Consider the following 72,089-nt stretch of genomic DNA (forward strand, 5'->3'; position numbering starts at 1 on the left):
GCGAGCTATTCTTTTAGAATCGCCGAGCCGAGCGGCAAGCTGGACGGAGGCCAATGGGATTTCTTGGTTTCCCTCATCAAACTCATCAAATACACAATCCAACAACTCCAAAACGCTCTGGTGGACAAGTTGTGACCTGCACATTCACCACACTGAGATAATAACGTAACGTTACGAGACTGAGTTGTTTTAGAGGTAAATTCATGCAAAACCGCTGATGCGTGTTGCCGTCAGGGGCAGTTTTTCAGCAAGCAGTCTCTGCATTTACCTCTAAAACAACTCCGCCTTGTGACGTTCCGTTATTATCTCATAGCGTGGTGAATGTGCAGGTCACAACTTGTCCCCGTTTTTAGCGTTTTTGAGTTGTTGGATTGTGTATTTGATGAGTTTGATGAGGGAAACCAAGAAATCCCATTAGCCTCCATAGTGTAGCTCTGAGCAGCTCACGGCTCTGCTCTGCCGCTCTAAAAATAGCTCGCACCGACAAATAAAGGTAATGAACCTACTCCTATAGCAATTATGGCAATGGGCCAATTTGCCAAAATGTTGAACTATCCCTTTAAAGCTCCATACAGTCTGAAGGTAGATGTTTGTATTAAAGCTCCATACAGTACAGGGAGATGCCCATGTATAGTGTGATTATAAAGCAGCTCTGAAAGTATCAAAGCCTCAGTCCACAGAAAATGCACACAGCCTGTATTCAGAAACTGAGCCTTAAAACCAGCTGTCAGGACTTCCTGTGACTTTGTGATGTCACAACAAAGCAGTCACCAAGCCACACCCACCTGGTGTTCATCTAAAATCTGCTATATTTTTATAAGATCACTCAGAAATTAGTCAGACTTTTTGTTCATAATATGTGATCATACGGGATCAACAATACATGATATTCGATAACTGCTTCAATGGAACTTGATTAGCTTATATTGAAACCAGAGTAAACTAAACAGGTAGCTTTGCTAAATTCATGCTTTTATTTTACGACAGATTAGGTCAATGATTTATGCTGTTTATTGAGTAATATGACAATATTTGCTTTTTCAAAAGTTTAAATATAGTATTGTACCCTGAAAAAAACTTCTGAAACTGTAAATACTCAAGTTTAATTATTTAGACAGACCAACCTGTCAGCACGATCACAGTATACAGGATTAAAGTACTCTTTATCTCAGCATCACGTCATCTTGAGAAGGAATTGTATCGTATGTGGTAGAAGTCATCCTAATCCCTCAGACCAGTTTGGCTTGAAGATTACATATTTAATCTTTGAAGAAAAGTTTGCCTTAATCTATGATCTTCCAGCGTGCACTGCTTCTCATGTCCTTTCACCTCAGAAACACTTTCTCACTGTCTCCACATGAATAAGGCTCCACTGGCAGTTACAGATTAGAGACTTTGAATGTTTAATCCTTCAATTTTCTTGCTTTGGGACAGAAAAGCATTATAATGTTTCTCATAACCCTCAAATCATGAGAACACACATATAATTATGTTACCAGCGGATGTCAGAGAGATTTAAAACAGGGTGAACTATGGGGAATAAGCCTTACAGCTGGCCCAGGAGAAATCCTCCATGTGGAGCAGGAGTCCTGAGTCTCTCAGATTTGGATTAATATGATAACAACAGGGTTTATCCTTTGTTTTTTAGTTATAGCAACAGCTCTGTGGCTGCATGTCAGAGAGTCAGAGGAGCTATTGATCAGGGTCCAAAGGGAGATGCTCACAAAAATAAGCAGTGTCCGTATTGATTGTCTGTTACTATCAGTCAGTGCACTGGATGGTAACATCAGTGTTTATTGTTAGGGGCTGGCCCAATATGTCATCTTTTATTATGGCTCTAGTCTATCTCTGATCAGGTGCTCAAATAACTACTTCTGTTTTATCTGACACTGCGGTGGTCTGATGAGATAAAGTCCTAGTTCATCTGCACAGGTGGTTGCTATGACTATTACTAGGTGACATCTAGTAGTCATTATGACAAGAGCAAAACAAAATGTCCAGTGCTGTATGAAGAACAACACAAATCCACTTCAGTTAGAAGTAGAGGAAGGATCGGTCAGTATTTCAAGATATATATTTGGTTGGAGCAAACACCCTGTTGACAGCATGCTGGGGTTTTATTGGACATCAGTGAAAGAAAATATGAGGTTATGTGTTTCCACTCGTGATTATCAGGTAAATATCAGGAGTTGGTTAAAGGAGTGGAAAATGTAATGAAATATGACCATTATGTTTCATGTGTTCATATTTTATGTGAACACATTCATTTTGTCTGTACTAAATTTAAACTCAACTCTACAGAGGACCTAAATTCATAAATTTACCCAAAATATGACATTTACTTTGTGTGAGTTATTATGGCCTCCATGGTTTGGACTGGCTGACTTCACAGAGCTGGTATCCTGCGCCTCAGTCTGATCCGTCCTGACACAGTTTGTAATGAACCAAAAACACTAAACTATCTCAAATAGACAGAATTAATTTAATTGTAGAGCCCATTTATTTGCTCAACCTCTTTTGTCCCACCTCTCTCTCAGGAGGTGAGATCTGATCACAAGTCGTCGTTGCGGGTTGAGATGTGAACTGATGCACTCAGAGACGACCACCTGAGGATGCATCTGCTAAGGTCGTGCTGCTAACTGTATGTTCATATGCCAGCAGCACTGGACTTCATCTTCACACACTGGATGGTTTTCAAATCTTAACTGATTTTCAAGATGTGAGAGACCAGAGAAATGACAGTTTAACATTATAAACCTCAAAACACACACACACACTGCACATTTTGGACGACTGAGAGACCACACACCTGAAACTTGTGTGATCAAATGTGACTTCCGAGGAAAATCCACATTGCAGTGTGAAGTATGCTACATCCATTTGAAAATGCTTCCTGGTCTGCTCACTCTCACTGGCTACTGCAGGTTTTTCTGTTGGAGGCAGACGATCTGGAATCTTACATATCGAACATGATATTTACAATTTGAGATCATGAGGTTCTGACTCGATCCTGAGCAGTAATTGTACTGATGCAACACAATTAAGTATTATTTGGACAAATAGAGAAGCCTTGAACCAGGTCACAGTCACTGGGCTCGACTAATCAGGCCTAAAATCATCTAGCGTGCAGGCAGGCTTGCATGTATCCACCCCTCTTTATAAACCTGGCAATTGATTGACTGGCCATTGACAAATTGGCAATTCATAGACTGGCCTAAACCAAACCCCACCCCCACCCTATTACATTGTAAAGAAATGTTGTTAAGCAGCTGCTGGTGCGTGTTATATTAGACAAGTGGGAGTGTTGCTCAGTAGAATTTGATCATTAGACTGTGACTGTACTCACTGATTATTTTGGTTTTAGTTATTTATTTCCAAATTAATTATAATTATTTGATACTTTACTGATGCTGGCCTGTTTCAGGATGGGGCCCGTGGTGGATGACTTAGAAACACAACTATAGAAATTAGGCCTCTAAATTCTTTCTGTCTGTGTGGCCCCTCCAGGCCCCCATATATCTTGAAGAATTGCAGTATACAAAATAAAGACTTCAGTCCACTTCATCTCATGTTCTTTATTGCTGAATTTATTGCAAAGTAATAAAGTGATGGACAAACTCCACAGTGAGGACTTCTGTAGACAGACGCTGCAGGAAGGAATTAAATATGACACCTTCTACTACTAACAGGAAATCTGTGTTTATGTAATGTTACTATCAGCTATAGGAGTCTAAATACAACAACACACAGGAAATAAACTTCCTACATGTTCAGCCACCCACCCCCACCTTCACATACACTTTCGCTGCTCCCTCAGGGGGGTGGTAGTGGGAGGGGAGGGGGAGTTTAATGAAACAGAAGGGGCACAGGGCGAGCAGAGATTTCTAAAGCCTGCCATCACTGGATGCCTTGACCCCGGCTCAGCTCCTCACCTTCTCGCCCCCCTGGGAATCTATACCCTGACCAAGCAAGACTCAAGAACATGCCAGAGCCTTTCAGACCTGATTGGATTTTTCTGAGGAAAGAACATCCGCCGGAGAAAGAATCGCTCCTATGATTCATGATCAAAAAAGGAAATTCAGCTTCAGCATGGCTGTTTAAAAAAAAAAAAGTTTTATCAGTAATAACTAACAGTAATAATATTTAATGTTTGTATAATGCTATAATAAATGCAATAATGCAATAATAAATTTGCAAATTTGCTTTACATGCAGGAGAACAAGAGATCGGTTAGACAAAGCAAATGAATCCAAGGGCTGAAGCAAAAGACTGGGTCACACACACACACACACACACACACACACACACACACACGCGCACACACACACACACACACACACACACACTAGATAGGGAACACCAGAGGGCTTTCAGAGAACGAAGATGAACGGGCACAGGAGACAGGGAGCATACACACTAATTACACCACAGGGAAGACAATGAGACACATTAAGGGCGACAATCACAGGGGTCAGAGACACGACAGCAGGAGTAGAGGGCAGGGAGTGGAAATCATCAACAAGACATTAGACGCTAAATAAAAGAGGAAGTGACAACAAATATGACCGGAGAAAACAGAAGTAAACATCAGGATGGGACATGATGACACTAAGGATCGTAAGTGACCTCTGTAGCAAGGTGGTGGTTGTATGAGACATGTGAAGCCCCTGCCCCAAAATACTAGACGCCTTATAACAATAATGTTTTATTACTGTAAGTGTTGACTAGCCTATACTTTTGTGAAACCTTAAAGGAATAGTTCACAAAAAATTTAATTCAGTCATTATTGACTCATCCTCATGCTGATGAATACTCCGGAGTAGTTTTTTTTCCTCAAAGTGCGTAGTCCAATGTCAACGTCCAACGAAAACTTTATATGAGAGTAATAGTCTTCCATAAAACTACACAAAAAACATTTAATATTCCTCCACACTGCTCGTCCACTGCAATCCAAATGTCCTGAAGGAATATTTTCCAGTCCGAAACGACATAATTTAGGACATTTTTACAGCCTAAACAGTCCTGTAATGAATTGCCGCGGACGAGCAGTATGGAGGAATATTTTTAAGGTTTTTGTGTAGTTTTATGGACGTTTTTGTGTCGGGCCCTATTACTCTCATATAAAGTTTTTGTTGGACTACGAGACCCCCTCCCGGGTCTCCAGATGCACTTTGAGGAATAAAAAACTACTCCAGAGTATTCATCACCATGAGGGTGAGTCACTAATAACTGAATTTCATTTTTTGGTGAACTATTCCTTTAACACATGCTTAACTTTAGTATGTTCAGACAAAGTCACCAGAGCAGTTTTTAAAGTTCTGACCACTGACCAGTGAGGATATGAATGAGTCAAATGCCATGGGAATCTATTTGACAAAGACCACCGCTGACATCCTCATGTGTCACGTGTGATTGGTTGGACCCACACCACAGAAAGAGCGATTGATGAGAAACATATTCTCATCAGACATTTACCATACCATTTCTTACTTTGTTACGTGTGCTACATTTATTTGCCAGTTTTAGTTGGAAAGGCACATTTTGGGTCCCTTGATATCACTATAATTCCCACTAAGTCTGAGTTGCTTGAGTGTCCTGTCAGGAGCTGACACTGTAAACAGCTTGATGGAGGTCCGGTTCAGGGGTACAGAGGGGCACATGCTGGGGGCTTATGGACAAAAAGGGGAGGCATGCATAGACACTTACATGGACAGAAGTAGGAATCCTAATTGCCCGTTGAGCAGACTTTTGTTCTGTTGCACAGCGCTGACAGAATGTTTCTTTATGTACTCACTAAAAGGTTCAGTGTGTGTGTGTGTGTGTGCGTGTGCACATCTCTTACATGGTCGCTAACAGGTCTTGGATCACTGGTTATGAAAAGAGCGGCTGCTAACAGTTGTTTTTATGCTAGTGGAACTCTGGCCTTTGATTGGCTGGCTGGGTCTGTGCTGCCCTGCAAGCAGGATCAGTTATTCTGGATTTGGGGATGGGGGCCATGTGGGCTGCTGGGTAACCGCTGTTAACAGGGGACCCAACTTGGGGCATAAGAACGGGGCCTCAGCTGTGTGCATGTGTTCTCATTCACTAAGCTGGTGTCAGCAGGTGGAAATCTACATTTGAACATGTTTTACTCAGTTTATGGTGATTTCTATATAAGCTGCTACAGGAAAAAAAAGATTGTGAATTACAGTAGGCTACACCTTTTGTTCACTATTCGCACAATATGACACATTCAAATAATCTCTCAGTCTCATTGTTTCTTAGTTTTAAATGCAACATGTGATTCTAATAATTCATTTGGTTTGGTATGGCATAGCTGCCTAATTGTTTAAAACAGAACAAATGCAAAAGAACTAGTTAAAGCAGAAGTAAGCGATCCGGTCGTTTTGGCTAACTTCTTGTCAGCCGATGGAGTTAGCAGCCCCCGCCCTCGTCATGGATCTATTGGTCCCATAGACTGTAAAGATTGGCCCTCGTCCCTACGTCACCACATTCACGCGCATCCCTTGGCTGCACACACAGAGAGGACTGCCCCTTTATGCCGTTCTCTCTCCTCATTGGATAAAGGTTGTAGGATACAAGGAAAGTTTTCTCCTCGGCTTACAGCAGAGCAGAGTGACTGACAGACCCGTGTTTCAGACCAAACACTCTATATAAGTGATTGCTGTCGGAAGATATAACTATTTAAGACTTATATTAACACAAACATTCCGCTTACTTCTGCTTTAATTTTAATCTATGAACTGAACTTTAAACCAGTTGTATCTCTGGCTGGCTCAACACTGTCAACAGTGAGGGACAGAGGAGACAGCTGAGAGCAGAGGACACTGGGAAGTCGGGCTATCATCACTGAGCTACTGGCTACAGGCTCACCACTGACTAGATGATGTGCCAGGCCTTAAACACAGTAGTGTGGGATCATGGGAGTTGTTGTCTTCAGCACCATCTCTGTAGCGACTTATGAGTCTTATAGCATGCTGCATGACGTCTCATAACGGCCCGGCATCAATACATAATATGTTGCAGCAGTACAGACACATACACTTGCTGAAGCTAGTTCATTTCAGCATTTGAAGCTGTTTTATGATTTATATTCTCATATTTGAAATGTCTGGCTGTTCCTTGGTACAGTAAATTGGTTCCAAAGAACAGAAGCCTATTTATTAAAAATAAAAAAATAAAAAATAAAAACAGAGCAATTGAATGTGAACTATTTAAATTTTGCAACACTGAACTTTGTTTAAAAATGTGAAAAATGTGAACTAATTCCTCTTCATCTCTATGAAATGAACTTTGAACTTGTTCTGTGAACTGACACAACACTGAACAATTGTCTTCAGAGTGACCTCTGGGTCTGTAACATTTACTGAGACTCAATCAGCCTTGTGAAAGCACCGTGGTCTGTCTGTCACCACTGTCCCTGAGTCCAGACTGTGCTGCTCTATGGTGCCCTGATGATGGAAAACAAGTTAAGTACTGAATCCTCTCCTCTTTATCTTCAGAGAGCACCTCACTTCATAAAGCCCACAGCATGTCTATGATATAAAACAATATAAAAGTCAATGATAAGCCAGACAACCAATGAAATAAAATCACAGCTTTGAAACCGATTAAAAAATGTAAGATGATGTAAGAACACAACACAAAGACAAATAGAACAGATTGTCTTTAAACTTTTACATTTGGAAAAGAACAGTCACACAACAGTGAGCAGGCAGACAGACAGACAGACAGACAGACAGACAGACAGACAGACAGACAGACAGACAGACAGACAGACAGACAGACAGACAGACAGACAGACAGACATCCTTGTGAAGGACAGATGTCTCCACAGGAGTCCCCTCCTCTGTACTTTTATGTGCTATTAAAGGCTGGTAGCCAGAGAGCGCCAGGAACATGGATCAGGAGCTGGGATGGAGGAGGTTCAGCCATGCATGATGAATTTTGATTAAACATAACCTGCTTCTGTGACCTGACATAAATATGGGCTAATAGTCAGTTGTCTAAAAACACAGTCAGATGGAAAACTAACGGGTCAGTGAGGGCAAATAAATTCATAATGAGATATCAGACAGTTAAATCCCTTCATGTCCAAAACAAAGCATTGTCTTATTGTCATTGAATAAAAGCCAGACAGACAGACAGACAGGCAGACAGACAGACAGACAGACAGACAGACAGACAGACAGACAGACAGACAGACAGACAGACAGACAGTTATCATTTCCCAGGACCATACTAAAACATAAGTGCATTCTATACTTAGCTGTACTTATATGAAAAACAGATTGATTACAAGAACTGTCACAACAAGTGACTCTCAGCACTGAACCAACACACACTGGAAACCTCTGCTCCATTACAACTGAATTACAACCTAATAAAAACTACCAGCCAACTGGGACCTGCAGCATGTGATGGGATTTCAAGCTGCGTTCACAGCAATGTTAAAAATAATGCAATACAATATACTATCATCTATGATTTAACAGACATTTGGCCATCATCATGGTCCTGAACATAACTTTATCCAAAAATAGAGTAGCCTACTAAAAAAAAATCTAATTTCTTTCTCTTCCATGTCTCAGACTGGAAAACTGTTGTCCAGGTTTAGCAGAGCTAGCAGGGACTCTGTGTCTGGGTCAGTGTTGATTTCACTGTAAACCCTGTGGGGAGAGAACTGCAGCTCCACTGAACAGGTGAGAGGAGCTTTTCTGAACCTTGAAATTAATTCAAAGGGCGTCACAAACACTTTGAATAGGAGAGGTTGTTCTCTCCATAACAACAGGTTTTTAAAAAGGTGAAACAGGAAGCTGGATGGGATTACTCCCATATTGCTCTACTCTCTCTCTGTCTTTAATCCCCTTGCAGAGATATCCCTGCACAAACCCACGGATAACAGATTTATCTGGGATAACGTCTATGTCGTTACAACCCCCCCACCCCCACCCCCCCACTCCCAGAGACCAAGGGGAGCAATAATCCATCTCCTTTTACAATGGGGATGTTAAACAATGCTAGCAGATGTGTCTGGAAGCCTGTGGAAATGAGGGCAGGCTATCCAGCAGGTAGTCTTAATCTCTCTTTCCTGATCTGTCCCCCTCGCCCTCCTGTGCACTCACACTCTATCTCTCTCTCCCTCTGAGCACCGGGCTTTTACTTCTGCAGGGGTCCGTCTGAAACAAATGTCAGCACCATGAGGTGTATGCAAAGAAGCTCAGGTAGCTATATAGACATCCACACAGCAATTAGGTCAGTTCTCATGGACCCATCTCTGTTATGAGTTATGGTCTGCTCCTGCCCTCACCTCCACAGCTAAGTGCACATGTGTAGAGTAGGTAGATGATGTTCTGCTGGGATGGATGCAAAACTCTGCAGCTGTCTGTGAATGCATCTGCAGGCCTGTACAAGTGAAGCTGAATCAATAAGGAACATGTAAGGTGTCCATATACTCCCGCTGCCTGCAGAGCAGACAGGTCAATACCAACCCTCTGCTTCTGCCCTTCATTATTACACCATTCAGATCCAGGAAGACGCGCTGTAAACATTGTCTGTCCTTCCATGCAAAAAAAGCCGTCTTCCCCTCAACTGTGTTAATCCTGTGACTTAAAGAGCTCAGCTGATTAGCCAATTCGCCTGCTCCGTGGAGAGGCAGCCGCACCGATAGTGGCTCTGACACCAGCAGGAGGGCATTAGGGCAGATTAGGGTCAGCCTAGCACGCCCTTTAAACCCCCTAACTCGGCCTGAGCTCTGGGTGACACGACAAACCACAGCTTCTGAGCAAGGCGCTGGAAAAATCAAGGTGAGATGGTCAGGTTAAGAGTGCTTCACATGAACTGGGTCATAGCTACAGCCTCACCAAGAGAATAAAGTCTTTATACCTGAGATCAAGGTGAGTGGCTGGTTTATGGAGTCCCGCCTCTTCTCACAACATTTTGGAATGGGAATTAGTGGGATGAGGAATTCATGGTTTCGTCCTTCAAAGGCGGCATTTGTGGACTGGTTGCATCATCGCACCGTATTTAGGCTGCAACATTTCAAAGGCTCTGACAGGTGGATCCCTCATGATCCAAACTATCCCAACATTCTTTGTGCAGAAAATCCAAATCCAAATCAAATGGCAGCAAACAACACTGAGGGTGCATTGTTCAGTGGAAGTGTTGGGTTTCAGCCCAGATCCACTGTGTCACATGCCCACACTTCCTGCTGTGGCTGATCAGCTATGAAGGATAAGGAATAAGCCACAGATTCAACTTCTCTCACACATGTCCAACTTTTTTTTGATATTTTCTGCGACAACTGCCCAGTTTTTAGTGATGATTCAACTTGGAACCACACACAGCTATCTGTCAGGTAACTGCTGTAAACATGGAGTTGAGAAATGACAACAACCAGCCGAAGGGTGGAGGGGACGCAACCTTAGTGCAGCTATGACCTGGAGAGGTCACAGAGGTCACAGAGGACACCTTCATCACTGACACCAACAGCATGTACATGAGAGTCTGAGTGCTCTCTCTCTCTGTCTCTTACACACACACACACACACACACACACACACACACACACACACACACACACACACACACACACACACACACACACACACACACACACACACACACACACACACACACACACATTTCCCCAAAGCAGCATAAGTAGGGCTTATCCCTTCTTGGGGTGCTCTGATCTGATCTGGCACCACCAACCTCTCATCCCTGTTCACAATATGGGTCAAACACACACACACACACACACACACACACACTGGTGTCTTGGCCTGTGCGTGGATCACTGACAGGTGGAGGAGGTGCTGGGGGAGCAGGAGGTGTGGGCCTGTGATCTGGGTGTGGCTCTGGCAGGACTCACTGACCCCTCAGGCCTCCAAACCCGGGAGAGGAGCTGGAGATCAAGCAGACTGTTGAGTAGTGTCATCTATTGTGACTAAAAAAAAGGGAAATTCCTGCTGTATAGATGATAGTCTCAAAACAAACCAGGGTGTCAAAACTATTCACTCCCAAATGTCAAGTTAAGGGATAGTTCAACACTTTGGCAAATTTGCCTATTGCCATAACCCCTATAGTTATAGGAGTAGGTTAATTATCTAATTATCGGTGCATGTTGTTTTGAGAGCTGCTCAGTGAACAACAATGGAGGTGAACGGTACAGGTCCCCTGTTCCTCATCCAACTCATCAAATACACAATCCAACAACTCCAAATCGCTCTGGTGGACAAGTTGTGACCTCCACATTCAAATAATATACACATTTTATATATATTTATACAAATAATCATGTATAATTATGTAACATTACAACACATGAAGCAAATACGCGGAACTACTTGCAGCCGTGCCTGGAATGTAGTTCTGGCTGCATTTGCCTCTAAAACAACTCTGTATCGTAATGTTACATTATTATCTCATAGCGTGGTGAATGTGCAGGTCACAACTTGTCCACCAGAGCGTTTTGGAGTTCTTGGACTGTGTAACATGCGTCAATAATAAAAGGTAATGAACCTACTCCTATGAATATAGGGATTATGGCAACAGGCGAATTTGCCAAAATGTTGAACTATCCTTTTAAGTTACTCATTTAAGTTACTACTTAAATGAACGAGGAAACATGTGTGGAGCAACATAAGAACTGCAGGTGCAGTGGATGGTCCAAATAAGCAGTGAGAATTCCTTTGACAGGGATGTTGTCATCTCTGTGGCAGATGAGAGGGAAACGTTTTAATCTAAAACACCAAAATACAAAATGTGTACATATAGTGGGGGATGCTCTCTGCATGATGTTTGTGATCCCCTTCAGCATTGTGTTTCAGGCTGCTAGCCAGCTGTCAGCTGTCACCAGATGACACTCTGAACATCTGTCAGATTGAAGACTGACAAACATTTAGTCCCACTGTTGCATCACAGCAAGAAGGTCCTGGGGTGAACCCCTGTGAGGAGTTTGCATGTTCCTTCTACAGTCCACACACACACTCATTAGGGCGCCCATATGTTTCAGCAGAAAGGGTTCTGGCTTGTCTGTCCCTCTCCTTGCTTCCCTGCAGCTCCACCCTGGTCTTGTCTGCCTCTCAGTCTGGGTTTTGTTTATTTTACTTAAGTGTTGTGTGTCTTTCTTTTTTTTGTGAATAACTTTTTATTGGTTTTCATTAGTAAAAAGACATGTACATACCATACCACAACTCAAAACAAAGTCAAAACAGAACATCTACAAAAAACAACAACAATCAAACAGAGGGAGTCCAACAGAGACAGTAGACACACCTACACACATACAAATCTACATACAAATGCAGACTGATGAAAGGAATTAACAGAAATGGTACAACCCACTGTTGTATCAAGATGCTGGACCCCATATTTTCATATATAATTCTTCCATATCCAGCAGCCTGTAACAAAGCCTTTTGTAGGAAACAATCTTGGCCATTTTGTCAAACCACTCCTTCACCTATATATCTCTTTTCTTTTTCCAGTGTCATGCACTATCCTGCATCCAGTAATAAGTGCTGTTCTGCACTATACACTGGTGGACATTTAGCCCACTTCCCTTCCCTCCGCATACTGTAGGGGCCCCGCCCCCGCCTGTAAAGCCAGGTTTCCACCGAATAAACTATCTTTTTTTTTATTTTTTTTATTGCAACATAGTTTAATTTTTAATATAGTTTTCTTTGTTTGATATGTCAGGTATGGAGCTGTCCATCATACTGGCGCAGGATTGGCTCCCAGTAAAATCCAGAATTTAAAATCCTCCTTCTCATCATCTTATCTTAGAAAGCTCGTAGCTTCCCACCATCCTAACAGAACACTTCAGCTCTAGTGGTTCTGAGTTTCTAAGAGTAGAATATGAGGCTGATCCTGCAGCTCTCAGAGGTAACAGCCCCCAGCCTGGGTTTGATAGGCAGACATCGTCTCTATATTTAAGACCAGGCATAAACTGGCCTCTGTGATAAGGCTTGTAATTAGAGCTATTGTTAGGGAGATACCATAGAAAGCACTGACGCTCCTTTCCTTATCAATTAAAGAATTGAACTGGGTCTTATCGTAAGTGCTGCTCAGCTCATTTCACTTAGTTTGAACTCCTTAGAAATGAAATGGCCCCAGTCTATAGATGTGAGATGTCTGGGTTTTATCTTTTACTCTGGTAAACCCTGCCCCAGCTGTGGTTTTTTTTTAGTTATCAAAAGAAAATCAGTCCCTAAATTGATCTGCTCATTAGCGCTAATAAGTTCTAATCCCACATGTGTGTTTATGTGCGTCTCACTGATGATCTCACTCCTCACATGACCTCATAGTTTCCCAGAAGAGAGAGAGGCAGTTTGTCAGTCAGAGGCGGTGCAGAGAGAAAGTCTGTATGTCATTTACAAATCCTGTGAAACATTCAGGAGTTTGGTATTTCTGTCATTTAAACTGACAACTACTTTACACTACATGCTGTCTTCACCCCCCCCTCCCCTCTGGGCTGCTGCAATTACAGAGGTCCATGGAGTTTGACCGTTCAGCTCTGAGACCATCTTTAAACCACTCAGATTCTTTTTGTAACACCTGGTGAAGTGCATTTGTGAGACCTCAATCACTGTTACCAGTCTGATCCTTCATACCTATCCACGTGAAGCCCCCTCAGCTCCCACACTTCAGAGTACGTAGGTCATATTAGACTGGATCCAATATGATGAAAAAAAAAGAAAGAAAAGAAAAGATCATTACATTTGGCTGATTAGTTTAAAAGTGCCAGTTCACCTAAATCACAAGAAATGATCTGCATGCCTCCAGGGAAAACGTGTTTCTTGTAATTTGGAAGCCCGAGCCTTTAGGAGCAGCAGAGAAACCACTTGAGCACATCCTGCTGTGTGGAGAGCTGCTCCTCACGTCTGAAATGGATGGTGAGGTCAGCGCTTCATTAGTTTGTGACTGTGATTGGCTCGCAGGTATAAGGCTCTCTGCTCAGTGACTTATGGCTGTAATTTAGACCTGATTACTTACACCATTACTTTAACTCTAATTTGACTGTCAGTCAGAGGGAGAGGGAGGGGGTGTCGGGAGGGGTAATGATAGATATCTTGGTTTTTATACATTATATATGCTTAAGAAACACATCAAATCAGTAAACATTATCAGAATAACAGGAAGTGACTCATATTTAAAACACAAACATCTTCTTTCCTTCATTCTTTGATTGTAGCGCTGCAGTGTATTAATCAGGCGCTGTGTGGGATAATGAATCACTGCCTGGGCTCCGGCCCTGACCCCAGGGTCACGCTTTTATAGACGACCACTTTATCACACAACAATCCGAGCAGCGACTGCAGACAAAAGACACACAGCCCCCTCCGATGACCTCGCCTCGTGATCCGTCGAGGGAGGTCGGAGAATAAAATAAACAGGAAATAATAAGAAGAAAGAGATGTCGACTTCTAGTTGTTCACCGGTTTATAACGCCTGTGTGAAAATGTTGTTCCACCTCATAAAGGTCTGACATTGAGGACGGTTTCTGCAGAATAATTCTCTGGGCTGCTTGAACTCATTCATCTGCTTCTTTGTTTTCTCCAACACTGTCTTTTTCCTGATGACTTCAATTTACTACACATAATCTATGATTGGAAATAAATTGAGTTTAAACAGTGTGGACAAAGTGGACAGAAACAATATGAGAAAAATCTAAAAATAAAAAAGACAAAAAAGAGGAATCATTTTAATAAGAACTAATGGTTGTTTAAAATAAAAACCTTTGTGCTGCAGTTTCACAGATTGTTGTTGAAGTGAAGCATTTTCTATATATTTCAATCAGGATACAGAGTATAAGCTGCTCTGTCACCAGTGACCAAAGAAAACTGACAAGAGTTATTGTTGGCCATTCACCTGCGCAGTGACTCTTTCAGTCAGTGACTATTTTCAGTTGTATACTGTATCACATTATACTACATTTTATATTAGGCTGCTATAACAACTAACTAATGTAATTATGTTTATAAAGAAATCACAATATAATGACATCAGAGTTATTGTTTTGAAATCCATCCATCCATCCATCCAGAAACCTCAGGGTGAGCAACAGAGGAGGGATCCCTCGCCCAGGACGGGCAGACGTGCAACAGATGTTGTATGCAGACAAGAAAATGTGGAAAACATGGAAATGTTATCAAGAGCTGATGGATGCAGCTTCTGGTGGGAGGAAAGGCAGGGAGAGCAGGCCAGCTTAATGGGAGGACTGGATGGCAGACTGGTTCATGGGAAGGGAGGGCAGGCCAGTTTAACAGCAGGGGAAAGGGGGCGATGCAGGCGGCAGTTGGTGCAGAGAGATGGAGCTCCGATGGATCTGTGGAAACATAGAGAGAATGAGAGAGACACCAAGGCCAAACGATAATGATAATGACAGTTTGAAATGTGCGAGAGGAGAGGAGAGGAGAGGAGAGGAGAGGAGAGGGCTCCATGTAACCAGATGTGTCCCCCAGCAGTCTAAGCCTATAGCAGCATAGCTATAAAAATGGTTCAGAGCTACCTGAACCAGCTCTAACTAAAAGCTCTGTCATAAAGGAAGGTCTTAAGCCTAGACATAAATGTAGTTAGAGTATCTGCCTCTCTGACCCATGGAGAGAGCTGGTTCCACAGTAAAGGAGCCCGGTAACTGAAGGCTCTACCTTAGTCTGTTTTTAGAGATACTGGGAGTCACTAACAGACATGCATTCTGGGAGGCCAAAGCGATTTTACTGCAAATTATCTCCTGGACTCACTATGGTTCTTGGTCCAAATGAACCTGTCCATTCTGCTGGGAACTGGTCAGTAAAGTGTTAATGAGACAGAAACAGTAACCGTTATTGACAGTGCTATTAATATGCTCCACGTTTATCAGATTATCGGAAGCTACAAAGACTTCTCCTCTGTTAATTATTAGACTGTAGGCCTGTCTGTCATAATGGAGCTGTCATATAATATGTTATATTTTGCGCAGGTGTAATTCCAGTCATGTTTGCAGCAGATCTCAGGACAGTGTCTCTGCTGTAGAGACATGCAGATCTCTTCAGTCTCTCTCTACAGGACAATGCAGCGGTTTTATGGTGGGGTCACATCTGCTGTGGGATAATGACAGGGGTAAGCCAAAATGGATCATGAAAGATGTGTGCACGTTTGGGAGCGTGAGTGACTGTGTGTGTGTGTGTGTGTGTGTGTGTGTGGAGGCTTGTAGATGTGCATGTGCAATTTGAAGAGGGGGTGGGGGTGGAGGAGGGACTAATGAGTCTCCTATGAGCTATTATCTGTACAGCTCCACACTCTGCAATAACAGAGGCTGCAGAAGAGTTCCCTAACACAACACAACACAACACAACACAACACAACACAACACAACACAACACAACACAACACACTCTTTTGATGCGTTCACGTACGGTTTATTTACCAGGTGAATTGAAATCTGTGAGGTTTGAGGAGCAGGTGGAGTTTGGGGCGTGATGCTGGGACTAGACTCAGACTGCCCCGGGGTCAGGGTATCTACTGGCAGCTGCCCTGCGGAGTCTCCTACTGTCTGACCAGCACTAAGCCAATTATGTGTTAGGTCGCAGTGTCAGCTGAGTGTGATAAACCCAGACCCCGATTCTATTTCTGTTCTACTGGATCAAATCCCGCCTGCACTCACTCGCTGAAGCCACTGCTTGTTCCTCCTCGGGGTCTGACTGGGTGTTTATCATAGTTGGTTTGTTTCACGGCAGAAAGTTAAGTGCGTGAGGAGGAGGAGGGGGAGGAAGAGGAAGGTGGGGGCTGAGCCGTGGGAGTAATCCCGCAGCCTGCAGCTCGGATATCAGAGCTTTATCCATCTCCACGCGGCTCCATCCAGGGTGAGTGAGAGGTGGACGGACGTCAAGCAAAAACAGTTTTTGACCAAAGACTGACTGGTTGGCTGGTTCCATGCCCCGGCGTTCAGGGGGGGAGGAGGAGGAGGAGTGAGCGCACTGACTGACTGAGACTCTCCTGAGTTCACAGTGTGACCACGGCGGTGGTGGAGTATGACGGGCTGTGAGCTGAACTTGTGGTAGAGAATGGCACCTTCGTCCCCATGGCTCTGTGAGGGATGGCAGCGTTTCACCACCACCACCACTACCACCACCTCCACCCGAGCGCGGACCTGCGGCGGCTCTTCCACCGGCTCACCATCGCCTCCTCTCTGAGCATCCTCTGCTTCTCCCTCGTCTACCTCCTCACCGGCTGCTGCGAGTCAGAGCTGACGGCGGACAACTCTGAGATCAAGACCCCCGCGCGTGAATTCCTCGTGTCCTGGTCGGGATGGCCGCACGAGAGAAACGGAACCGGCGCAGCAGCACAGGATCCGGGTCTAGTCCGGGCTGCTGCTGCCGCCGCCGCTGCCGCTGCTGCTGCTGCCGGCGAGGGCGCGTTCAGCGGGCATCCCGGGCTGGAGGCGAACAGCTCGGGGAAAGAGTGGACGGCCACCCGGCGTTTACCCCAGGCTCTGATCATAGGGGTTAAAAAGGGAGGCACCAGGGCTCTGCTGGAGTTCCTGCGGCTCCATCCCGACATCCGCGCCCTGGGGTCTGAGCCGCACTTCTTCGACCGGCATTACGCACGGGGACTGGACTGGTACAGGTACGCACGCATTACGCATCAAATCCGACTCAGCAAATGTGACACTGGGTGTTCAGAATGTGCTGCTTTTCATTTGTCATTCTCTTTACCATGTGATTAATTTGGGAGAAAATAGGCTATATTTTATTCTGGGTGAAGTTTACACAAGAAAAGTCCTCTCACTTTTCAGGTTTTTATCATTTCTAACACATTGATGGACTGCACCCACCATTTAACACTGGACTTTGACTCCAGTCCTGTGCAATAGGAGGTTTTTGTGTGGATGGAGGAGCCAATTAGAAGCCTCCAGCCTCCAATAGTAGAAATGAATCTCTTTGTGTTGTTTGCATACCCAGACATATCCACAGCTATTCCACCGAGGTTTAGGTGACAGTCAAAGAGACTTTGCCATCTGGCTCTGCCAATCTGTGCATGTGTGTGCTTGCAATGCTCACTGACTGTGTGTGTGTGTGTGTGTGTGTGTACAGTAGCTACAGAGAGAGAGAGTGGAGCCTTGTAGGATGAGTCCTTCCAGAGCGGCAGAGAGTAATCATCTCTGGAGCCGCAGACAGATGTTACTGTTGTCATGTGGCTCTGGTCTCAGCCTGTTCCGTGAAAACTTGGAAATACTCAGAACACACGCGCATGAATGAGGTCCAGGAGATGGTTCCAACTGATTCCACTCTCTTCACAATGAGCTGAGAATAATCAGTGAAGATGAAGTCAAGGTGGGACCCAGGAGAACCAGATCTCTGCACACCACTCTGCTATTTGGGTGAACCTATAGACAGGGTTCAAATAATGAGGGAGTTCCATGTGCACATGTACACATCCTTATATGAGCTATGTTGCTTCTTAATCTTGTCATCACCTGAATATATCAGTCTGCAAGTCTCCCACTGTGGGTAACTGAATACAAGTAGCAGTAGTATTGACTATCTTTGATATGCTTAATTTAAGAATTTCTGTGTCTGGTATTTCTATGGTGAAAGTCTTTTGTGTAGTTGTGGTTGTGGTTTGGCTTTTCCCTTCTTGGCTGACATCAACAGTGAGGGACAGGCCTGTCATGGTTAATGTCACTGGCTGAGTGAGTGACCATAGTTCCACCACAGATCAGACAAATGCTAAGGGTGAGGGAATATACTGTCTTTACCCCACAACATTTATATGACAGCTCTGTTTTTTTTAAAGAAATACTATAAGGACTGTAACTCTTTAGCTGTCTGACTGTCTGAGTTCATCTTTTAACTGATTGAAATTGTAAAATTCACCCTCTGCCTATAGACGCTGCTCTGAATATGACCGATTAAACATGCAAATCTGGACTCTGCCGTTAACCAGCTTACACTTTATAACTGGGGCTGAGTGGTGGCGTGCATGGGCTCAGCTCTGGAGCCTGTTTGGACGGCCAGGAGCAGTGGAACCTACGACAGAGATAAAGGATGAATCTGTGCTTCCTTGATGTGTGTTGATATGTTGACACACCATCACTCCAGAGTTGCAGGAAGCCTCTGTGTCCTGTCCTGTTTGTGTACGACACCAGGTGATGCGACTGTGACACCAGATTGCCAGGCACCGCCCCCCCCCCTCCCCTCCTCCCTCCCTCGGGCCAGATGGGGCTCGTCCCGCGTGTCGAGCCACTTGACATCGCTGTCAGCCCTGTTCAATTGACCCCTGGCTCCGGGTCACTTTACGCTGGGAGTTAATGATGTGTTCACACCACTTCATAATAAACAGCACACACCCAAAGCTCTCACACACACTGACAGAGGAGACGTCTTTGTTCTGGTTCCTTCACAGACAAATACAAAGAAGTTCAGACATTTATACCTGATTGTCAGCTGTCAGAATATTCTTCTGTGTCTCTGAGGATCAGTCTGAGTTATTTCTGTCAGTTAACAGTTAACAGTTAACAGCACCATAGTGACATTGAGGGCATCAGACAGTGGAGCCAGGTAACAGAACACCTCATTGGGAGGTTAATTAATAGTGAGCTCACATGAAATTAAATTCAAGGTCAAAATTGAACCAGAACATTTAGTTTAACCTTGTTTTCACACACACACTCATACGCTCATCTGTTCTGACTGCCTGATTTAAGCCCCGCCCGCCACCACCTGGTTGTTCCAAGTGAAAGAGTAGAGTTGGTCAGATGAGGAGTCATCAGAGAGCAGCCACAGTCTGAACCAGAGACCAGCAGACGGATCAGAGCCGTTAGCATTTTTTTTTAGCATGTTTGGAACGGTTAGCTCAGTTAATATTTTACTGATTGTCTGACAGCATGGTGTTGTCCTCTTTAGCCTCACCTAAAGAGCCCTGAACCATGTTCCTCAGGCACAAAAACTGTTTTGGTCTCTAGCCTACAGCAGTGGTGTGTCCAGGGAGTGGCCTTGGGTGGCACGGGCCACCCCTGAAATCTGATTGGCCACCCCAGGTGCCATCCCAAAATATGAAGGGCTATATACCCAGTCAGAGGCATTTTCTACATTGTTTATACTAGCCTAATTTTTTTTTTCAAGAATAAATTATCGAGGTTTTCTATCACAATTGTATGTTGCCACTCCTGTATTCTGACTAGTAGGTCTAGTTTTTCTTGCAGTGTTCGTAATTTAAGTAGATATGTTTGTGTGTGCACATGTGCATACATGAGTACGAAATGTATGTGCGCAGGCGCTCATGCTCAGGCTTCATGCCACCCCACCATAAGTCAGTGCCTCACTTGGGCCACCCCTATCATAAATGTCTAAACACGCCCCTGGCCTACAGCGAATTTCTGCCTTCACCAAACTGTCAGATGGAGGATTTTTTTATGTAGCAAACTCACCTGCTTGCCTCTTATAGAGTTATGTATAGGATTTGAGGCCATGGCAGCTTTGACAGGTCTTGTGGTGGTGCAGCAGCTCAGTCTGACCTTCAGAAACCTGTGGGTGACACACACCACAGACGCTATATCCATCGTTGTCCACAGTCTGTGGTTTACAACTGACAGTTTAGGCAATAATGACACCATTCACTAAACTATTTAAAACCACTGATTTCTGCCTGTGGTCATATTGACTGACTTCAGAGTCAATATAACTGAGTGTAATATATGAATTAGCCTATGGCCAAAAGTAACAATTTACAGGTTACAATAAGTCAGTTAGTCAATAAGGCAGGTGTGTATTTGTACATCACAACATGTTGACTGAGTCCACATGCTTGTGTTTACCATGAGATATTGTGGCTCTTCTACAGACTCACTCCTCTTCTACTCTTCTGAGAGTAAAGCAACATTAACCTCACTGGGCCAATTTAAAGCACGGCCCCCCTGACAAAGATCGTCTAATAGTATCTAGGTGGAGATTGGATCTGGAGGAGTGCAGCGATGAGCCTGAGATGGGCTGGAAGTTTCCTCCTCCACGCTGTCTGGGATCGATAGATCTATCTCCTCGGTCTGACCTTGGGTTGACTCCAGCATTAGAGCAGTTAGCGTTGGTCAGCTCGGCTTCTGTTACAATTAGCAGGAAGCTTTATCCTACATTGGCATAACCCCCCCCCCCCCCCTGCACACAGGAATCATGTTGCACACAGCTTTCTCTCTCACTCTCTCTCTCACTTGAAAGCTCTGGAGGAATCCATTAAAATTACTCAGCCAGAAATTCACATCTCACTCCGGATGGCTTTTGGCAGAGAGGTGGGATGACAGGTGGATGTCATGTACGCAGGAGAGATAAATGACAGGGTGAGGAGATGAGACTGTAGGTGACTTCTCCAGGTCAAAGGGTGAAGTCATTGTTACCACAACCTCACACATCCCAGCTGACCTTTGCTTTGGCCCGGATGACTGTCATCAGAGCTGGGCCTGTTTGTCTCAGTGTGTGTGTGTGTGTGACAGAATCTGGAGAAGTCAGCATTTTTACACACACACACAGACAGGGAGCCTAGTTGTATTTTGTTCTTGAGGTGCAGTGAGATTTATCGATATATTATTGACTCTGAATTACCAGCATGGCTTCAACCTGAGTGGCTGCAGTGTCACTGTCTCCTGCTGCCGTTCATTTCCAAGAAATCATGTTTTTTTTAAAACATCAGGGAATATGAGACATAGAGGCCTACGCCATAAAGCACGTTGTCTAACATTTGTTGGTTATCAGCTGACTCAGTTCGCTGTGACTTTACCTGTGCAGTTATGTGACAGAGGCAGAGTTTATGTTAGAGAGTTTATGTTGCCAGAATAGATTTTTATAGGATGTAAGAAGAAACACTGATATCTGCAGGGAAATTCTATTATTGTGACAACAGTGAAATTCAACTAAATGAAATGTGAACAATACGGTCCCATGATATAATTAAAAAGGAACACCAGAAATTATTAATAAAAAACAACAACTAACAAATTATGTTTTCACATAGAGTCTCCATGTGTAATTCTAAGCTGAAGTGATGAAGAAGAGATGAATCATCATCACCGCCCCAGTAAAGAATCTGTGATCAGTTTGAATGAAGCTGTAATAGTCATTATAAACAGGCTGAAGGCTGTTCTGCTGCTTGTGTTTGGTTCTGCTCCACAGCAGATGATGCACAGGCTGAACCTCCTGGATGCTTTTATGAGGCCTCGGTTAGTTTGATTTAATTTGAAGACAAGGTTCCTCCCAGAACAGAATGAGGAGCAGGGAGGAGCAGGGAGGGACGTCATGACGTCGTCTCTTCAGAGTCATCTGCTGGGACGGCAGCGGCTGATTTGCAATTCATATTGCACTCATTAAAGGAGGCTTTTGAATTCATACCCACACATTGGAGGCTTTGTCCTGCCGTGACACAGCACATGGTGCTACTTGTGTATTTGTGTCGGTACAATGGAATATAATTGCCATGCAAATCACAGAAGAATGGCTGCCAAAACATTTGCTGTCCAGCAGGATTCAGTGGGCGGGAGTTAGCCACAAACATGAAGGGGCGGATATCTGATGAACCAGATTTGTTGATCTGTGAACAACAACAACAACAATAGTAATAATAGAATAGAATAGAATTTATTGCCGATTGCACAAGTACGTCATTGTTCAGGCACATTGGAATTCTTGTGCATGCGCCTCCGAGCAAAAAAGTTAAAAGAAAGCAATACAATACAATAGAGTTCAAAATTTAAAACAAGTAATAGAATTAAAACATAAAAAAAAAATATATATATATATATATATTATTATTAAAAAAATAATTTAAATAAAATAATAATAATAATAATAATAACACCATTATTACAATATTATAATAGCATATTTTAGCCATATATTTAAATTATTAAAGATCAAGCTTATGTGTGGAGAAATCAAAGCTAAAAGACAGGTTTGATTTGGTTGCTAGGTTCAGGTTGCCGTGTGTGTAGCTGGGGTTCAGGTGCGATCTGTCCGGTCCCAGTACTGTACTGGGAGTGATCACCATGGGGCCCAGATGGGTGGGGCGATCTGGCCCTCATTAAGGCCCTCCTTTGGGACTTGGAGAGTTAAGGCGGGGGGTCTGGGGACCCTCTATGATGGATGTCTCCTGGACATGGATGGGGCACAGCCGCAAATGCGCAAATCTCCTAGTTGACTCACAGATAAACAGTCAGGTATATGAATAATGAACACAGTGAATAATCTGCTCTGTGATTGGCTGTTTTTCTCTCTACTTGGATCAAACATCCCAGTTCAACCTCATTAATTGCAACCTACGTTACAGTTGCCTCACATTTGTCAACACACACACGCACACACACTCTCATCACATGACTCCAGAGGATCTCAGCTCCCCAGGTTCCCTGCACCTGACACTCGTGGGCTCAGCTGAGGCCCTGAGTCTCTGCTGCTGCATCTATACAAACACCTTCACACTGCACTCTCTCATCCCGACTGTTCCCGGCCTTCCTCCATCCACATCCACCTGCGTGTAGAATAGATAGCTTAAGCCCCCACAGGATCAATAGCCGGTGGCCTTGGCTGGCCCGAGGTGATTCACCAGGGAGCTGCTGAGATATTGGGAATTGGACGATAAAAGAGAGGTCCCTCAAAGGCAAGCAGGGGCTTATTATAAGCTCCTGGATAATCCCTGTGTTCATCATCCAGGATGTTTGATCTCACACTCAATAGTAAACGAGCAGTGTAAGGATGTTACCAGAACAGGATTTTTTAAACTGCCAATTAATTGGGCCATCTTTTCTTTTTGGAGGGATTTCCTGTGAAGCACATGGTGCCACCAGGCCGTTGCTCTGATTCAGCAAAGGTCAATTTGAATCTATAAACCTGCAGTTTGTATTTAAGAATTCTTTTTATTTTTCTGTTTCACAGATAATGCATCTGTCCATTCATTGGCAATGATAAATATAGGCTACTATAACTAAACTTTTATAAACTTGTTGTCATGTGTAAAAAACAGGATTAATGAAGCTAACAAGCTGTGGCTCCAGTTTAAAGACCGATGTGACGTCACCATCCGGTTTCTGACGAGTGGTTTTGAGGCTCAGACTGAGCTGCTCCAGCAGTGTCTGACTCCGCCCCCTAACTAAAATAAGCAAAGAAGTTGGTCATGTGTGGAGCTGAGACTGTGGTGCATGACGATCTGTAGCCACCTGTCACTCAAAGAGGCCCCGTCATCAATTCTATGGAACTGATCATAATTTTGACGGTTGTCATAAACTGAGGAAATTAGCTGTAGAGACCAAAACTGTTTTTGTACCAGGCTGGAAACATGTTATAATCCCTGATGTAAAATCCGCTGTTAAAAAACAAACAAACAAATAAAAGGCAACAGATGACCCTACCTGGATCAATAGAAGAAACAATCAGCAGCAGTCAGATCAATAAGAATAAAAGAAGCAAACAAGTAAACACATATGTGACAGTTTCTGTGGTAAATAAAAAATATAGATACATAAATGACAAAATTCTGCTTGGCTCATAATTTCTCTTGCTTTCTGTGCCACAAATTTTCCCAATTGCTGGACACAATCAAAACTTCCACAGTAATGTTTAGGCTATTTTTGTCTTATTTGGAGAGAATGATTGTGCCACAGACAGAAGTTCATCTTCACAATAAACACATTCTCTGCTGTTCCCTTTGCCTGAATGCCTCCATGATCGACTCTTTTATTTTTCATATGCTTCAAGTCAAGAAGGTAATCATCACACGATTTAACATAATTACTAAATCTGCATCGTATTGGCTGAAAAATCAGCATGAAACATGAGATTTTGGTTTCACAAGGTTGGTTTCTTACACGTTTTTAGGGATGAGGAGTTGAGCATCCTCTATACAGCCTGATCAGCTTCAAGTGCAAACTGCAAAGGTTCTAGTTTGGCATCAAAGGAAGGAGACCACCATATTTTCAAATCTTAAAACATTTTTAATGACAAGGGATGTGAGTGCAGCAGGTCGAAAGATGTCATTCTAGATGGCTTTTATTGTGGTATACTGATCCAGATAATTGGCTAAAGACTTCCTGCCTGGTGGCGACTGTCTCTCCCCTGTCATCTGAGTTGTGCTGAATAGGTTTCTGAAAGATGAAGGTTATATCTGAGAAACTGGCAACATTTACTCTACGATGCTACAGGCCTCTACATCAGCTCCTGTTGGAATGCTTTATTATTATTTCCAGCACACTTCCACATTTGAAGTTGTGTTTGCAGTGGTGGAAACTTGTTTCTGGCCTGTAGTTTGAACTTTAGCCTCACATTCTTGTCTTTTTGCAAAAACAAATTAAAAGTGATGTGCAAATCTCCATTCCTTAAATGCTTACAATAGCCACCCGGCCATTTTCATCTTTTCACATGCATGAACTCCAGCCAGCTGGTTGTCCGTCCTCTCATAAAGGCATGCACTGCACTGGACTGACTCTAACTTTGCTTTTTATTTTAATTTTTACTTTTTTATACTTGTAGCTGGTGTTGACATGAAGCACCATGTTGTAAACAGACTCTATAATCAGGTTTATGTTGTATCGGTTTTCACTATGAGAGAAGCTGTTGAGATTGTTATTATAATGCATCTGGAAGTGACTGAAGTAACAAGGTTAAGATACTGTAGTGTGATAAGTGCCGTTTTACTGTTTTGTTATTGACACTTGTAATCTGATTACAGTTACTTTTTAAATCCTCAACTACATAAAACCACTTCAATCACTATCACACCACTGACCAACTGTAATCATTATATCAACTAATATTATTTGATACAGTAAATACATAGAGCAGTAATACCCTGTTATTCTGAGGCTGAGTCAACATTACTTGTGAAACATTGCGTAACTGAACCAGCAGCTTTTGTTCAGGCTGAAGCTGAGGTGAAGTCCCAGATGTGTCCCTGGGATCACAAAGTGCTCCATGCCAAAACTAGGATAAAGGCGTATTTAGTGGTTAGAAAAACAGCTATTTTGTTTGTCAGTTGTTGTGTGTGCATGTGTGTGTGTGTGTGTGTGTGTTTGCAAAGAAGCATCTTTCTAAAGGAGCTCTTCTTTTGATGGGGCTCTCAGGGGCCAGTAATTAGCTCTTTGTGCTGTGCTAATGCTATGAAGCTCTGGGCCAAGAGCAGATTGCTAATGGAGGCACGTTTGTGTCCACTCTTATCATTCCTTCATCAGTCACCCACCCCCTTCATTTAAAACACTCCGGCAAATGCTCCGAGACACACACACACAGACACACAGACACGCACACATGCACACACAGATGGAGGAGCACACACACGGTCTTTAAAAGGTGCAATAAGAGTGGGTGAGTCATGAATATGTTATTTTTGTTTTGCAGCATGTGTGTGTGACTTATGACGCAACGTGAGCATCTAATCATGATATTGGAGTCAATGTTGCATGCAGATTAGATCAAATGCATGTGTGTGTGTGTTTGTGCATGTGTGTGTGTGTGTGTATTGACAAGAGGTCATGTTGCAGGCTCATCTGAAACTTGAGCTGATACCAGAGGACAGTTGCAGTGTCTGCCCCCCTCCTCTGTTTTTTTTTCTTTTCTTTCATGAACGCTTATGAAATCCCTGGGAACATTTTTATTGACTCTTCTTTGTCACAGGTCTCTAAAATGGGTAAGAACATAAAGAACAAGGTCACCTCAGAGCTCAGTTCACTCACTTTTCTCATAATGGGAGAACAAACAAACTGAAAAAGCAAAAGCAGTCACTTTTACACTGAAAATCTGTGCAGTAAAGTAAAGCAATAAATGGAGTTCCTAGATGTTTTATAGCTTTATGTCATGTTTCATGTGGAAAACACAGAGATTTATCACCAGACTGCTCCCTGTGTGTGTTTGTGGGATCTTTCAACTGTTTCTATTGTTGTGGTTCGGTCTCTGTGAAGCCACTGCAAACTACCTGACTGGTGCCAGCTAGTGACCAGCTGGAGAACGCAGAGGAGAACAAAGCCAAGCTGAGAGCAGACAATTCACAATGTCAACACAAACAAACAATACTTAAACTCAGTGCTGGCACACACAAACAGCCTCCTTCTCAGCTATTTTAAAGAAAAATGCCATTTATTTCAATTTCAATTTTTTGAAAATGAAATAAAATAATTACTTATTTTGATATCCATGGGTTAAATTTCCTTTTAAATCTGTGTGATAAAATGATTTGATTGACTGAAGAATCAAATTCTGGAAAAATGGTTATGGATTCAAATCTGATTATGTTTATGAATGAATATGGGTAGAAAGCAGTATGCCAGTGCCTCTCACTGTTACATAAATGAATAGAAACCAATAAGTAGTTGGAATGGAGAGCCTATCTCTAAAAAGTGAATTCTACAATCAAATATCATGTGTACAGTCAAGGGTACATGATGTAGTTACAGAGATTCAGTTTGTAAACTAACTGTTCTGGGCCTTTAAGCTCCATGTAAACAAGCTGAAACGCTGATTCAGAGCTGAGGTTGTGTGTGTGTGTGTGTATGTGCAGTCAGTCAGGTGTATGGCAGGTGTGTTGGCAGATGTCCCCAAATCCCCAGATGGTCCTGTGGGGCCTCTGGAGTCATTTATCTCTAAATGATTCCCATCTGCTGAGCTTCTGGTGCCGAGGTGGAGGTGACCAGCATGAGACACTTTCAAGGAAAAAGACGTGTGTTGTGTAGTTTTTATGTAGCATGGCTCAATGGTCACCTGGTGAGCACCAAGAGTGTGTGTCTGTGTGTTTCTTATAATTAGATGCATGGAGGCATCACAGAAATTAAATGATTTGCCCTCTAGAAAAGCTAAGATAATAGTTTAGCATTAGCATTTTGGAAATTACATTTCCATTCTTGCCAAGTGTTAAATGAGGAGAGACAACAAACCTGCCCATTAGTCTAAATATATGCAATGAAACAGTTAGCTGGGCATAAAGGCTGGGGTATGGGTACAGCTAGCTAGCGGAGCATTAGGCCTGCTAAACAGTCAGCTAAGATCACTTTTACCAGAATTTTTGCTAAGCTACGTTCTGACTAGTTTCACAGGTTTCAATAGAGTAAATCAAATTTTCTGTTATATTGACTGGTTTGGTTTGTGGTGAAATATGTAGAGCTATTAAAACAAATTAAATCAAAAAATGATTCAAGAGTCACAATTTTTTTGCAGTATATCCAGAATACATTGCAACTTCTCTTTATTTCAGTTTCTTCACTGATTCCAAAAACAACATTTAGTGCTTCTGTTTGTTCCACTAATGAATGTCAAACTGATGGAGATGTAGCATATAATTCTTTTACATGTCCGCTTTATAATCTGCCTGTTACATCACTAGTTAATGCTGCCTGCATCAAATCAGCATCATACTGAAAACCTATATAGGAGGTAATCCGTAGCAGCCAAGCCCTAACCCTCTGTTGCCATCTTCCCAGTGTGTGTTTATTGATGTTAACATGTTTCTCCTGCGTTTCCAGGAGCATGATGCCCAAAGCCCTTGACGGTCAGATCGTTATGGAGAAGACGCCTCGTTACTTCGTTACAGTGGACACGCCGCAGCGGGTCCATTCTATGTCGCAGGATGTGAAGCTGATCGTGGTCGTCCGTGACCCCGTGACCCGGGCCATATCTGACTACACTCAGATCATCTCCAAGACGCCCAACATCCCTCCATTTGAGAGCCTGGTCTTCAAGAACCACACCACAGGTACTGGACATCGAAGTCTGAGGTCGAGATGTTTGATGTGTTACTTTAATAAATCTCCTCCTCGCTGAAAACTGGTTAACAATAGAGAGGCAGATCACGATTAAAGACATTATCTGATGTTAGACACATTTATCAAGCAGATGGTGTACAATTACTTGTAAGAGGAGCATTAATGAGTAACTCTTAAGTGATTATTGACAAAGCTGGTACACAGTGGATGGACTTGAGCACACCTCAGAGACAGTAGTTAGGTAAAACATCTTAACTGGCAAAAGTTAGGTACACGGGCAATAAATCCAGAATGCAACAAACAAATCTGACAGGGAGCAGGGAAAGGCAGGGTTGAGAAGGTAGAGCAGAGATCAAAACCAGAAACACACTAGGAAAAGGGCTGGAAGGCTTGACACAGAGGTAAAAAGACAGGCTGGTAAGGAGAAAACAGACTCTATACACGAGGGAGGCAGGGATGATAGGACTCAGGTGAAATAGATCAGGGCGGGGCAGACGAGAGGAAAGGTGACTATCAAAATAAAACAGGAAATGGAACAAACAACATGAAAACATGATTTAAGACGCAGGATGAGACAGGACAGATTATAGTTTTTCACAAATGCTGAAAGACATTTCTTCAGACCTTCCATGCTCTTCTCAAAACTATAAATACAGAAGTCAGTCGTCAAACTACTTTCACCAAACCTCTGATCCTTCTTGCAAAAAGCAAGGCAAAAAATAGAAAGCATGCAGGTCACTGCTTACATGAGGCCAAAAGTCTTCAAACTGCAGTTTCGCTCTAGATGTGAGGGGGGAAAGTTGGCAGTGAGTGACCACTGCAAACAAGAAGAAGTGAGTCATTGTAGTTGAGCGGCATGGTTTGCAGGTGTAAGGTCCACTAGCAGGTACAGGATTGGAGCGATAGAGGGGCATGTCAGGCCTGTAGGACAGTAGTTGAAAGGTAGAAGGTAGATAGGACTCTTAGATGACTGCAGCAGTGATAGTGGTAATATCTGTATCTCCTGTCTCTAGATCAGATCGACTCTCTGTGGAGCCCACTGTGGATCGGCCTGTACGCCCAGCACCTGGAGCGTTGGCTGGCCTGGTTCCCCAGGACTCAGATCCACCTGGTCAGTGGGGAGAGGCTCATCTCGGACCCAGCTGGAGAACTGGGCAAAGTCCAGGACTTTCTGGGACTGCAGAGGATCGTCACGGACAAGCACTTCTACTTCAACAAAACAAAGGGTTTCCCCTGCCTGAAGAAACCGGAGGGCAGCAGTAAACCCCACTGCCTGGGGAAGACCAAAGGGAGGACGCACGCCTCCATCGACCCGCAGGTGATGCAGAGACTGAGGGACTTCTACAAGCCGCATAACCAGCGGTTCTACCAGATGGTGGGACAGGACTTTGGATGGCAGTGACCCTGACTTTGGGTTGGCACCTGTGATAATCTTTGATCTGACTGAAACAGATTCAGACTCAGAGGACAAAATGTCCAGAGGTGAGTCAGAGACTTGATAGTAAAAACCCAGTGTCAATACTTCCACCTCTACCAATCAGTTATGTTGTTCATGTGTCATTTTAAATATCATAGATGTTCCTCAACAGAAGTGATTGCACTAACAGTTTGTGGTTTGAAATGATGGCGTCCATCTGCAAGTTGGTCTCCAGACTGTGGTTGCTAGACGTTACCGCTCTATAAAGGCTGTCGGTGAAATGCACAGTGTAACTCTTAGTGTCTGCAGTTTAATCCTGTAGTTGATAGGCCGTAGTGGCACAACGAACCCGGATCAGTCGATGCATTTTCATACCCGTGTTTCCAGGACTTTCTTTTTTTTACCCATTTATTTTTCACTCTCACTGGTTTAATAACTTAAGGGCAATCAGTGCATACATCGTCAGTATCAAGTATTGTTCATGAAAAAAAACGAGGGGTGGGGGAGGGGCTTTTATGCAGCAAGCAGCAGAGGGATGAGAGAGATTCTTCATATGAGCTCAATTTTGACTGAGTGGTTTTGTATTCCTGAATAATGAATGTGGATAAATGGATGTAAGGGAGCTGGTGTGGCCCCTCCCCCACCCCCCCACCGCCTGTTGGTGCACCATGAAGTGAAGGGACCACTGGAGGAGGACAACCAAACCAAGAGGGTGGACGGTGGACGACGGTGGACCCCTCTTCCAGGCTGCATTGTGTTACTGTGAGGGTCGATCTGCAGACAGGGCTGGCTGTTTTCAGTTTGCATGTATTTGCACTAGTTTGAAAGCATAAAAAAATAAAAGTATTTTTAAACATATATTGTTCCTGTCATTTCTTTAGGTTAACTTTATTACAAAATGTCATGGTTATCAATGATCAGGCTGCAGGTTAATATAAATTATAAGGAAACAGTGAGTATATATTCTAAATAACAACGATCTGTTTTATCCACCTGTCTTAATTCAATGATTAATGAAGCATGTAAGAGATAACTCCATAGGTAAGTAGTCTGCACATTTAAAAGTGTTCTAATTAAAAAATGTTTAATCAAATTTTGTCTAATAGTTCTTTACTCACTTAAAATGTTACATCTACAGTAAAGTGTGTATCTGCAGCCTGCTGTAAACCAGCAACAATGATAACACAGCACCCTCTGCTGGTCAATACATCCAACTCTTGGGACCAAGCTGAGCAGGCACAAAGCCAAAACATGTTTCTTTATTATGATTCTCATCTACCTTTATATTAAAGCTCATATTAAAAGTTTCAGTCATGTTAATAATATATCATATTTCAAATAATGTCTCACAAAAATCTAACTAAAGGTCACCACACACAGTCTGACACACAGAAAGACGACAATCCAAGCCAGGGAATTAAAACAGAATCAGAGTAAGTGTTGATGATTCATTTCATCCTGAACTGACCAAATAAATAAAAGTACACAAATATAATATAATATACTTTTACCCCCCCCCCTCAATAAACATAAAAGTACTGTATATAACAACAGTTTTATTCCATAAATGCGTCTCAGTTCAATGAATATGTAAGAAAAGTCTTCATGGGCTGGTGGATATTCACACTGAAACCTGTTTGGCAGTTTGCACAGACAGCTACATGTTCCCATCCTTTAGCCATGTAAACACCGTCCTCTGGGTGGGGCAGCATCCTCAGGCACTGTAAGGCCCGCGCTGCCACAGTCTGAACTCTCCACAGTGAGACACCAACACACTGAAGCCGTAGCAGAACAGGGAGTAACACAGTGTTAAGCTACCTAATGCGGTCCAGAAATGTCTATCTTCAAGTCCTCCCACTGCGCTGGTTGTGGATGGAAGAACGTGGAATTCACTGTTTCCTCCACAGGGTCCGAGTCAGCACCACTGCAGAGCCGACGGTGCACCCAGCAACATGAAGGAGGTTCAGCACTAGTCCTACAGAGTGCTACATGTAGTATTTTCGCATCAACACATGGAGGCAATAGTACAGTTTATAGTAAACAACTGAGAATTCAGCTGGAATGACTTTATCTGACATTTGACACTTAAAATGAGAGAGTTTGTGAACAGAAGAGAAGTTGGAGGTGAATGGAGAGAATGATCCACTGTGTAGAGTGTAGCCTACTCCATAATGTTTGGGACAAAGATGGAGACTGTTCAGACCTCTGGTATCAACATGCATCTCAGATCTGGTCACAGGATCTGAACCTAAAGATGCATTGGAGAGGCAGTGACTCAGACCACATTCAGAGGCGGTCTGGACCACATGTGGCCACAGTGAGAATGTCGATATGTCCAGGTCACACCGAAGAATCAACTGCTCTCCTGACCTCTTCTGCCACAGTCCGATTCGTCCCAACAAAGTTCACGCTGTATGAGGAGAAACACTTCAAAGCAGGGGGACATGGAGTTTTACTGAGGTGTCATATTGTTTTTCACTTGTTTTGGGTTGGCATTTTAAAAACTTGAGGACTCAAAAATAAACCGATTGGATTTTAGAGGTCAAAGGTCAAGGGTGTTGTGACCTTTGTCCTTGAAAGAACTTCAGATTTGGCACAAACATTCACTTGGAGCAAAGGAACCACAGTTTTACACAAACCATAGTTATGTATAATATCCATATAACTCTGTGTAACCTGAGTGGTGGAGCCAGAAGACCACAGGAGGTGATGCTAGTTTTATTCGTCATGATTTAGAACAGTGGTTCCCAACCTTTTTTGGCTTGTGACCCCATTTTGACATCACAAATTTCTGGTAATCAATTACTAGATTACTATTCAGGCTACCCCATTTGAATTCCAGGTGACCCCACGTGGGGTCCTGATCCCAAGGTTGAAAAACACTGATTTAGAACTATTTGCTGTAAGATAAAGGTGTAAATGTTGCTAATGAAGAAAGTTAGTTGTCTCCCAAATGAGACCACAGAACATTTACTATGAAACAGTATGATTTGGAGAAAAAAAATAATTTTTTGAAACGTATGATCCTGTCACTCTTTAGTAGTATCCTACAAGGCAGGAAGTAGGCTGAGAGGAGGCCTTCAGTGAATGGAGCAGCAACAACTATCTATCTATCTATCTATCTATCTATCTATCTATCTATCTATCTATCTATCTATCTATCTATCTATCTATCTATCTATCTATCTATCTATCTATCTATCTATCTATCTATCTATCTATCTATCTATCTATCTATCTATCTATCTAAATATGTTGTGTGTTGTGGATGATTACAGTAATACACTGGAAAACTAGTTCAACACCTCCACTATAAAACTATATCTAAAAAAAGGAGTAAAAACAGTAAAAAGAGGCTCAGCAGTTTCCTGTTGAAATAAGCAGCTGTTAACAGATAACACACTGACAGGCTCAGACTGTGGCAGACGTTGTGGAGTTTCTGTCACTGGATGAAAAAGTTCTCAGCTGTGGTCTCATTTGGTTTTCAGTAATTATCCATCATCATCACACTCCAACATAATAATGACACAGTGTTGCTGCTCTAACAGTACTCCTCCCCCTGCGGATCGGGCAGGTCGTTGAGGTCTAGAAAGATGGAGGTGTTGGAGAGCTTGCGGCCGTTGGACGACAGGTCCAGCAGCTCCTCGGCGGTGCTGGGGACGGAGCTGATGTACATGTCCCACACCTGCTCCGGAGAGTCCAGCTCCAGCAGCTTCTGCTTGATCTTCAGGTTCTTCTCGATGTTTCTGCGTTTGTGCTTGAACTCCAGGATGGTTTTGGTGTAGCGGTTTATGGTGGTGACCGAGGACGCCATGCAGGCCGTGAAGGAGCTCCATGCCAGACTACAGCAGAGAGACAAAGAGGCAAACCGCTGCAATATTACTGTAATTTACATGTATCAATTAATTTTAAAAAAAGAAAAAGATCCTGGAAGACCTGATTATATAAAAATAAAGACTAGATAATAACATAAAAATGCTGCTTCATGATCAACTGAGGAAAACCGGAAGAAAATGTTTTCTTATCTTATCTATTACAATAGATTATCAAAATGGTTGTTTTCTTCAAAATGCCAGATGATAATCTCCATCTGCAGGTTGTCTCATTATTTTATTATCTTGACATAATAATTAGCCCCAGCTGTCAGAACCACTGTTGTCTTCATGAAGTAATAATTAAAATGTGACAAGGGAAACAAAGGTTAATATGACGAGTGACCATAAAACAAAGAAGATAATAAGAAATAATGGCAGTGTGTTTTGAAGACATTATACAGTAAACCTATTAAGTTTCATGAATATGAGGACATGTTTTTTACAGTGTGGAGGGGGTCACCCACCAGTTTGTCATGTCCACATGTCCACTACACTACATGTGCACAACAAAGCATGAGCTGGAAAACCATCTTGTTATTCTAGATCTGATGTTGACATTTAGAGCTGATTTGTAGCGCACCTGTGTGGAATACATAAAAGATGATTGATTTTGTATGTGTGAGAGCATAGTGTCACTATGCTTCTTTGAAGTCAAAATGGAAATGCAATTTAATAACAGTCTGAAAATGGCATGTGACAAATCTGCTCTACAATGGTCAATATTCAAATGCAGGACTGACAACAACGGTATGTCAATGTCAGCTCGCTACTTTAGGGTCAATATGAGTGTAGCGACTTAAGCCAAAAGAGCCGCTGAGAGACTAAGCATGGGCCGGTTGTCAGACGCGCTATCAAAAAGAAACTCACTGAGATTCAGAACTAAAGATCAAAGTGTTTATTAACCCAACAAAATAGGTTAACTCATAATAAAGTGTACAAACTAAGGCAAAGTAATCCAAAAAATAGCGTAACTATAGCGGTCAACAAAAAGTAAGGCAACCCACGCTCACCCCCTCTCTCTCTCTCTGAAACAAAGGAAAAGCAACAGGTGAACATAAGTGCTAAACCCCGCCCATAATGACGTGACCCGCTACTGAAATAATAACATAAACTAAATCATATTCAAAATAAACAACACCAAAACAACCCTTAAACTTAACTAACAGAAAACCCAATTCATGGCTCCTACAATGAGAATGAAAATATGATCTGTCAAAACTTCCATCAAGGCAGGTCTTCAGTTAGGACATCACTTCCTTGTCACTTGACTTGTTTGTCTGTCACTGGGACAGTGGCTATTGATACACTTTCCTTAGTACACTGAGATCTGCAAGACGATGCTTTCCTCACTCTATATCACAGTGAGGACCTGAGTCTGGCTTTCAAAGGTTTAAGATGGACCAAGAAGCAGTGTAATTCCTGGCAATACACTGTCCATCCAGAAGTTTCTCCATTGGTTTGGCTCATTTCTTGAAACCGAAATTACATTCTCAAAACACTATGGACAAACCTCCAAACCACTTGACAATTGTTCACAACAGAATTGAAGTAATTTAATCAAATTGCAAATCTCTCAGTACATCTTTGCAAATGATTAAGTACATTTAGCACAGATTCCAAGTGAATTGATCCTATTGATCTAAACTGGGGGGTCATATAGAAATGTATGGACGAAGAAATGGGAAGTCAAACTTTTGGATAGTCTGAGAAATAGGAAGTCTAACTGATGGGCGCAAAAATATAGAAATGTATGGTCGGAGAAATGGGAAGTCAGAGAAATAGGAAGTCGGAGAGACGCCATGCGCCCGTGTGACTGCTAACAGTTCAACACCTCAGAGGATCTTCTCCTTCACTGTGTGACCAGGGTAACACCACCTGCTGTTCACAAGCAGAACCAGTGCTCCACTGTCTTTTGTCATGAACAATACATGTTTTCCAAATTGCATTTAAATTGTGTCCACTGTAGCCGAGATTAAGGCTTCAACATTTGAGATTAAATGTCATTTTCATTTTCGGTTTGTTAGAAAAGTCAGCATAAGGATGTAAAATTGTGAATCACTCTGTGGAGTACAGGTGCATGTGAAGAACTTATTTCATGAATTAATTTGATGTTTTGATCATAGTTGGTGTTACAGTATGACATGTTGAAGTGTGAGGCATTAACTGCAGTAGGTTCAACGTGCTGCCAGCGCCGAGAGGCAGCAGAGACAGTGGCACCAGCAGAGTAATGTGCTGCTGTCAGTGGGTCCAGCATGAGAAAAATGTTTTATGTTACTATTCAATATCCACTTTCTTGTTGCAGATTATTTTCAGTGCAGTATCTTACTGTCAAAACAGCACTGTGCTGTGGTACATTATTCTCACACAAGCTCACCTACAGCGCAATCAGAGAAAGTGAGTCATTTCAAAGGTCATGAATAATTTTATTTTGAGGCATGATACACTAGATAAATATATAAATATATATATAAAAAGTTGTGCTTTTATCTTAGTGTCTTATAGCAACATAAATCTGGCCACGTGCTGGTGTTCTTCTGTTCCAGTGTACATTTGGTTTCACAGCCTGATTTAGCCTGTTTTTGACTTGTCTGAATTAGTGAACGTAATTGATTTTTTTTTTCTCACAGGTACCACAGAGTCTTTCTCTAATGATGTGCAGTCTGTCAAACACTCACATGTAAGACCAGCTGTAGTCCCAGGTCTGAGGTTTCCAGTCCTCCGGGCCCAGACTGACCGTGAGCTGAAAAGCAGTGGTGAACATCATGTGGGCCACCATCCCCAGCAGACCTGCCACACAGAGGAAGAGGTTTAGATCATCACACCGGGAGGGAGAAGGAGGCTGGACTCAGACACTAGACAGTGACCACTGTGGCTTCCTTCTGCTTCTAGACACCGTCCTCACCCAGGACCTCAAAGTGGGAGCTGAGGACTGTTGACCTTCTGTTTGAGCTTCAGCTTCTTCTCTTCCCTACATTGCATATTTTGTACATTCTAATATATATTATATAAAAAATATATTATATTCTTTGTTGCTTTGTGCTGCTAACTTATTTAATCCATCTTGCCAGTTTTCCGTTCCAATCACCAAAACAAATTCCTCCTCGCTGTATAACTCAGTTGTTTAACTACCTGGTGATAGATCATTCCTTCATTGTCAGTTGGACTGAAATTCTTTTTGCATCCCTGGGTTGCTCATTTAACAACAAAACATAGAACATAACAAGAAATATCATCAAAAATGACAAAGGCCCATTCACAAGGACAAAAACGACACTGATCTCCATGACATACAACATTAAACACAGGTAAACAAGTGCAAATCACACATTCTCTTTCATACAACCTCATACATTACAAGTTGTGCAGATTCATGGCCCTGGATTCATATTGCACTAATGAATCTGACTCAGAGTCAGATTCTCACTTCCCTTCAGTCACCACTTGGTGGCAGTGTTGCCCTAGTGTGAAGCTGAGGACGCACAGAAACACCGTGGAAGCCTGCATGCTCTCTGTGACTCCTGTAAGATTCCCCAACACACTCAAATAAGCGAACTAATCAATTGCCATGGTAACCTTGAGATGCGGCATGTGGCTTCTCGTGGAATCCGTGTCTTGTTATCTCGGTGCTGTGTTCAGTGTGTGTCTCAGCGGAGTTTAGAAACCATCAGGAGCCGATGGCTTCATTGTAGAATTCTCTGCAGGCCTACATTGAAAATAAAACTCTTATGTGATTCAACTTTTGCTGGATTCAGAGTCGTCTGCTTTGTTTTAGCTTTGAGGAGAGAGAGTCATTTTCCATTGAATTTATAAATTGTAAAGGTGTTTCTGTAAGACTCACACATCTAATGACAGAGCACAGCTGTAGATCTCATATTACATTAAAGTGAGGACTTAGAGGATGTCATAACTCGTTGGCTGGTTTGTTGATCAAACAACATAAACACTTTTTTTTTTAAAAGATTATATTTTTACCACATGCAAAATATCTAGTCTGAACCATTACCAGGCTAAAATCTGATTGTCTGATTGAAGGTCAGTGAATTTTATATTTGTTTCAGTGAACTTGGTCTGTGTTACCAAACCAACACATCGCAACAGTTACAATGAGAAAATGTAATTTTTTTTCCCACATTTATGCAAACTCCTGACTTCTGCATATTAATGAGACACATATAAATGAAGCATTACACATGCAGACAGGGCTGAGAGGTTCAGTTACTGCTGGACCTAATGGACCAGATGCAAGTGTCAGACTGGGAAACAGAAGGCAGTGAGGCCTGAGTGTGAGATGCTGCAGCAGAGGAAGAACTTTAACTCTGTCTCTGCTGTTATATACTGATACTGAGGATGGTGTCAGCTGCTGGACGTGTTGCCCAACCTTACAGATGTTAAATGAACACATCTTTTGCATTAAATCATGCTGGAGGTGAGGGAGGTTTTCTATTTAGTTTTTATATTTCTTAACTTTGTTGATTTCCAGACAGACAGTCATTACTGGAATAAGAGGAGTCAAGTTTGGACACATTTCACCTTGTCTGTTCCTGGCAGGGCACCAAAAGCATTTGGGCTTCAGTACAGAGGGAGGAGGTGAATTAGTCTTCTTAAGAACCTGCATTAATCAAAAATGTTTATCTTCATTATGGATCAAATGAACCTGTTTCATGTGAAAAGGATCTCAGCCCAAATTGTCACTATTTGCTTCACTCACACACAGTTTGGATTAACCCGATGACACACAACCTACAATTATACACTATCTTATTGGCCGCTGCTGGTGAACGTAGTAAAGCTTTATGTAGTAAGGAGATATTTCCCTCTAGAGCAGCAAGTCATTCCCTAATTATAATGACATGTGATGCTACACCTTCAGCTTGGGCCCCTTCAATCCCATGAAAAGTCACAGCATCTCTGTGACTCACAGTTTCTAGTTTTAAAGAGAGGATGTCCTAAAACAGCTGGGCTCTGTAGTTTTGCAGATATTACAGAAATGATCAATAGGCTGTTTCCCCCCCTTTATCTTCACTTTTCTCTCTACTCTCTCTCTTCTTTACAGTATATAACTGAGCAAAAGCGGTCCGTCTTTTTTCTTTCTTTCTCTCCCATCTCGCATGTATTTTTCTTTGCTTATACTCTTTCTCGAGTTCTAATTGTTCCAGTTCATACCCATTAATTCAAACATACATATCTACGCTCATACATACACAGATCAATTCATATACACTGCCCGTCCCAAAAAAAAGTCACACAATATTTTTTTTGTTGGACCGCCTTTAGCTGTGATTACAGCACACATTCACAGTGGCATCGTTTCAATAAGCTTCTGCAATGCCACAACATCTATTTCCATACAGAGTTGCATTCATTTTTCAAAGATTCTCAGTGGGGTTCAGGTCTGGACTCTGTGGTCACATTGGACCACATTTCTTCCTTGAAGATGTGTGTTGTTGTTAATATGTTGGACAGTTCTTAATCCAATCTCCTTAGATGTTTTATTTGCTTGATGCCAATAATTTGACCCTTCTGAAACAGATTAACATCGTCTCCACGACCACAGGATGTGTCTTCCAACATGGTTGTTTAACAAATGAGACTGGGGTGAGATAAGTTGTTGCCAGCTGAGACATAATCATCGATGCAGTAATTATCCAATGGGAGGCTCTTACCTATTAGCTTAGTTAAATCCAAGTGGTGACTTTTTTTTTGGACAGGCAGTGTATGTTCAGCACTGTTTAGCTCTTGTCTTTGTTGTCTTGTCTAACCCTTTAAAAAAAATGTTGTTTTTACTTGCATGTATTGGCATCACTTACTAAAAAAAGAAAAAGAAATAATCAATAGTTTAAACTATTCAATCAAAAGTTCATATTTTTGGAATTATAACAGTGTATTATTTAGGGACTATTTTCTGGCACAGATTACTGCATACATGAGTGTTTACAACAGCAAGATGGTTCTTGTAGGACTGTACACTCAAGATTATATGACGGCCATGAGACAATGTAACAATACAGTAGTATAAAATATAATTACATGTTTGCCACCAGGACAGATAAAAGTCCCAGGACACTGATGAGACACAAAGCAACAGATACAAAGACCTGAAGGGCTGCGGGTACAACCTACTGACTGCTTTAACAAGCCCATGAGATGGGCCAGGCTGCATCTCAATCTCATTTGAGACATGGGTTTGGTGTATTCACGTCCAACTTCAAGGAGGTGTGACCAAGATGTAGATCAAAAAGCCTCCGTACGGGGCATCGTATAACCCACTGGGCTGAGCAGGCGCCCTGTATACAGAGGCTATAGTCCTGGCTGCAGCCGGCCCCAGTTTGAATCCCCCAGAGGCCCTTTGCTGCATGCCATTCTGTGGGTGTAAAAAGTCACCACGCTCAGCTTCTTGAAGTCAGTGTCTCTTTATTCAGGTCATGCACAGAATCTCCCACAACAGAGTCATGAGAGAGGAGCTCCCCGAACAGAGAAAGTCAAGCTCAATGCAGAGTACTCATAAGACATGTCAAACTGCCTAGCAACGGCCACGTTATCGCTTACGTTGCAAGGGAGATGTTTTCGAGACCTCCACTATCTTCAAGGCCGCTTTGCTAATTAAAACTGGGCAAGTTCTGACAAAACTTTCCTGCAAGACAGGACACATGCTCACCATGGTCAATTATACAAGTAGTTCTGACCAGGCAATCTGATTGGTCAAGAAGAACGTGCTCAAATCAGCATGACGTCTGACTCATCACTAAAAATATTACACCGTCATGTTGTTGTATCCATCTCCATTGTAACCATCTATGGATTCTAATTGTATTTTTTTTAGAAACGTTGTGTTACTCGTGGAAATAAATCACAAACTATATCAACCTCCTGTAGAGTTTTCCTGTCAGCTGTTAAACTCAAATTTTAGAACAATTAAGTAACCATTTTTTAGTTAATATGCTGTAAACTGCCCCGTTTTAGCCCATAGGCTTTTGCCTTCCATATGTGTACAGTCAGAGAGACACTATTGTGAGTGGCTGCGGTGAAAATAAAATATGGCCTGGAGCTGAATATTTCGTTGGATGAAACGGAAGATCTTTGTTTTTCTGTCTCTCTTTTTTTGCAACTTTTGGGATTCAAAATAATGTGGAGTAATCGAAATGTTTGACTTTCCCCATCAGCTGTGTTGCGACGCGGTATTGATTTAGTTCGAGAAAGTCCGAGACCGTGATAAAACATTAACGTCAGCTCAGAGTTCATCATCTGACTGGGACTAGAAAATCCTTTCTGTTGCCAGGTCGTTACTAAGGGTCGGATTATTTGCTGTAGAGGTAAACTAGTTTCCATTACACATAGGAGTCTAGACGTGACTGGTTGTGTTTCAGGTAGCCTATTAGTCGAACATCATGTTTTCAGTAATGCAGTGATGCTTGCGGACCTTGGCGCAAGCACACCGGTCCTGACCGCATCACCGTCGTGCTCAAATGACGTTAAAGCACACCCTCTCGCGTAATATTGCAATACGATATTGAATACGGTACTCAGTATTTTTCCATCACATTCCATCTCTGTGGTCATCGTCACGTTAAGCCCTGCCTATGTAAAACGCCTGTTTCTGACTGATTCCTCAGTTTTCAGGGAATTGGAAGTCGGCTTCAACGGCTTCTTTTCTGCAAAGCAAAATGAAACCACTGGCAGCTTCGTCTGGGTTCAGCCAGGCTACCACTACAAGATCAAAGAGGACATGCTAACTGTCTAATATCAAAGCATTAGGCAGGAAAGGAAAACCTCTCAGTCAGGGGAGAGAGATGTGTAGCTATGTTTCATAGTGTGCGTTTTGAACGATTCAAAAGTGAGCACTAACCGCCACCATTATATGAAAATCTGTGGCCCCCCCTGGAACTCCAAAAGCGTTTTGATGACGCCGAAGGTTCTCCAAACCCTTACTTGGCATGACGGTGAGTAGAAAATTGGTGAATTATCAATTTTGGGTGAAGTATCCCTTTAAGTAAATTGAGATTTACCAGCATTGTAAATCAGCAAAGTGGACCAGAAACATTTGTTTGACATCACAAGAGTGATGAGTTGGTTCTGACGTTAATACAGCCAGTAGAGAAACCATGGTGAAGCTTGGTGCAAACACCTGTGCCTGAACAGACTGTATCTGGTAACGCATGCAGCCACAGATTTAGATTTGCTGATGCAGATTTTGTGTTTTAGGGAGCAAGACTGATCATAAAGTCCCTAATGATACTGACTCCAAGTACTTTAATTTAGGTTGTAGTAGGGGGTGGGGGTCACTTTGACCCTGTCCCGTCAGTAAAATGCTGCGAGTCATTGCAGCTGAGCAGGGGATCTGTTGCTGCTGATTCACTGCCCGGAGCATGGTGGTCGAGATCACTTCCACACAGCGGATTAGAGAGAAGGTCATTGTTAAATCCTTCACAGACTGCAAACTGAAATCTTCTCAGAGGCTGAGAGGCTGCAACCGGCCTTAACATGGGATTGGCCGGTTGCCAGCATGGAAATGGAGCTGAGGACTCAACTGCTTTCAAGTTGAACGGATGATAAAATTAATGTTTGTATCCTCTGTGTCTGTTTTTGAATCGGTCAGTTCCCCACTGGTTCTGACTGACAAGGTTTGACTGATGTCTGTGCGGGCTGCAGGAACTAATTAGTTCATTTTATCACTTTAATTCCAACAGGAACACAGACACCTCACCTGCTGGGAGCTGCTGTTGTTATATGAGTCCACCTCATTTAATAATTCCTTGCTCCCTGTGAGCAGCACAGTGGGAATAACACTCTGTGATGATAACCTGGACCATGAACCCTCAAAGATGTGTGTTATGGTATAATGTGTACAGGTGGTGCTTAGCTTGCACACCGTCACACAGTCCCTTACAGTACAGTAAACTGTGGCTGATGTGACGTCACAACATGCTGTGTGGAGAAAGTGCAGTTTTACTGCCGGCACTATCAAAGGGTTCCCAAACTAAGAAGAGAAGCAGAGAAAAAAACACTGTGATCATGGTTTATCACAGGTTTGAGCTTCTGCTTTACAAGTCCATGAAAAACTATGAGAGCGAGCAGGGAGAGGAACTGCCTCTTGTTTCTGCAGTCGCTCAGATTGTGAATGGCTTTGGTGAAACAGCACCCAGCTACAACCCACAGATGATACAGAACCAAACTGTTCTACCTGCTACACTGTGATAACAAGACCGGTTGTCATGAGTGGAGGACAATACTGTAGCACCAGAGGTATTCCAGCTGAAGCTCCATGCAGAGTACAGTTTTCATCTACATTCCCCATGTATGTGCACTGTGAATACAATTAAAATGGCAACATTAGTCACTAGTGCATAAAAGACAACAACACATTTGGTTGTCTTGGTGGTCGTCCATGTTTGTTGTCCAGCATCACGGTCAGTACCTTTGTCTGTAATTTTAAGTTGGATAACTTGTATTATCCTTGTGGCCAGTTGGCACAAAGACACCAGTTGACATCTGTATTTGTTTTGTCCTTTAAACGCAATATTTTACACAGGCTGTTATATTTTCCAAATAGTAATGTCTTCTATGAAAAGCAAGCCAACCCCATGTAATATAAAGGTACTGTAGATGTCCATGTGTAGTGTGATTATAAAGCAGCTCTAGGTTCTATTTACACTGTGAAAGTATCAAAGCCTCAGTCCACAGAGAAATGCACACAGCCTGGATTCAGAAACTGAGCCTTGAAACCAGCCGTCAGGACTTCCTGTCACTTTGTGATGTCACAATGAAGTAGTCACCAAGCCCCGCCCACCTGGACCTACCATCCAATCCTGCAGGATTTGTTTACTCTGAGTGTTTTTACAGATATCTCCAATACTTCTTTATTGGATCACTCAGAAAACAGTCAGCCAATCAGAGAAGAGGATCAGAGCCTCCTCTCTTCTGATTGGCTGACACTAACCTGTTGTTACTACAGCTCCAGAAAAGCCTGAGGGGGGATGGTATACTACACTGAGATGGTTTTTGGTTCTTAAAACCACAAATATATCTTGTTATGGATCAGTCAACATTGAAATTAAACACAGAAGCTTTTTAGGACAATTTTCCTCTTTGAAAATGTACCGCAAAATGTACACAAAAGCTTCAGAATCAACAACGCTTGTATTCCTTTACACAAAATGTGAACGGAAGTCAAAATCCAACTCAACGGACACCATCCAATCACATACTTCTTGTAACTGAACAGCCACTAACCTGAGAGCACGGTGAATATGGCAGCGAATGCGTTCAGCTTGAGGCCATCGATGACGTTACTGAAGTGACACACCTCTATGGACATGAGGATGCCCCCGGTGGCCAGCAGGAGGATGTACAGGCACTCTGCAACGATGCACAGCCACAGCACTCCTGAGGAGGAGAGAAGTGACGAGTTAGGAGGAGGGAGGAAAAGACATCAAGACATATTTATGTTGTGGGTGTGGGGATGAGCACAGTTCAGTGAATGATGGGGGGTGGGGGGAGATAAGGAGTAAAAGAGAGAAGTGATGGGGGTTGGGAGTTGAGAAAAATGTAGGTAAGCAAGGGCAACGGGAGAGGAAAGGGACGAGCAGAGAAGGAGGAGGTGGATGAGCAGTGACCCCCTCACCCATATCATTAACCTTCACAGTCAGAGGAAGGATATACGACTCACCAAGAGACACACAGCATCCTGAGCTCCTGGCACAGCGTACGTGGTACGGCTAAATATCAGTGGATTTAAAATCCTGTAAATGTAAGCTGTGGTGTAATTACATATATCACCTAAGGGCAGGTAGTTATTATGTGGTTCATTCATCGCAAGGTGGGCTGGAGTAATATGCCTAAAATATCCCTGTGTGAGTTATGAATAGAGTTACATCTTTCAGCCAAAAAAAAAACCTTTTTATCTTCACAAAATTGAATTTAGTTAAAGATGTTTGATCAAATTCAAAGTGAGAGGAAGGAGGGGACCAGACTTAGCCATATTTAAGGATGTTTCAGGCTTTAAACCAGCAGCAATTTATAGCTTTCCTTTATTCTGTCTCTATGTCTAATATTTTTAAAGACATGATGTCATGTCATGATGTGTCCTGTGTCTGAAGAACTAATTGTCTCAGGGTTTTCAGTAAGTACTGTACACCAGAGGTTCCCAACCCTCTCCAACTCAAAACCATCTTGAAAATGTCCAAAATGTCAGAGGCTCACGTTCAACATCTGAACATTCAGGAGTGAAAGAAAGGAAACATTGGTTCTTCTCTCTTGTTTGATGGTGAAAGATCATTTGTCGATTCACCATCTATCATTTGTCTTTGTTGTTAACCTGTTCCATTTTCATTCCCCAGTTTTTGCCATGCAATTAATCTGTTACCACACAGACTGAGATAACAAACAGGTATATGTTTGTCTATGTAAATTTGTGAGTCTGGACTTGAATTTTATTATTACAACTACAATTTGACCTGGACTGTGCATAATGCCCAATTAAAAATGCACCTGGACCTGACTTACTATTGTCGGTTTTAGTCTTTTCATTCAGTTTGCTGACAATAATAGAAATACAGAATTTAATTTAATCTTTAACAATGGAGCCTATGGGAACTGACTCAGATTCTAGTGGTCATTAGAGGAACTGCAGATTTTTGTGTATAATGAAAACTGACACTAGTCATTATGAATCCACTCAGTGGTATAAAAAGTCTTAATGAAGCTGTTTTTAGAAATCCACAATGTTGCTTTTTGTGAAGAGAGTTTGAGCCCAGCTTGTTGCTTTCACGCTGGTTTTCAATGGATCAGACACATTAGATGAGATGCTACTCAGAGCTTTTAGATGGACTAGTGGGTGGTTATTATTACCTTTGCCGGCTGTTTCTCTGTCTCCAGTCTTTATACTGATCACCATCTCAGCTTGCACATCGACACATTTCCAAAACAATCTCCCAAACCATTCCTCTGAATAAATCCATTACTGTGACTGACACGGCAAACAGCTGACTGGGTGATAAGGTGAGAGCTCAGTCTGATAATCAGGCTGGAGGAGCTGATTAGAGATGGGACGGTGTGGAGGCGATTGATTTTATTGAGACTCCACTCAACTAATTTCCCAACAGTGAGAGTGATCATTTAAACCACAGCTCCGTCGTGTCACTCCACCGACAACTATTGATCCTGCCACAAACACAGTAATGAGGATGATTTGGCCACAGCTTGTTAGCATCGTTTCTCTAGATGTAGAGGATGAGGATTTGTTTGTTTGAAGGAGGGACACTAGAGACACTCAGAGACTGAAGGAGTAGACACAGCTTTCACAGGACAGAGGACGCTCTAACAGGTGTGTGATTAATAGAGGACAAACCTCCTGTCAGCATTTCACCACAGTGACAAAAGCTTTTAACTGCCCACTCCAGTCAAACAAGCACTAAGCAGCTTAGTTAGAGCAACCAGGAAGCAGCGTGTGTTACCAATGAGCTGATGGTGAATTAAGGCTTTCAGATGAAAACCCTGTAAGAGGTTTGTTTTTAGCCTCCCATGACTCTCACACCTCTGTGTAACTTTTTCTTCAAAAAAGTCTAAGTCTTGCTGCTTCAGTCTCTGCAGGAATGAGCCAGCGTTGTGTGTTTTTTCCTGCAACAGTGAGATTGCATTGCATTGCCACATGCTCATAAATAAGTGAGTGGATGCATGATTTTTTCCATGTCAAGTCATTGACAAAAATGTGTGAATTTCATAATGTATTCTTACCTCTTTCATTTGAAGGTGCAACATAGAGGAAACTTCTGCAGTTCTCACCTGTGGGAGACAGGAAACATGTCACTGATACTGATTCTGATACTGCTGCAACAGTGGGGAGACCAGGAGGGTTATAACCTATAACAAATCCCATTTTGGCTACGTAGAGAAAAGTCAAATGTGCTACAGCTATTCACACTCTGCCCTGATCCATTTCCACAGAATTAAGGGTGACAATTTCATTTAGTCTAACACAATAAAACTATGATTTACATTTAAAGATCATCATTTGATCTGATCCAGTCTGTGGAAGGATTTCATTTCAGTGTTTGTGCAATAACAAGCTCCACCGCCTCTCCCAGTGTCACCACACCTCAGATCCAGAGTGGAGCAGAGAGGTATAGACCAAAGATTGACTGTTAGCTCCACAGCTGCAGAACCAGAACAAAACAAGCTGCTGGCCATCTGATTAACCAAGAAACATGAAGTTAATTAGCCTGGTAATTATAATTTAATATTTTGAGGTATTTGTGAGCATTTTCTCTGTTTTCAGCTTCTCCCATGTGGATATTTTCTGTTTATATGATTGTCATATTAATTATATTATTTGGATTGTTACTAAAACAAATAAAGAAACTGAATATGCTTATTTTATGGAGCTTTGATGACTAAAGTCTTCTAAATGAGCACAGACACCTGTTTACTTGATACCAGTTTTTTTTTTCCTTTTTAAATGTTGCATGCTCATTTCTGAGATTAAAAATAATCCAGATCATTTAAAATCAAAACCAAAGCAGGTTTTAGATGTAAAAAGCTTCCTGAGGCGAAACTTTAACTGAATTCATGGTTATTGGATTGTTCTGTCTCCTTGACGCACAGCCCGCGCGCTCCGCTCCGGTCTCCGGTACTCACTACTCACCGGTCATGTTTATGTTCTGCTCGCAGGACAGCCAGATCCCGGTGTGAAACTTCCTCATCACGTACTTGTCCTCGCCGGTCTCCCAGATGTACTGCACCAGGCGCGTGTCGTTGATGTTGGAGCTGTTGAACCTGATGCAGAACGACTGCTTGGTGGCGGTGACCGGACCGGTGCAGAACGGCTTCACCACCTTCCGCGTGCCCCCGCACCAGTAGCTGGTGGTGAGCGCGGACACGGCCAGGAACAGGGACAGGAAGTTCAAGGTGAGAGCCAGCGACGCTCTCCGCCGCCGGTCGATCCCCATAGCGGCGACTGGAAGAAGATGCCTCTAAAAAAACTTAATCCTCCGCTTTGCGTGACGCTGGATTCCGGGGACTCCTCTTTAAATCCTCACAGTCCGGTTGTTACTCCGTTTGTGTGTGTGTGTGTGTGTCCGCGGCCAATTACCGCGGCGCGTCTGGTCCGAGCACTGCTCCTCGCACATCTGCTGCTCCGGCACGCTCACTCTCTCATTTTGTACCCCCTCCCCCGTACCCTCCTCACCATACACACACACACTGACACACACACACACACACATACACAGTTTATCTCACACGCCTCTTATTTCTCTGTGCCTCCCTTAGTTTTAAGGGTTTTAATGATTTAAAACAGCTTTTAAAGGGCTCCTCCTTAACCTTCCTCTTGTGTTAGGGTCGCCACTGAACCGTTTTTAGGTTTTTAATGCACAAAAGTAATACATTTGTTTATTGCATCTTGGCTTTTTTTTTTTGGACTTTGTCAGGAACCTCTATTTAAACAAAATAAAACATTTTTTCCCCACAAAATTCTAAAATTTCTAAAAAATAATTATAAAAAATGCTCATTTGTCGGTTTAGATATAATATTATTATTATTATAATAATAAGAACAATACAGTAATGAGAGTTAAAACTGAAATCATAAGTGCAAAACCAACATTTTCATTGATAAGGAAGACTAACAACCAAGAGATGAGAAACATGAGATGAGATGTGTTTTACAGCTGATTTAAGACTGGGCTCAAAACCGACCCTAACACAAGAGACGGTAGCAGGAAGCTGACACAAGACGAAGGTTAAATGTAGGTGATCTCTGATTTGTTTGGAAAGCAGTGTACAGTCCTTGCTGGTAATACACTGTCCATCCAGAAGTTAATGTAGTCTGTGGTGCATTCACCCATCCTGTCAGTGCTGTTGTTATCATTTCCCTGTGACTGCAGCAGCTCATTCCATGTGCGTTCCTTTAGACTCAGTGGCCTCTGGCTTCCTGGGTGAGCAGGTGGTTGCAGCCTGTCTCAGTACACAGGGTTTGTAGGAAAGATGAAGAAAAAACAGATTATGATCTGATCTGCCAAGAGGTGGTAGAGCTGAAACAGTGTGAGCCTCCAGGATGTTTGCATACAGCAGATCAAGTGTATCTTCTTTGCCCTTGTGGAATCTCATCCCGGTACCTCACTGCATTGAGATTGTCTTCAATGATGGCAAGTTCTGTGTCATTTAGCTGTGTCAAGTTGCACCTTGTTGTAAAGGTGACTAACCAGGCTTTCCAATGATATACAATACAACACCAATTGGTATTATTAAAGGAGAGAAATGACTGGGTGTATATTTTTGTGTATGTATATATATATATTTCCAAGCTTTATTCTTTCTAAAGGCCTCCAGGTGATGTCATAGAAAAATGTCAGCACCATGTCAGCAACAGCTGAGTGTTGGAAAAATCCAACACTCATCCAGACTACCTCAGCCCATTCCGTTTGACGTGAAGGAGTGATGACTCTCCCCTGAGTTCCTCCAGATGTCCAAACTCTTCAGCTGAAGCAGAATATAATGAGATGGAGCCAAAAATGTATCATATGTGAATATTGCTGTGGAATTATGTTATCTTTCCTGTTTCATTTGAACCCAAACTCTGCAACACATACATCAAAACAAAAGCATACGACCTGTCATTTTAAAGTGATAGTTCAACATTTTGGCAAATTGGCCCATTGCCATAATCCCTATAGTCATAGCAGTAGGTTCGTTACCTTTAATTGTCGGTGCGAGCTATTTTTAGAATGGCCAACAACTCCAAAACGCTCTGGTGGACAAGTTGTGACCTACACATTCACCACGCTGTGAGATAATAACAGAACTTTATGAGACGGAGTTGTTTTCGAGGTAAATGCAGAGAGTGCTTGCTGAAAAACTGTCCCTGAAGGCAACGCACATCAGTGGTTTTGCATGAATTTGCCTCTAAAACAACTCCATCTCGTAATGTTCTGTTATTATCTCATAGCGTGGTGAATGTGCAGGTCACAACTTGTCCACCAGAGCGTTTTGGAGTTGTTGGATTGTGTATTTGATGAGTTTGATGAGGGAAACCAAGAAATCCCATTAGCCTCCGTAGCGTAGCTCTGAGGTTCTAAAAATAGCTTGCACCGACAAATAAAGATGACGAACCTACTGCTATGACTATAGCGATTATGGCAATGGGCCAATTTGCCAAAATATTGAACTATCCCTTTAACTGGACATGTTTATTTCATCCATTGGGGGAAAAAAAAGATGCAAATTTGGAAGTTTTTTCATTCAGTGAACATCATTGAGGTTCATCATTTGTCCTGAGGTTTCCACAGTGGTCACACTTGGAAACGTGTTTCATTTCGTGATGGGAATGGATACAGACCTCACTTTGGTTTTACAGTCATCAAATGGCTCATAGCTACAAGGCAACAAGCCCAGGAGCCCCTCCCCTCACTCCTATAGGACCCCCAACACAACATATCAGAAAATATCTGCTCTGCTGACAGCAAAAGTTAATCAATCTTAGATATGACACTCTACTGTGTGTGTGTGTGTTTCAGTCCCACAGGGCAACACAGATAAAAAGTAGTGGGCTACAGTGTCCACAGATCCTGGATGTGTGACACACAGTGTTTGATCCTCCTCCTCAGGCCTGTTATCCTGATCTCAGGCTCTCTGTCACCTTCATGTTGATCCATGGCGCTGCCGTACGGGGACCAGGGGGCCGTTTCATAAAGACAGACTTTGACTATGTCGTAGATAATAACAAACACAGTCATACTTCAGATAGACTAGCTGGACGGTGTTGCAGACCGATCTGAAATATCTTTGTGAAACGGGCCCTGGGGACGACCAGGTCTGGCCGAAGCATCGCTGAGCACCAAGAGCTGAGAGCAAACACCGCTGCTGCTTCATTCATCTTCTGCCCCTAAGCCAAAGGAGAAAAAACTCAAGGACGAGCAGCGGTGCAGTGGATTCTGGTCACATGTGATGACCTTGATGAGAGATCTAAGGTGTCACATGTGCTGCCGGTGGTTATGAATATAAGAGGAGGCCTGTTTGCATAGTTCAGGTGATGGACTGTCACTGTGAGGTTAAATACAGAGACGTTCCCTCACATGATTTATTTGTACATTTTTCTATTTCAATGGGACCGTTCACCTGATTTACATTCACACCTCAATCTGCTGCATAGTCATGAGCTGGGCCGGGGTCAGGTTACTGTGAAGTCCACATTTTTTACATTGAATGCATAATCACAGACTGATGGGATGTTTTCTTTGTCCTTTGTTCCAGTCGTAGGCTATCTCTTAGTCCACACATCGCAGCTTGTAGGTCAGTGGTTTAACAAGAAGGAAGAAGATCAGTCACTCTAGATCGGAGCTGTCTGTCTCTTAAATCTTCGTCATAGCTACACGCGTTTAAACCTGTGTCACTGAACACGTCCCCTTTGCCAAGGTCCTCTGACAACCTGACAGCTGCGTCACATCGCAAGATGCTCTTTACGCGGCATGATTGTTGCACGTTGTACATGTGGACACACAACCTGAAAACATAAAGCCTGAAGCCACAGAGGCATAGAAAGACATGTATTGGGCACTGAAGTCCCATCCTTGTTGATATAACAGCCTCAAACAATATCTGACAAGGTTACAATGAAAACAATAATATTTTATTAATGATTAATTACAGGTTTTATTACAGCGGCCGATGGTTCATTCTAGCACATGTCAGGGGCAGATTTAGATAATAATGATAATAACAGTAAAGGTACAGTAGGAATGTTTTATGTGGAGGTGTCACTAACTGGACGTTATGTTCTTCAATAATCCAACAGGCTCATTTGACTCAAGACTTAATTTATGTGGCTGTAAAACACCTTTATTATCATTTAGCTGATTGGATTTTACACTCGTTGCTCACTCATCTGCAAAACAGATTTTTCGCTATGAATATTTAGAAATCTGATGAGATGTTTCTGCCTGACAGGAAGTGAAATGTGCATCTGGACCTGGATACAAACGCTGTGGTGGAGGCAGGTGAGTCACTTCATTTCCTTCTTTACTCTCTCTCTCTCTCTCTCTCTCTCTCTCTCTCTCTCTGTGTGCTGATTCATGTCTTTGTGAATGAGTCTGAGCTGTAACTAACACACAGACTGTGACAAATGCTGGCAGCCATCTCAGCCTCCTCACTCCTAAATGCATTCATTTACATAACTACTCTCTCTCTCTCTCTCTCTCTCTCTCTCTCTCTCTCTCTCTCTCTCTCACTCACACACACACACAAAATTGAAATTCTGATTAAAATACACACACATGCACACACCTCACTCAGATAGAGTTGACAGATACAGTGTGGAGGAACGGCAGCATGTTCATATGCTTTGTATTAAAGCAGCTCAATCACAGATGATGTTGGGTTTGGAGTGCTGCTACATATTCCTGACAGAGCTCATCAGTCAGTGTGATGGATGTTCCATTGATGAGCGTGGCACAGGGACACCAGGAAATACGCGGGTGGCAACATCCACACAACATTCACTGAGGCTAACAGGTTAACGGTCGCCTGTTTAAACTAATGGCAGGTTGTTCAGGGTAACGTTATAGCTTCTTGGGGCTTTTCACAACATTATCAGCTATAGTTATCACTGTTCAGACTGTGTAAAACAACACTGTCTGTCACCACGTTCACCAGTTGGAAATGCTGCTGGATACCAACTGCATCAATACATGTGATGTATATGAGCTATATAGCCTCTGTTGTTTTGATTTTTACTGTGATGTTGAATTTGGTGTGATGATTAGGGCTGCAGGAACCACGCATGCAAGGCAGCGTCTTATTGTATTTGTTCAGATTTCCATGATTATTATACTAGAAGTTAAAGTACGGTGAGATACTGTGCAATGATTAAGATTAGGATAGCACTTGTCAGTTCATGCTGAAATTCTTTTTTCCCCTTACAAATAGTACAAATTTATGACCCTGGATTCATATTGCATCTGGAATTAGATCAGTACCATTGACATTTTCCACCGATAAGTGGCACTATAATTGACAACAAAACATGTTTTGCCTTTAAGTTCCATACCTTACATTGCACCTTTAAAAGCCTTATATGTGTTCAGTGGTAGCAGCTACTGTATATCTAAAAATGCCCATTTCTGTTTTTTTTTTACCCTACTTTTTCAAACATCTCTTATGCCTTCAATCCAACTGACATGGAACTGGGCAGATAGGATCTATAGGTGACGCTGACCAAAAGTTATCAAAGGATTTTCATTTCTCTTAAAAATTACAGTGGAGCTACCAGGGAGGTGGGTAGGAACTTTTTTTTTTTTTTTTTTACTATTGCTGTCATTGATTTTCTAGCAGTATAGATGCACTCTAAGTTTTAAAAATGCTGTTTTGATCGTTGCGTAGTTGTCTGTCCACTTAACATACATCTTGTCTTTTATTGTCTTATTCTCTTTTTTTGGCTGTGTAGACGCTTTTTAAAAATAATTCTGGGTTAATAAGGGACTTTCTCTTGGGGTCACATCCCATTTTGACTCTCTGGCCCAATCAGCACAGAGTAAACCTCAAGCCTCACCCGGGAGTTTTTTCAGGGCCACTCTGAGTACCTATCCCGAGACAGGGACTCGTTTATTCCCGGAGATGGTCCTTCGGGGGCGGTCCTTGCTATGCAGACATTCACCAATGACCCGGGTTCCCGTGAAATTACCCCAAAGTTCCTGTAGTGGAAACGCCCCTAGTCTCTCACTCTTCGTTGCTGAGTTTCAGGGCTCCTTTTCCTAATAAACTGATTCCAGCTCAGGGAGAAACTCATCCTCCCGTAAATGTGATTTACAGCTGAGAATAATGTCCCAAACAGCATCAGTGCCTCGTTACCTCCCCTGCTAATGTAGATGCTCGCTGCCATTTTCTTCTGAGCCAGCTGATAGGAGTTATTACTCCTTTTGCCCCAGCTGAGGCATTTAGAGCTGCAGTTCATCACATGTCGTTAATCAGTCCTGAGCGTGGTGCATTCACTGCTCCAGCAGACATCAGCACTGTTTGATGAGTTCAGTGGCCTCAGACATCTCAGGGACAAACACAAAGTTCATCAAAATGTACGCAAATATGTAACATAATTTTTACAGTTGTCAGGCCTGTAATGGCCCTTATTCCACTTGCACTACTCAACTTGACTTGACTCTACTTGTTTTTCGTTATTTTCCATTGGTACCTGATCCTTTTTTTGGTATCGCTGATAATAAATGTGACATCAACTGACTGCTGGCCTCTGATTGGCCAGTGAGTGTGGTCACTGGAAGAGTCATGAGCACAACATCCGACACAATAATCAAACCAGCCATTTACACATGGGCAACAGTGACCACTGATCTGTACTGCGACTGTGTGATAACCTGGCCAGGGACCAAGCAGAAAGTACACCATTGCCTCAATGTCCTCCATTGCTTATGTGTTATGTGTTTGTGTCGCGTATAAAAGGCTGTCACGGCAGTTTTGTGCAGTTGTGCAAAGACAACGCTGACGTTGAGGAAGTACTATATGAAGTATTCAACTGTGATGGAAAATCACCAAAACCGAGTCAAGCTGAGTCGAGTAGAGCCAAGCAGTGCCATAAACTTTTAAAGGGCCATATGTAGAGGGTGTAGGGCGTACACTCGGAATGTGGTGTGTACTGAGCTGTGTTGTCTTGGTGAACCTGTCTTGTTTTAACGAGAGATCCAAAAATACACCACATAACCGTAACTAATCTCCTCTGCACCTGTAGAGGTGTCCATTCAACCACTTGTTGGGGTGTCATGGCAATAATTACCAGGACTACACAATAAAGAGTCCTATCACCTGGAGGTGTGTGCTGATGGTTCCCTTTTCACTGGTTTTTTGGCAGATGTAAAAGAGGCTAATGAGTGGAGGTGATAAGAAATGAAATCCTGTTTAAAAAGACTAACCAAACTTTACTCTTGGACTTTTATTTCTTATGAGCACTGTACACTTTTTCTTTTATATGTCTCTAAAGGACTCCAATGAAAACAACCTGTGCCCCCTTTGTAATAAACCTAACTAATTACACTTATGGTTATCCACTGGTTTTTATTTGGTCACAAAGGAGAAGATATTCGGAAGCACAGGGTTATGAGAGGGTTTTGGTTTTAATCGAAAGCTGAAATTGTATACACTCATTCTGTCTTGAGCTCTTTTTCCACATTTTATCTGAGTCCCTGAACTTACAGTAATCATGAAAATCTCAATTATTTTCTGTGCTACACGTTGAAAACAAATCAAACTGTCAGTAGCTGATATTTTCAGTGGGAACATTTGTGGTTTCATTAAGAACATTTTGTTAGTATATTGATTTTGGGTGGTTTTGTATTTCCCTCCATACACATCTGCTGTTGCAAATTAATGAAGCACCATAATAGAGCTTGGTTCAAGGCATATGCTCCATCACTGACAATGAAATACAACAGTAAATTCAACATGTCTGAATTCTTTCATTACCCTAAGAGCCAGGGTGGAGGCTGAAGGACTGCATATAGACCGTAGGGACAAGTCCACACCAATATTTTAGTCAACTCCTTCACAGTCATTTTAGATACTTCTGATGTGAGTAGGACGTTGCAGTGGCTGTTGTAGTATTTAACCATACTGGACTTAACTAGCAAGTTAACCATGGCTTAGGCTAGCAGGGGTTGTCGTATCCCTATAACATTGAGACCAAACCTATGTCTATGTAGAGATCATACATGTAAAGGAAACAAAACTTCCATTACCCTACAACATATTTTCTTTCCTCTGTAGACGTGTAACAGCATGACACTGTTGGTTTGTGGGATTCCAGACTGTGACTTTTCAACAAGCTGATTTCTTGGAGAAAGAGCCTTACCCCCATCACCCGCCTTCTCTCTCTCTCACACTCTCCTCTTGTTTTTTGGGAGGAGGTTAAGAGGAGTCTCAGGTGGCAGGTCACACTCCAATTATACACTGGATCAGAAAGGAACAGGAAAGCAGCGACAGGCACAGGAGTGGGAGGAAAAAAATCAAAGGCAGATGGAAGATGCATGGGTGGAGGAGTGGGGGTGGAATCTATCTATCTATCTATCTATCTATCTATCTATCTATCTATCTATCTATCTATCTATCTATCTATCTATCTATCTATCTATCTATCTATCTATCTATCTATCTATGATTTGCATTATGGACTACCTCTGTGGAAACCACCCTGAGATTCCATTCAACCTCCACAGCTTGGTTTTCTGCTAAATGAAAAGTCAATGTCAGACAATGTAATAAATGATTGTGTGCCATTACAGCAGTACAGCTATTTTAATTCAGACCAAGAGTCCTTGACCTTTTTCGCACAACAGGCTAATAGATGAAAAGAATATATACAGGCAACAAGACAAGAATCTGGACTTTCAATGGTTTGAGTCATCCAAATAAAAACGCTCCTGTTCCATCTTTTCTCTAATGGTGTTTAAATTACAATAGAAGTCTAAAAACAAAAGCAGGATTGCTGAAGGTTCTCATTCTGGCTGTAGAATGACAGACATAACAACAGCAGATTATATCAACTCTAGCAAATTAATCAGCCGTGTATGAATAAAACTGTCTAATAACAAATGTTTTATTAGTTCTGGTTATTGACGTAGCAAACATTACCATCCAATAAAACCACAGAGATAAAATGAATCTGCGCTGTCACGTCAGGAATGTCACAGTAAAAAAAACAACAAAAAAAACAAACAGAGCATTTAAATGTGTTCTGTATGTTAGTCCCGTCCGTGCAGCAGAATATGGCAGCTGTGGAGGGCCAGGAAGCTTTTGGTTACAGCTCACCTACACTGCGGTGCTGGCCTCAGATGTATAGTGGAGTAACATGGAGACCGCTGCATCAATCTTACTGCTGATTGGCACTTGGTTAATTCAATTAAACAGAGCCCTGCTGCGTTTCCCTCTGGGGAAAAAGATGTTGATGAAAATAATGAAGGCATTGACTCAACTGAGATTACAATGAAGTGGCGTTTATGTTTGAAAGCAATTGGCTGTGTTGTTTTGGTTTTAATTTGGTCAGTGTCACACAAAGCAAGACTGACATCAGCTCATTCAAAATGCTGCAGCATGAATAGGCTACAGGAACAAGAAAAAGACATCACATCTCTCCTCAGTTGCCTTCTCAGCACTGGCTCCCAGCTTGGGTTTGGGACGCAGACTTACAGCAAACTATCTGGGTAAGAAATTATTTCTTAAATAATTAAATGATTAGTTAAATATTAAATACAAAATGGAAACAGAACATATGGCGCTACAGGTCTCAGGCAAAAGGTCACACAGTCGACATCAATAGGTTTCCTCTTGCTCAGTCTGGTCAACAGTTCACTAAGTGTTGCAGGTGTTGCGCCACTGAGGTGGATCTTGAGCTGCACTGAGAATGTTGAATGGACAGATTGAATGGTCTTCATCCACAATGAGCAATGAGAGAGACTACTTTGGCATCCTCATCCTTGCAGGCAGACACGCAGCGCTGCTTGCGGACAGGCAAGGCAGGCAACCCATTGGGGCCCAAGTCATGTGGCCAGAGGGATGTTTTTACTCTACAGAAACGTCTCAAAATGTGGTTACTGCAGTAAAAGCAGGAAGTGTTTAACCCCAAAGCTTGGTTGGTTTGGTCATATGTGAGCACAGCAATCGCAATCAGATGCAGGATTTAAAAAAAAAAAAGCGGCCCAAGATCGCCATGATCTTGGCTCACTTCCTTTCGAGCTATGGAGCGGTTTGTTTGCAGTGAGAACGTAATCCACTCAGCAACCAACACAACTGACCTAAAAAAAAAAACAAAAAACTAGCCAACCACACTGTTGATGTTCCTGTCACGTCCTCTGTGTGTTCCCCTGGTTAGATAAGTTCTGTCAGGACCACTATGTCAAAATAATATTTATTTACTTGCACAAGTTTAATTTGGCGGTATGGTACTGTTCTGGGACCCCCTGCTCTTCCACGCACTTGCGTGGAAAGCCTGAGGCAGGAAGAGCACCTCCCTGCCCTTCACGAGCCATCATGAACGGCATAAGCAGGAAGCGCAGCAGCAAAGAAAACCCAGACAGAGCAGAGCAACCAACATGTACAATGACAGGAGGAGCTGGGGTGGAGGTGGGTTGCAAAAAAGCCGGCAGAGGAAGCAGCAGCAAGGGAGGTGACGTCGGGCTAGAGCAGTTTAAATAGCGCGCTCTGAATGCAATTCCCCAATAGGAAGCAGCCACGGGGAGTCAGCTGAGCCATCAGCTGATCTGCACAGGTGATGACAGTTACGCTGTGCTGATTAAGAGCTTGACGTCATGGCCTGCCAGAACTAACGCTACGCTTAATTTTAGTTCCTGTTTTATTTTGAAGACCATGTCTTATTCCTGTCTTCCTGTTAAGTTTCCCGCCTGTTTGATTACCTAATGTGTTTCACCTGTCTTGTTTGCACCTTCCCTTGTCTGCGTTGCTCCCCGTGTTTCCCTGTGCAACTCCTGTGAGAATCTTTTTTGTGCCACTGAACCCTGTATCCTTGCTGTCTGCATTTGGGTCCTGTTATTGGTCCACACTGGACCATCAAAGGACACAAAACACAAAAACACAGACCACATGCAGAAACTACAAAAAGTACATACAGTTCTATGAAGCATATTGTGTAGACAGACATGCCTGTCTTTTTCCCCCCCCGATCACCACCCCTTGATGTGTGGACTATTCTTCAGTTGTTCATTTGATAATAAAAAGATGATGACTGTTCAAGGTAAAGTTCATCTGTTGAAGGTTTATGTTCAAAATAATAAATGTTAATGACAACATTGTCTTGCGTCATATTTTCGAAGATAAGCATTATTTACAACACCCAATCTTGACTATAATGGATTGTTCACATAAATTATAACTTTATCACAAAATGAATCACACTTTAACTGTAAAATGTGATCTAGTCTGTCATATGGAGCAGCCCCTATTGGACACACATCTGGCCATTGTCAGACTACTGTATCTAGTTCCCCTAACACACACACACACACACACACACACACACACACACACACCATAGCTGTGTGGTGGTCAACACTTTGCTGGCCTTCCAGAAGTAAAAAGCAGCCGTCAGCACTTTATATCATAGAGTCCCTGCAGTATGAGGAGATGCCACTTTTATGCTCCAGCTCCATGCTGCAGAGCTGACAGCTTTAGTGTGTTAGCTGTTTTACTGGGTCTCCATGGACAGTTACTTGTGAGCCTGATTCAGAATCTTTAATGTCAATTCTTTTAACTAGCTGATATTGAGGTCAGTACTGTGTAGATGTAGAAAACTGACAATGTGCATTAAAGAGAGTTGGAGTGACTTCCCTCACCCGTTCAATTTTTCATATTTGAGGCGTGGTTTGGCATTTGACAATTATTTTACAATCAATGTGACACTCACAGTTCTGAATGCGAGAACAGACATTTCACATGATTCGTCGATGGCAGCTGTTTAATGCGCCATTGTCATTGTTCACTGTAATTTTTGTTCATGTCATGCTGCAAGTGACACCCAAGACACTAGAAATCCTATTTGAAAAACCGAGCCGTTCACATTAATCAGAATCACATTTGAAACCACCTCCATGTGGTTGGAATCAGATTTGTAAAAGTCTGATCTCATGTGCTTTCTGGCTGTCAAAAAATCAAACTAGATACAATCTGGATGTGCTACAAATCTGATTTGGAGTGGCAGTGTGAACAAAGCCTTTTAGTCTGATTCATTAGGCTCATGGGGAAGACTGCTGACCTCCATGATTTCCAATTTATTGAGATGCACCTATACTATCATTATTACAAATACGTCTTTGCACTACAACAGCTACTTAGACATAGAGACCACAATAAAAATCCCTTATTCGAGAGTTGAAAGTCAATAAAAGCAAAACTATTACAGATCCCAGATGGAGGCTGTGAGCTGTATGATGGATGAAATGAGAAATCAAGTCTATTTTGGAGAAAGCGTCACAGTACGTGGTTTGAGCCTAGTCTTTGCCCTGGGTGGAATGGGATTGAGTTACAGTTTTGTAAAATGACACCCCAGCCATAAAATCAGAATTTGACTGTAGGCAGTACAGACATGAGGCTTTGACCTTGTGGAATAATCTCTGCTGGTTGGAGCAAAGCTTATTGTCCAGTCTGAATTATCCGAGGTTGTAAAGCATTTCAGCTGTTGTATTACTGATCAGATTATCTGTGGGTGTGGGTGTGGGTGCATCACTGGTGTAGAGATGCTCTCAACACACAACCCTGTGATTCACAGGTGTCAGTGGTGAATTCAGATGATTCTCTCAAAGAGCCCTCCATGTGCTTTGAGTGACTTTCAAAGTCCACTCGATTGTGACAGGAGCTTCTCACAGCTGGTTAGTTCTGTCGTGCATTTTAATGTCTGTCCATTGTGGTTGACAGTTTTTCAGTGGGTAATGGGATTCCAGGGGGAGAGGAGTCAATTTCACCAAAAAACAAAAATGGCCGATACGATTATTGTAAAAATGACAAATATCAGCCAATATTATCATCCATGCCAATAAACAGTCTATCCCTAAAATGTGGTTGGGTGTGACACGGTTTGTTTGAAGACAGGATTATTGGTAAAAATAAAATAAAATAAAAAATAACAGCAACACACATCAGAGATAAGCATAAAAGCAGTGGAAATATACAAATCACAACCTCCAGTCAGGACTTTCAGAATAAACTAGTGGATAGTACAGGATGTAGATTGTGATTCGGTGTAACATGCAACTCTAAAGAAAGTGGTTAAAGGGATATGCCAACTTCTTTTTTTGGTGTCTTGCCTCACTCCCGAGTCCATGACAAGCAGATAGACACCATCCTTTCGACTGTGCAAGCAGTAACAAGGGAGAGCCCGTATCGCCCGTAATTAGCTTAGCTCAAACGCTGGAAGTGTATCGGTAGTGGTAGCCTGCCTCCACCTAAAGTCATCAGAGAAACTCTTCAGACCGATCTTCGTCTCAGAGCTGACAAAACTCTCTGGTAAGGCATCTTGAGCGGTCAAATGCCGGTAACAGGACGAGATCAGAGGCAGGCTAACCCTATACACTTACAGCGTTTGAGCTAAGCTAATTAGGGCGATACGGCTCTATCTCCCTTGTTACTGCACTCACAGTCAAAAGGAGGGTGTCTATCTGCTTGTCATGGACTCGGGAGTGAGGCAAGACACGAAAAAAAAAAGTTGGCATATCACTTTAAATCTTGTTACCAGAATTTCTACTCTGTCTTAAAGGTCTTCTCTGGCTGGTGGAGGAAACAACCAGGAGGTTACTCCAGTTCAAAAATACTGGGAGAGGATGAAGAGGCTAAATGAGAGAGTATTGCTTCGTAATGCTTCTTTTGACTGGATATAATTACATCCATTAGACACACTTGGTGAAGGTGGTGTTGGTCATTGAACGACTCATTTCACCTCCAGACTAAAGCTTAATAATGGTCCATTTTCCCTGCATGTGTCTGAATGTGTCTTCCATTGTCTCCTCCTTATTACCTCCATATTGTCAGCGTGTTGTCAAAAGGACACAGATCCTCTGTATGTTATGTCTCACCTAGAAATAAACAGAGTGGCTGCAGGCAGCTGAGGACAGACTCTGAGAATCATGAACATCGGTACAATATACACAACGGTGATTTATGTCTGTCATCTCAAGGCAGGTAACATAAAACAAAAGACATAACAAGGCTACACGACCACGACTACAAATGTCAAGTACATAAAACACCAGGTTTTTGAAATGATTCACATCATGCTCCTCTGTTTCCCATTGCTTCTGTCAAGGTCAGGGAAAAAGGAAGGACATGGAAGCAGACACTGAACATCAAAGGTACAATGAATTAAAGTAACTTCACAAAACAACTTGAGTGTTCATGGTCAAACAAAGGGAAAACAGTGAAGTGGAAAAAAGAATAAAAGGAAAAAAGTGGATAATAAAACTGGTAGGAACACAGGGAGAAACACGTGGACTGGGAACAGTAGCAGAGACAAAACAACAGGGTGAACCAACCAGCACAACAATATGTTACGAGCTCTTCCATTCTCCTCACATTGCCTAACTCTTCTCTCTCTTGCAGCTCTCCGAAGGTCCTCCGACATGACTGATGACTCTTATACCACTTTCCCACTAAAGTTAGCGGGTCGAGGCAGGTTTTTTAAATGCTTGTCAACCCGCTTACAATCGGATAGCATAGGGCTCTTTTCCCACTTACCAACAAAACCCATGTCTGATCTCAGCTGGCCAGCTGAGTGGTCATTCACCCCACCGCTGCACATCTGGAGTAATCACGTTAATGACAACGTCAGCGCGACAGAAAACAGCTAAGTAAATAATGGAATGCGGCATGGAAGCTGGTGAGGCGGTTAGGGTTAGTAATAATAACTTATATTAAAAGGGAAGTAGCATCTTGAACGAGACACGACTGGTGTCAAGTAAATTAGCGGGTTGACGTGTAACATTACCACTGCAAGCCGATCGGAGGCAAGCCGATCAAAACCTGTGTGGATTGCAGAGTTGTCTGATGTGGGTCGACGTGGGTTGGTGACCCTTTCCCACTGCTGTCAGAAGCTGATTGTTTGGGGGTTTAAACAGGTTTTTTGTCCAGTGGGAAAGGGGCTTTACTGTGCATTCACACCAAAAGCTTCATTAACGCTCTTGGCTGCTGCCTGCTGGTGAATGTAACAAGGCCCTTGGGATTGGTACGTGTAATTGCTCGAAGTTAAAAGTCAGCAGCGTTTTCAATTACTCAAGTTTTCTCACTTAAGAACCTTTGAAGAGCCAGTTTTTGCTGAAACTATCTTCCCCCAGATCGAAATGTAGTTCCTGGTTCCTATGGTCGAAACGCACACAGTTCCTTAAAAGATTCCTGGTTCCTGGAGAAAGTTCCTGTGATAGGAAATGCAGCTTTGTTTCTCTGTACACTTCCCTTCCTAGCCAAAAGGTTACGTTTGAATTGACTATTGTCAAGAATCTTTTGAGTCTGTGAAAGCTTGTTGTGTTTGAATTGGGACACAGCTTCGGTCTCGGATGCTGCGTTTGCTAACGTTACCCTAGCTTGCCGTCATGCCCTGCCCTGTCCTGTCCAGTCCTCTTCATGGAGCGTGTGTGATTACGTGTGGGACGCTAGTGGGCACCAAGTGCTTTGTTTTTCACAGTGTGCTCTGTCTTTCTTTTAATTCAGTGAAACTTTATTGATCGCTATGTTTTGGGAACTGTGTGCTGTTGTAAAACCTCACCAAAAGGAACGGAGTAACACAGCGTTTGGTAACGGAAACGGACTTACTGAATTTAAGAAAACAACGTGTTATGTTATTAGTCACTGGATAAAGTAACGGCGTTACTAATAACGCGTTACTACCCAACACTGCATATAATATAAATACACATTATATACAGTATATACCCATATTGCCCTATGGCCAGTCCATCACTGCACTCATCTGAGCATTGAAACATTTTGAGGTTTATGCTGGGGCTGGAATAATTCATTCAGTGATGTAAACCAATCATTACCTCCACTTTCTCTGCATTCAGTCCATTCCCGATCCATTGTTGCTTCCTGCTTCTGTTGAATCAGACTACTGCAATGCCACCTCCAGCCATGACACTCACCTGCTCCATGCCAGCCATCCACCTCAATAACCTGCATCGCCCCCAGATATTCCCCCTGAACATTTGAACACTTACCTTTCATTACTACTAAACTGTTCTCTGTCTTAATTCTGGGGTCTGATTAGCATATTTAGCAAATTGTAACTCCACTATATATATCATTTTAAGCTCTGTTACGTTTGTTTTGCAGCTGTGATAAGGTGAAATGTTCCAGTTGAACTATTGCGTAAATCCATTTTCTTCATGAAGCTACTTTTAGTCCCAAAGAATAAAACAGGCCTGAGGACAGTGTGTGGACTTATCGGTAGAGAGCCTGAGAATGAAATGTGAAATGTCTTATCTGACCTTAAAAACCCACATCAGTTGATCTTCATTTTGACACTACGTAACTAGGCTGACACTGTGTCTAGCCCCAGCACCAGGTCTCATCTGTCAGAGGGGAGTTAATATCAGGTCTGAGATCTCCTGGTTTAATGAGGGGCATGTGTCGTGGTGCAGAAGTGGCCTGGGATCTGCAACCCCCTCACCCCCTGAAAGGACAGGGGCCTGATAAGAGTGTTCCACTGAAAAGAGAAATCCAGATCAAGTGAAGGGGATTAAAGAGTTAGTGTGGGACACACAGCTGTGACTGACAGCAGTTATGTAATCAGCTGTCAGATGACTTCCTCTGTAGACGTGTGTGGAGACGGTGTCAGTAGCATGAGTGATGGTGCAGGTCAGGGTCACTGCAGCCACACTGTTCATCCTTCAACTCCACTTTCATCACATTTTTCATGGCAACAAAATGACCAAGGCCCATCTTCACAAAGCATTTTATCTTCCCACTAAGAGTTCTCCAAAGTCACTGTAATATTTAATTACTAAAAGTTTTCCCCTCTTCACAAAGCTTCCGAGTCCAACCTCTAACTCCTGAGCTGAGAGTGTGACTCTGTTGCTATGACTGACAGTTTTCATGGACGAGCTCACTTAATGGAACCACATTGATTGGTTACTGAAAGACCACTCTGTGTCTCTGTCCCATGTGCAACATCCCACAATAACAAAATTCAAGCAGAAATGAAAAATAATTGATTAAGTGAAAGAAGAGCTCTCTTCAAAATGTAGCTGTGATGAGGGTTACGTCAAGGATTCAATTTTATAATAAAACCTTTACATGAATTTTCTTGAAATTTGTTGTTGGTGGTGTGATGGGCCTTGATTGGTGCATGCAATGAAAGCGGCCCTGTAACAATTCTTTGTGATCTGGTCTGAGTGAGTTATAATAAGGTGTCCTATGACTCCCACACTAAGGTGCTGGTGGATAACTTTGACAAAAGAGATTTTGACTCCCACCATCAGAGGGTCTAACATTGCCCTATAAGTTATCTGAGTGTGCTACTGGAGTGGTCCGTGAAGGGTCTGAGGAGGTTCAGGTCTTTCAGTGTCTGCAGCAAGATTTAATTTGCTGCCGCTAATAAAATCTCCCAGAAATCAAAAATAAAAATTGAAAACATGGGTTGCACACTAGAACTGATGAATTGTCTTTTGCTTCTTTGTGAAATCAAGGACTCCTCATTTCAAAAGGACTAGAAAGCAAGGACAAGTAGGAATCTGTTCTTTGATAAAACTGCACATGCTGTCTCCTTGTTAAACTTCAATCTGCTCTATCTAGCTACTGTACCACAGATGCTCGGCTGTCATGTGGATGTTGCCATGTTACATTTGATTTTCTACCTAGATGTGAACAACTGAAGCAATATGAACAAAAAACGATTCCACACACCAGGCCACGCCAGTCATCGCTCTGACATGATCCAATAGAACAGGTCATGATGGGTATACAGACAGAGCCGGGCAGGTGGTAGCTTTGCCTGGGCAGTTGAACTCATTTTGCTATGTATGGCAGCAGCAGGGGGTGTTATGGCTACAGCAGCAGCAGCTTGGCAGGCAGAGCTGTATTAGTTATGCTGCCTGGTCCTTCATTGCAGCCCACACTATATTCCCCAGCCGACCGAGCTGAGTGGGGCTCCTGGATGATTGCCTGGGCCCCTCCAATTTACCACCCTTCACACCTGGTCCCATGAGGGGGAGGGGGACAGATTCACAATACCTATATCAAAGTGTGTAATGGTGGATTTTTTCATATACTTTTAATGACATGTATATATATCTTCTCTACATGTAATTTAGCTCATTACAGCTGTTAATACATGATATTTAATACATGAGCAAACAAGTCCCAGAGGAGCAGAATGATCCACAGGTTTTGTTTTACAAACCTCTCCGGCAGCACAGTGCTTTGTAGTTGATTGCCCTGCATGGTGTTTAACACCAGAGCACATTAGAGCCTGCTCCCATGCTCTGTGGTGTGGGGGAGCGGAGATAGAGAGGCGTAAATACCGAGGGAATCGCGGCACAATCAGCAAGGCATTCGTACTTCTCCAAAACCATCCAGCCCGCTGTACCCCGCAGGGTTAACTTCTGCTCTGACCTACATACGCTACTTAAGCTGGGGAGCACTGGGGCAATTACTGAAAAGAAGATTCCGCGGGCACAAAGCCTTAATTAGACATGTGGTTTGAACAGGCGGCTGATACCAGTGAAATTAATCAGAATAGAGAATTGAGGATGGAAGAAAAAGGGCGAAGAAGAGGGGGAAAGAGCAAAGATTAAAGGCTGTGAGAAAGAAGGAGAAGACGTCATGGGAAAAACTCTCCAGTGTTGTGTACATTTAACCCCAGCTCTGTCAAACCGAAGAGTGGTCCCTCTGCTTGAATGAATAAATGCACCTGTTTGAGTTATGGGGCAAAGGTTTTATTGCTGTTGTCTAAAATTATTACTCATCTGTTTTCTCATGATTTTACCCATTAATTTGTTTGCTTGTTTTTTGCTGGGTTTTTCATCACTCATACTGTACACACTGAACCGAAGTACAAGAAGTTTGCTTTCACAACGAAATGTATGTCTTTGTGTATTAGCTGCCTTCCAATGAGCTGCTGTTTTGGCCACAGTCAATTCAACTCAGAGTTTTGTTTCAGTGTCGATCCCTGTTCAGATCAGACCTGCTGCTGCATCATGAAACAGTTCACTACTCTCCACTGACTGATAAAACATGAGCAGCATTTTACTGTAGACATCAAAGGACCTGAGTCTCCTAGGAAAGAGAAAGGTCTTTGTCCCGTCAGTGGCCCAGTGTGTTCAGGCACCAATCCAGTTCACACACAGAGGTACACAGAGGTATCTAGAAATGTGCATCACCTCAGTGTCCTTCCCATGTATGTGGACCAACTGTAGAGTGAGCCTTGACCTCTGAAAATGAACGACCATCTACTTGGTGGTAGATGTGTTCAGAAGGACTCAGTTCTTGTTGCTCCATTCATTGAGGACTTCCCTGTTCTCCTCTTCCTGCATGTTCCTGATACGTCACAGGAGCTGAGTATTTCTGGATATTGCAAAGCTCAGCCTGGCTCATCCAAGTGACAATGGACCCGGTGGAACTTATTAAGGACGGCATCATCCATCTAATATTTTTCTTCCCTTCCACTCCCTTCTACACAACCCACTAGTGACCTATTATAGTTGTATGGTTTTTTTTCTTGTGGTTTCCTGCTGCCTTGGTAAACCTCCGCCTTTCCTCACTCACCTGTCAAGTGTTAATTCTATGTCTCTGCATCTGTTTTCTTTGACATTTTTCAGAATTTTTGTTTCCTTTGATTCATCAGGAGCCACCTACCAGGGTAAGGACAAACAACATGGAAGATGAATAAGCACCAGACATCAGACGTTATGGGGGTGACACCACAGATTTTAGATAATTGAGTTTCTAGGAATGTGGGAATACTTGATTGAGTCTAGTGAACAATGTTGATTGACAAGATTGATTAAACTGGGATGAGCACAGACCCTTAATCAAATACAGACACTCTGGACACACTCCTGCCTCCCTCTTTGTGCGTCTGGAGGAGGATCAGTGGAAGCGGTGAACAGGTGTGAGCAGGTGTGCTGAGGGGGGTTTGATCTCTCCCTCTCTGGCCTCATTCATCTCTCTCTGTCACATCCAGCTGTGGCTCTGTGTCGCTGCCTCATTGTCATTCTGGAGAGACGTCCGTCCTCCAAACTTATCTGTGGACGAGTTGGGCTCTTACTCTGATTATACACATCATTCAGGAAGAGGAACCACAGCCAGCTCCAGCTCAGAAATCATCTGCTTGCTTGTAGCAGGTGACAGAAAGAAGCATCACATGCTGTGATTTAATCTGATGTGGAAAGTTTATGACCGATGGAAATGCTGCTATTTTTAGACTTAGTTTTTTCTTTATTTTGAAAATGTTTTCTTATTTTGTCTGGGGTATTATTTCATTGCTGTCAGTCATAACACTGTGCTTGTACTGCAGAGATCTGGATGGGGACATTGCTACAAAAATGTCCATCAGCCTACCAGAAACAAAAAGTCAGGTGGTCAGACAGGTTATAAACAAGCCAGCACAGTTAAGCATGATTATCTAAAGTACTTAATGTGGAAGTGGAAGCATAGTGGAGGTAATGAGGTAAAAGATGAATGGTATGAGAGGACCTGCAGTCATTTAATTGTCCTGTGGAGGTTCATCACAGCAAGTGTATCAAGGTAAGTATTCTAATGTAATTACTTGAGACCACAGCGAATTTGGCCTTGGTGCAGGAACATAATCAAAAATGAATGGAAGAATTTACTTTATAAAAATGCAGCTCTTAATGTTCATGTGTGCTCAGTGGACACAGTCGTATACTGTATGTTTGACTCATACTTCACATACAGTAACTGCAATGTCACACAAGCAACAGGAAGTTTGCAACTTTTTGGTGGAACTTGTGAACTATTGAAGCTCAGTAGCTACAAAATGAAACACTGCTGGGAAAAAAACATTGCTGTGGTTTTATTTTGGAGGCAAAAAAGAGTGTAGAGAAGGAGAAAGTAGTTCTGTGACTAAAGCCAGAGACCGATGTGACCAGTTTTGTCTGTCATTCATACAACATGAGTAAATGTATAATCAGGATCTGAAGATGGAAGGTGATTCTCATTACAGCTAAATATGGCCAAGTTCACGTTGATATTATGAGATTTTAAACATCCGAATAAGTATTGTTACTTGCAGGTGAAGTTTGTAAATTCTAAGAAGGAAAACTTAAAGCACTATCACTGTGTTTTGACCTCCATAACCTTCTGCAGCCTCTTGTCTCGTCTTACAGTGACAACAGACCAAACCAAATCATTTGAAACATACAATTACGTTTCCTCACTGGACATACTTTATTCAGTGAGGTACCTGTTCTCATTGGCTCATACATACATCTTGTTGAGTCTCAGTCCATTCAAAATAGAGGACCAAATGGCTTCTTTTGTCCCACAGACTGATGAGAGCCATTGACCTCTGTCTACCTGGCTCAGGACCCTTGATCTGCAGGATATACAAAAATCATCATAAATCATCCATCAAGGTTATAAATTGATAGTTAACTTGATGAGACTGATTTTGTTAATTGGCTATCTGGTGCCAGGAGTTAAATCATGTTCCTTTATGTAATAAGTAACTACTTAATAGTAATATTACTGTAATATTTCTACTGAGTTTTTCCTCAGTGGATGTGAGGGTCTAAGGACAGAGGATGTTGTTATGATGCCATGTAAAGCCCTTTGAGACAAACTGTTTGTAAAAATGGGCTATACAAAAAATTGCCTTGCCTTGCCTTACTAGTTCTTGCAGTGACACCGTTGCACAATGACCCTGACTAACCTGTATCAGAGTCTGTCCTTGCCTCCCCCTCCTTCTTCCCGCCATAGATATAACCAGGTGGCTGATTTATGTAATCAGAAGAATGGTGTCAGCATCCACTCAGCACAGTCACCCATATCCAGCACTGAGCTGTGGGATTACCCCTTCACATGGTGAGAGCCCTGTGTTTAATATTAATGTACAAGCTTTTATTTCCCCTGAGACTTTGTGATGAAACTTCTAGGAGCGGGAAAAAGCAGATGTACCAGTAAAGATTGTTTCTCGCGCTTTCATGCAATAAATTATTAAGAGGTTAAAAAACAAAACATCCTGTGGCTTCATACATAGACCCTTGTGAAGAGTTCTGGTTTCAGCTCAGATCTTTCATCATCCGGGGTGGGGGTTTGCGCTTCTGTGTAGCTGTGCAACAAATATCATTAGTCATTTTGAGATGGTCACTATCACTTAAGAGGATCTTTCATCTTATTACAGCAACGCCAGTATCACTGTACATACAGAATTTTCACACAAGACATGCACTATTTACTCCCTATAGGGCTTCTGGACATGGGTGTTAGGGACACTCCCCACAAATATTTTGGGAGTACAAAGGCAGTGTCTCCAAGACAAAACATTTTGGTGTGCTGGCATTTGATTCACAAACAGTTTCAATTCTATTGGCCATGTAGTTGGGGACTCTGTTTGATGTTTGTCCAAAACCTTGTTACAAATAACTTTTCTCTCTCCTTCTATCTCTTCTCAGTGTGTCTTATGTTCAGTTATTTTTCTGCCTCCCTTTGTAATAATGATACATGTAATGGAAGCAGTTTATTTGCTGTAATGGAGATGGGGCTCAGTGTACAGGAAGCAGTCTTCTGTTTCCCTGCAGTTCCTAAGCAGCTGGGCTCTGTAGGCTGTGACTTGGCCCAGTTATGAACCAGGTTTATACCCAGTCTTAAAACAAGTTTCTAAATCCAGACACAATGAAATAAGTTGGCAACACGGCAGCTTTTAACACCTACCTAATAAAAACCTATTTATACCAGAAACTCCAGATCAGTGACGAGGCACTTGGCTGACCACGGGGTAAAAATACTGTACGATGAGCCAGGATGAGACAACACTGTCACTGGACAAGATATAAATACATTTTCAATTGGTCAAAATAGAATCACAATTTTAATGTGAATTATTATTTTGACCTCTTGGTCCCTTTTCCAGTCATTAAAACAGTACTTTATGCCCTCAATATCTATATCTAATATCTATATATTGTGTGGCTATTAGAGTTGCCTGGTTATATATACAGCAGTTTCATCATCAGGTAATGTTCAGCTGGAGCCACCGTCTCCCAGAGATGAAGATGCTGGACTTGTCAGAGCAGAACAAGCAGGTGCTCTGACCTCATTCTCATCCCTGTCTGCGTCTAAAACTGAAGGAGCCTCATTTTAGTTCCAGAGATAGTATCTGTGTTATTGGGCTTTGGCTCCACTCCCGAACCCCTCTTCAGATTGATACATTTTAATGACATGCACTTTGGTAAAAAAGAAGATTCACGAGGGGGATGGAGGAGGACACATGCAGCCATTCTTTGATGTCAATCAGGGTGAGTTTAAAATTGCAGTCTGCCCTCAATGTGCTGATGTGTCTGTGAAGAGACAGTGAAATGGGAGAAAACACTGCAATTTGTGACGTGCATCAAGGCCTGACTGTTCAGTGTGTGTAGGAGCTCCAGGTTGAGATTTTAGCAGCTGGTTTAAGTTTTCCCACCTTTATGATCAGGCGTCTTAACTAGATCTGAATCGACCTAGAGCTGTATTTCACCCATACGAAATTCAGTCCAGAGCCAAACTCCATCTGGCCAAGATCATTGAACTGATCTCGATCTGGGGAAGTCTCTAATGTGGCCATTTGGCTTTCTTAACAGTGAGTCTCTTGTCCCATGAATGGACTCAACTACACTGTCTTGGACTGCAGCAGTCAAACAAAATCATTTAGCCTTTTGGGTTTGTGATATGCATTGTGAACCTTTTTTTGTTTTACAAAAGCTCTGGCAGGGGCGACACATCAACAAGATCAAACTCAATAAGAAACCTTCTGTCTTGAATAGAAAGATAAAAGGCGGATTAAAGGCTTTCAATGAAGCTGATTGGCCGATCAACAAATCTGAGAGTCTGATTCAGATGGAGGCATCTGTCTGAGAGGGTCTGTCATCCCTTTCTTTGACACTGGAGGTGGAACGTGCGTCATCGTTGTTTGCTCTGTCATCTGCAATGTCATGCAGTGGTTGTTCTTGAGAAATGTGAGTCCTCTAGCTGTCTCACTCCATAGCTGGACAGACAGTTCCTCATTTTCATCATCCCTAATAAACATTTATTGTGACAAGGAGAGATGGTGCTTGATACAGATTTCAAATGGGTGGTGTGAAGAAAAAAACCCCAGCATATTCCATAAGGTGAACTAGAAATATATGAAATTTAACCACCACTTTGTCAGGGTTGCACAGTACATGACTCAGCATTTTTTTTTTAAATTTATCTTTTTGTGCGAATTGTGACAGTTCTCTCTGGATTGTTGAATAAGTTCTTCCCTCTTGTTTATAATGTATCATCATTCCCTTGCATATTTCATATAGAAGACAGAAAACAACATGAACATTAGTGAAATGAGAGAGTCTCAACACAGCCACCGTCTCTGCTCCTCTTCTCTTAATTAAAAGACCGTAATCAGTGTGAGTGTGAG

General features: G+C 42.5%; 2 protein-coding genes across 2 annotated transcripts; one reads left to right on the forward strand and one right to left on the reverse strand.

Moving 5' to 3' along the window:
- Positions 1-16,656: 16,656 nt before the first annotated feature.
- On the forward strand, positions 16,657-30,970 carry hs3st3l (heparan sulfate (glucosamine) 3-O-sulfotransferase 3-like). The gene is made up of 3 exons (XM_085761483.1): positions 16,657-17,610; positions 28,466-28,695; positions 29,719-30,970. Exons 1-3 carry the CDS (start codon positions 17,081-17,083, stop codon positions 30,105-30,107), a joined length of 1,149 nt encoding a protein of 382 aa, XP_085617609.1. The 5' UTR covers positions 16,657-17,080; the 3' UTR covers positions 30,108-30,970.
- Positions 30,971-33,304: 2,334 nt separating this feature from the next.
- On the reverse strand, positions 33,305-47,947 carry gsg1l2b (gsg1-like 2b). Its single transcript, XM_085760958.1, has 5 exons — positions 47,634-47,947; positions 46,727-46,774; positions 44,225-44,377; positions 36,673-36,784; positions 33,305-33,964 (listed from the first exon to the last, which is right to left on the reverse strand). The coding sequence occupies exons 1-5, from the start codon at positions 47,935-47,937 to the stop codon at positions 33,664-33,666; spliced, it is 918 nt and encodes a 305-aa protein (XP_085617084.1). The 5' UTR covers positions 47,938-47,947; the 3' UTR covers positions 33,305-33,663.
- Positions 47,948-72,089: the final 24,142 nt, after the last annotated feature.

The sequence above is a fragment of the Trachurus japonicus genome, chromosome 19 (genome assembly GCF_045865225.1).
Source record: "Trachurus japonicus isolate A0001 chromosome 19, Traja_1.0".
Lineage (NCBI taxonomy): Eukaryota > Metazoa > Chordata > Actinopteri > Carangiformes > Carangidae > Trachurus > Trachurus japonicus.

Bases quoted from the DNA above. Each gene is read 5' to 3' on its own strand.
- gsg1l2b (XM_085760958.1), bottom strand. From the start codon at position 47,937: ATGGGGATCGACCGGCGGCGGAGAGCGTCGCTGGCTCTCACCTTGAAC. The intron at 46,775-47,633 runs GTGAGTAGTGAG...TGTCTCCCACAG, and splicing joins GCAGAACATAAACATGACCG to GTGAGAACTGCAGAAGTTTC. The intron at 36,785-44,224 runs GTTAGTGGCTGT...TCTGTGTGGCAG, and splicing joins CATATTCACCGTGCTCTCAG to GTCTGCTGGGGATGGTGGCC.
- hs3st3l (XM_085761483.1), top strand. From the start codon at position 17,081: ATGGCAGCGTTTCACCACCACCACCACTACCACCACCTCCACCCGAGC. The intron at 17,611-28,465 runs GTACGCACGCAT...CTGCGTTTCCAG, and splicing joins CGGGGACTGGACTGGTACAG to GAGCATGATGCCCAAAGCCC. The intron at 28,696-29,718 runs GTACTGGACATC...TCCTGTCTCTAG, and splicing joins CTTCAAGAACCACACCACAG to ATCAGATCGACTCTCTGTGG.